The sequence below is a fragment of the Solanum stenotomum genome, chromosome 12 (genome assembly GCF_019186545.1).
Source record: "Solanum stenotomum isolate F172 chromosome 12, ASM1918654v1, whole genome shotgun sequence".
Lineage (NCBI taxonomy): Eukaryota > Viridiplantae > Streptophyta > Magnoliopsida > Solanales > Solanaceae > Solanum > Solanum stenotomum.
The window spans coordinates 16,611,228-16,669,599 of NC_064293.1; the positions used below are offsets into that span (position 1 = coordinate 16,611,228).

The window sequence follows — 58,372 nt, forward strand, 5'->3', positions numbered from 1 at the left end:
GCTCAATACTGGAAACCATTCTTTGCAAGGATACTTCCAAACAAATATGGGATTCCATGAAGAAGAAGTATCAAGGAACAGCGAAGGCAAAACGAGTGAAGCTTCAAGCACTCCGTGGTGAGTTCGAGACTCTACGTATGCAAGGTGATGAGTCGGTAACATATTATTTCTCTAGGACGTTGGCTATCACAAACAAAATGCGAATTCATAGTGAAAGACTGGAGGATGTTACCATTATTGAGAAAATACTTCGCTCAATGACAGCAAAGTTCAATTATATTGTTTGCTCCATTGAAGAATCCAAAGATATCGATACTCTTTCTCTTGATGAGCTGCAGGGTTCTTTATTGGTTCATGAACAGAAAATAAACCAATCGGACAAGGATGAAATAACATTGAAGGCAGCAATGTCTTCGAAAGGTACAAATTAGGAGACGGTCAAATGGAAGGGAAATAATTGGCACCAGAAGAAGGAGAAGAGCAGCACTGCAGATTCCCAAGTAAAAAAAAGGATATGACAAGTCTCAAATTGAATGTTATCGATGCCATCGATTTGGACACTATCAATCTGAGTGTCACACCAATTTAAATATAAAGAGTGGTGGCAGATCTAACTTTGCAGAAATGAAGGGAGATGTAGAAACAAAGGGAGAAGAAGAAGAGATTTCACTTTTGATGGCATACACTGACAAAGAGAAAGCTTCAAATGATGTATGGTATCTCGATACAGGCTGTAGTAATCACATGTGTGGGGAGAAAGAAGCATTCTCAGAGCTGGATGAAACTTTTTGAGATACTGTGAGATTTGGAGATAATTCAGTGGTCTCTGCCATGGGAAAATGAAAGGTATAAGTCATCTCTATTCTTACCATCAATGATGTATTTTATGTCCCTGCGTTGAAGACAAATCTACTAAGTGCTGGGCAACTTCAAGAAAAGGGATATGAACTTAATATTAAAGGTGGAGTTTGTAAGATAAGAGATTCTCATTTGGGGTTAATCGCACAGATTAACATGTCATCAAATCGCTTGTTCCCTTTATATCTTCACAACTCCACAAAATCTTGTCTTTCTGCAAAAGTTAAAAGGGATTCCTGGAAGTGGCATTTTCGCTATGGGCATTTAAATTTTGGAAGCTTGAAGTTTCTAAAACAAAAACAATTGGTGTTGGGTCTTCCAGAGCTTGAATCTCCCAATGAAGTATGTGAAAAGTATGCTGTTAGCAAGCAACACCGTGAACCATTTCCAAAATGCAATTCTTGGAGGGCAAAGAAGGTGCTGGAGTTGGTGTACTCATATATTTGTGGTCCGATAAGTCCTACATCTAATGGAGGTAAACGTTATTTCATTAGCTTCATTGATGATTATAGCAGAAATACTTGGGTTTTTTTCTTAAGAGAAAAATCTGAAGCATTTGAAACTTTTAAGAAGTTTAGAGTGCTTGTTGAAAATGAAGTAGGTTGTCAAATTAAGTGTTTGCGGACTGATCGAGGTGGTGAATATAACTCACTAGAATTTGTAGAATTTTGTGAGAAACATGGAATTAAAAGGCACCTTACCGCAACCTACACACCTCAATAGAATGGTCTGTGTGAAAGGAAAAATCGCATAATTCTTGATATGGTGCGTAGTCTTTTGAAGAGAAGTCACTTACTAAGAGACTTTTGGGCAGAAGCAGTTCGTTGGAGCGTTCATATATTGAATAGATGTCCTACCAGCTCTATTCAAAGTATGACACCTCATGAAGCTTGTAGTAGGCGTAAACCAAATGTTGAGTACTTTCAGATTTTGGGGTGTATAGCATATGCGCATATTCCAAATGCGGCAAGGAAGAAGTTGGATGATAAAGGTCAGAAGTGCATTTTTCTTGGTATTAGTGACAAATCAAAAGCTTATCGCTTGTTCAATCCTATTACCAAGAAAATAGTTGTTAGCCGAGATGTTATTTTTAATGAGGAAGCAATCTGGAATTAGGGCGATAATAATTCGTTTCAACATATTCCAGTTTCTGTTGAAGAAGAAGAAGAACCAGAACGACCTTTGGAGATCAGTTCACAAACAAGTCCAATTGTACAGGATGCTGAAAGTGTTGAACATGAATCAGGTGGTTCTCAGTTCAACAATGAACGTCCACAACGTAATAGAGGGGCACCAAGATGGTTGGAAAATTATGAGGTATACGGGACTAGAAAATCTGGAAATACAGTAAGTCATTTTCTTTATTTTCAGATTGTGATCCTATATCTTTTGCTGATGCTGTTAAAGACCTGAAGTGGCAGCAAGCCATGGATGAAGAGATTAGATCAATTGAAAAAAATGATACTTGGGAGTTGACAAATCTTCCAGAAAATCAGAAAACCATTTGTGTCAAATGGGTTTACAAAACAAAGTTGAAGGAAAATGGAGAGGTCGACAAGTTCAAAGCTCGCTTAATAGCAAAAGGCTACAAGCAAGAATATGGTGTTGACTATGTAGAAGTGTTTGCTCCCGTTGCTCGTTTAGATACCATTAGATTGGTGATTGCTTTGGTTGCTCAAAATGGTTGGAAAATCTATCAGTTGGACGTGAAATCTACCTTCCTACATGGTGAACTTCAAGAAAAGGTATTTATCGAACAACCTCTTGGCTATGTGTAATTTGGTGGTGAGAATAAAGTGCTTAGACTGAAAAAGGCTTTATATGGACTAAAACAAGCTCCAAGAGCTTGGTATAGTCACATAGATACTTATTTTTTAAAGGAAGGATTTTGAAAGTGTCCATATGAACATACTCTTTATATAAAAAGGAAAGGTGCAGGGGTCTTAATGGTGTGTTTATATGTGGATGACTTAATTTATACCGGAAGTGATATGTCTATGATTGAGAACTTTAAGAAGTTCATGATGGTTAAGTTTGACATGTCCGATTTGGATATGATGCATTATTTTCTTGGTTTAGAAGTGAATCAATCTGGTGATGGTATTTTTGTTTCTCAAAAGAAATATGTGTAAGATATTCTAGACAGATTCCAAATGAAAAATAGCAACACTGTGAGCACACAAATGGAGAAGGGTCTGAAGCTCGTCAAAGAACCTGAAGGGAGAAAAATGGACAACACTTTATACAAGCAAATCGTTGGAAGCTTGATGTACTTGACGGCAACAAGGCCTGATGTTATGCATTCTGTAAGTCTCATTAGCAGATTCATGGAGAGTCCAAAAGAAATGCATCTACAATCTGCCAAGAGGATCCTGCGGTACTTGAATGGCACCAGTAACCTTGGAATTCTTTATCAGATGAGAGCCACTGGGGATTTAGTTGGTTACACTGATAGTGACTATGCTGGAAATCTTGAAGACAGGAAAATCACATCAGGATATATTTTTATGTTGGGCTCTGGAGTTATTTCTTGGTCTTCAAAGAAGCAACCTATTATTACTTTATCCACTACCGATGCAGAGTATATAGCTGCAACATCGTGTGCCTGTCAAGTAGTATGGCTGAGGAATATTCTTGAAGAACTTCATTTTAAGCAGGAAAGGCCAACGCCAATCTATTGTCACAATACTTCGGCGATTAATCTTTCAAAGAATCCAGTTGAACATGGACGAAGTAAGCATAAAGATGTGAAGTATCACTTCTTGCGTGATCTGACTAAGGATGAAAAAATTAGTCTTATTTATTGTAGAAGTGAAGAGCAGGTTGCAGACATGTTCACAAAGCCCCTGAAACCAGTGTCCTTTCTAAAGCTACGCGATCAACTTGGTGTTTGCAAATTAAACTGAAAGATGTTTCAGTTTAAGGGAGGGAATATTAGCAACGTGATCAAACGTGGTTTAGTAGTTAGGTTGTTGCATTTGTTTAGGAGTCATTAAGTTGTTTCCTAGTCTTTGGGCTATATGAGTAGTGGAGTCAGTTTTTTATATTCAAAATTATTAGGAGAGTAAACGTGTTTTTGTTAATAACGTTTTCTATTTAAGGCCTCTTGTAACTAAGTATTTAGTAGAATCAATACAGAGAAAATTTCCACACTTGCGAGTCTTTTCTTTTCATCTTTGCTGTAGTTTATTTTCTATCATATTATACTTCGTTGATAATGAGTTACTATAATCGTTAAGTTTTAAAAAAACTTCCACACCGAACTTTATTATTGATAATTAACATATTTGAAGAGATAGAGGTGCTTCCTCCTGCTCAAATTTTAGGTGTACTTCTATACACTATTATAAAAATAGTGGGATGCATCTGATCTATTCTTTGTTGTTCATCTTGTATTCCTAAGATACTTAGAACAAAACTTTGAAGAACTTGGTAAGACACAATAAAGTTTAAGAACGTTTTCACAACTAGAAAATTAAAACTAGTAGAGAAACTATAATCAGAAACAGATTAGAAAAAATATACGAAATATTTTTTCTTAAAGAAGAATTGTTGTCAATCTGTGTTTAAAGAATCTTACTGATTCCAACAAACTTTGCAGAAACACGAAGTTACCAAAGTTTAATGAACTAGTGAAGAACAGAAGAACATAAATTAATTCACAAATCTAAAATCTGTAACACATACCAGAATCTGGAAAAACAGAAAGAAGATCAAGCCCACTGAATGCACAATGTCCCCTTAAGGAAATTATTCCCCTCTAGTATCCGAGGTTTGATTTGGAATATGTCCTCCCAAGATAGAATAATCTCAATCACCAGTGTATTGATACCCAAAACGTTGGTGTCAGTGAGCCACTCAACGACAGTAAAGTACACTTAGAATTCTAGATTTAGTAGTAGAAGAAGAAGTCCAGAAATTGGTTCTTTTAAAATGAGAGGAAATCCCTCAATTTATAGAAAACAGAAGGTAGTGTGAAAAGGTTCTTATTGTCACAATCTTTCGGAAAGGTCACCACCTTTCATAAAAGTCACAACTTTTCATAAAAGTAGCAACTTTTGATTAAAGTCACAACTCTTCATAATAGTCGCTACTTGTCATCAAAGTCATAACTCTTCATAAAAGTCGCAACTCTTCATTTTCCATTCACACCTTTTAAAACCCAACAATCCCCCGCATGAATGGGGAATGACTCCAAGACAAAGAAATTGACAAGTATGTGTACTTTACAAGCAAGAATTAATTGCATTTGGATAAGTAGGTTTTCCCTTGGAATTTTCGTAGTGAATATATGTGGGATATACTCGGTTAATCGGTAGATGTGATATCTTTGAACCGTCGAGCTTTGGTGTATAGCTAGACAACCATATGTCACATAATTAACCATTTACCGTTTATGGTTCTAACGATTGTGTTCGTTTCAGCCATGAACACCTCATGATTTCATGAGTGTATAAATAATAGGCTTTTGACAATAATTCTCTTTGAAGCGGCTTACACTTCACACCCACATAGGTGATTTCTAACCGTGTTATCGCGTAGATACACTATTTGGTCAAATCTGGCAAACTTAGCAAATCATTAAAAACATTAAGCTTTAGTAACTCATTAACAAGCCTTAATGTTGTATCCTTGTTCTTGAGCATTGTCTTCATCAGGAGAATGGATTGAGTTTTTTTGACAATGCCAAACCGTCAGTCACAACTTTGTTTTTCTCCTTGAATCTAGCTCTTGGGATCTCCAGTCTGCTAGATAGAGTTACCGCCATGATGACTTGTCCTAAGCCGTAAACTCATTTCCTTAGATGATCTTTAAACTTTCTCTCTAGTTAGGCCTTTTTTTTGTAAGTGGATCCGACACATTATCCTTTGACTTTACATAGTCAATTTTGATAATTCCACTAGAGAGTAGTTTTCTAACGGTATTTTGTCTATGTCCTATACGACGAGACTTTCCGTTATACATCNCCGAACGGTCAGTCACAACTTTGTTTTTCTCCTTGAATCTAGCTCTTGGGATCTTCAGTCTGCTAGATAGAGTTACCACCATGATGACTTGTCCTAAGTCGTAAACTCATTTCCTTAGATGATCTTTAAACTTTCTCTCTAGTTAGGCCTTTTTTTGGTAAGTGGATTCGACACATTATCCTTTGACTTTACATAGTCAATTTTGATAATTCCACTAGAGAGTGGTTTTCTAACGGTATTTTGTCTATGTCATATATGACGAGACTTTCCGTTATACATCATTCTCCATGCCCTACCTATTGCATCTTGACTATCAAAGTGTATGCATACTAATGCCAATGGTTTGGGCCAAAAAAGAATATCTATCAAGAAATTCCGGAGTCTTTCAACTTATTCACCGACCTTATCTAGAGCACCTAGCTCAAAGATCATTGTAGAGCTAGCGATACATGTTTTCTTTTCTAAGAGACTGCTCCTCTACCAAGAGTAAATACATATCCACTCATGGATTTCACTTCATTTGTCTGGTGATCCAATTCACATTACTATATCCTTTCAATACTGCTGGATATTGTTATAATGCAAGATATAGTTTTAATTATTTCTTAAATACTCCAAAACTCTTTTCATTGTCATATAATGAGTTCGATTGGGATCACTCGTGAACTGACTCGGTTCATTAATAGAAAATGTTATATCTGATCGTGCACACTTCGTGATAAATATCATAATTTCCAATACTCTAGCACAATCCAATTGTGAGTCGCTTTTTCCTTCACTCTTTTGAATGCAAAGCTCACATTTATTGGAGACTTGACAATATTGAAATCCAAATATTTAAACTAGTCAACTACCGTTTCAATGCAATGAGACCGCGAATATGCTAAACATTATAGAGTTCTAAGGATTCTTATACCTAAGATCGCATCAGCAACTCCAAGATTTTTCATTCCAAACTTGCTTTCTAGCATACACTGAGTAGCATTTATGTCATTAGTGTCTCTATTGATGATCAACATATCACCAATTATACAAACAAATAATGACCTAGTGATTTTAATGTTAACACATTTATCACTTCCATCATTCTTAAATCCATTTACCAACATAGTTTGGTCAAATATCTTATGTCATTGTTTGGGCGCTTGTTTTAGTCCATAAAGTGACTTAACAAGTTCGCACACTTTCTTTTCTTTACCAGGAACCACAAAACCCTCGGGTTGCTCTATATAAATTTCTTCCTCCAATTCTCCATTTAAGAGAGTTGTTTTCACATTCATTTGATGGATTTGGAGGTCATATACCACAACTAACACAATTAACATCCAAATAAATGTAATTCTAGTTACTGGCGAGTATGTGTCGAAAAGATCAAGACCTTATTTTTGTCTTGCGTTATATCTGTCAACAGTTCCATCAACTTTCATTTTACTTTTGAGGATTCATTTTGAACCCAAAAGTTTATTTTCTGGGGAAAGATCAATCAACTTCCAATATGATTGCTCAAGATTGAACCAATCTCACTATTAACACCATCTGTCCAAAAGGATGAGTCTACAGAAGACACAAGAAATGTTACAAAATCATATTCGAAGAAAGTAGATATCCTTTGACATTTACTACACCTCAAAATCTCTTTATTAAGTACATTATCCTTTTGTTCTTTCCAAGGTCGTTTAGACCTTTCACTAGACTACTCAAGCCTAATATTACAGTCCACTGTCTTAGGTCCTATTTTAATCCTTTTAGGAATAGGAACTTGGACTTTGGCTAGACACCTCCACACTTTGAAATATTTCAAGTTGAATTTCCTTCATTTCCATTTCTTATATGGAATAGATTGTGTCCTGGAAAAACAAAACTTTTTATTGCTTTCTTTATGAAAAGACAAAACTTTTTGTTGTTCCCTTTTGCAGTAAGGATAGTTCCTCCACACAAGTTTTGTGGTAAACCGGAACTTATAAGTAATGCATTGATTATTTCCTTCAAAGTTCAGTTTTTTTTTCCATTAGATTGAGGTGAATAGGGCAGCAGTTTGATGGATAATTCCATTTTTCAAACATATTTCTGCAAAATGAGATTTGTACTCTCCATCCCTATCACTTCTTATCTTTTTCCCAACTGATTTTCAACTTCAATATTATATTGTCTAGACGTTTCTATTGCTTCATCCTTACCATTCAGCAAATAGACATAGTCGTTTCTAATGCAATTGTCAATGAAAGTTACGAAATACTTTTTTCCACCACGAGATGGTATTGCCTTCATATCACAAATGTCAGTGTAAATCAATTCTAAGGGATTANGATGGTATTGCCTTCATATCACAAATGTTAGTGTAAATCAATTCTAAGGGATTAGAATTCCTTTCAATAGATTTATGAGAATGCTCAGCATACTTAGATTTCATACAAACTTGACAATTTTTATTTATTGCACTCAAAGTTAGACAAAACTTCTAAGTTGATCAGTTTTCCCTACAAGGTATTGTAATTGACATGTCCCAAGTGTTCATATCACAAACAGTTTGACTCAAGCAAGTAAGAACAAATAAAAATATTGAGTTTGAAAAGCTCTCCGCGAGGTAGCTTTTTCTCACAGATATTTGTTCCTATTTCTTACAATTTTGTATGACACAAACATTGTTTAGAGTCATCACCTTGTCAAATGTCCTTTTCAGCAGGACCTTTCCATAACTTTCAATTTGATTGTTATAGAACTACCCATGAACAAAGTTTCATCAAGTCCAATAAAGGCAATATAGTCCAAATGTTTCTTTTACAAAACATAACGAATAACTATTCACCAATATTCATGTCTATGCAAATACTTTTATTATAATAGACATATCTTTTCATGAAAAATCACAACATTTTAAGTGACACTTTTTCATAAAAGAACACAATTATTTTGAACAAGTATATATATAATTTGGTAGTTTCATACTAGTCACATCATATATTAGTAATAGAGAAACTCAACAGCCACATTACCGAATATACTCCAAGAATTTTGTGGGTCTAACATAATACAATAGTATCATTGAATTTCATATCTTTTGCTCCAAAATTAAATTAGACACCAAGTCTAATTTTATCTTTATCATAAGCAAAGAACCCGCACATTTTAAATGTAATCTCAAAAATATTTTTCAAGTATTTGAAAATAGTTTTTCCACATATTTTTCCAAACTATCAAAATGTCATTGGCAGTATGTAACCTCTTTTGGAAATATTATTCTACGAAAGAATTATATTGCTTCAATTCTCTTTGACAATCTTTACATAGTGTCAAAGTTCATTCCATAGAGGCACAAAATCACAAACACTAAGTTACTGGTATTTTTTCTTCTATCACAAATAGACATACCACTTCGTATTTAGAATACTAACAATAAAGACAAATTTTTTTGTACTATTTGTTTCTATATAACAGTGAAGTTTATAGAAAGTCAAAAGTACAAATTGACTTATTATGTGAAGTTTTCATATTTTTCAAACCAATTGCATAGTCTGATTTATCCAGAGTAGAAACTACAAAAGTTTTTAGTCTACAAAAATCAGACACAATCAAATTTCACATGGAGTACAAAACTACAAAAGTTTTTTTCATCTCCAAGCAGAATTAAACATATTCTTTATCACATAGAAATGTTTTTATTTTCAATAGCCTTCCAACTATAACATTTTGACATACTATTTTATCAAATAAAAATATGCATCTTTCATTTTGCAAACTAAAGAATTTTAAAGGCAGCACTATTTGCCAAGCAAAATTCATTCCACAATATATGGTTTGCATATCTTTTTCCAAAGATACACATGATAAAAAATCAAAGTTGTTAACTCTTAGAAACTATTTTCCTCCTTCGACAAAATAATAAGAAGATTACCTGGTGTAATCTTTAATCGGAATACCATCACTTTTTCTGTACATTCTCACTTCGACCTTGCTAAACAAAGCACCGAATTCTGGAGAAGTAATGCATTAATCTTCTACTTCCATGATCTGTTTCTCTCAATCGGTAGAATACAAGAAATACCAACAATATAAGAATTTCCTTAAGATTGTTGTTCATCTTGTATTCCTAAGATACTTAGAACAAAACTTTGAAGAACTTGGTAAGACACAATAAAGTTTAAGAACGTTTTCACAACTAGAAAATTAAAATTAGTAGAGAAACTAGAATCAGAAACAAATTAGAAAAAATATACTAAATATTTTTTCTTAAAGAAGAATTGTTATCAATCTGTGTTTAAAGAATCTTACTGATTCCAACAAACTTTGCAGAAACACGAAGTTACCAAAGTTTAATGAACTAGTGAAGAATAGAAGAACATAAATTAATTCACAAATCTAAAATCTGTAACACATACCAAAATCTGGAAAAACAGAAAGAAGATCAAGCACACTGAATGCACAATGTCCCCTTAAGGAAACTATTCCCCTCTAGTAGCCGAGGTTTGATTTGTAATATGTCCTCCCAGAATAGAATGATCTCAATCACCAGTGTATTGATACCCAAAACGCTGGTGTCAGCGAGCCACTTAACGGCAGTAAAGTACACTTAGAATATTAGCTTTAGTAGTAGAAGAAGAAGTCCAGAAATTGGTTCTTTTAAAATGAGAGGAAATCCCTCAATTTATAGAAAACAGAGGGTAGTGTGAAAAGGTTCTTATTGTGCCTTACCGGAAAGGTCACAAACCTTTGAAAAGTCACAATCTTTCGGAAAGGTCACCACCTTTCATAAAAGTCACAACTTTTCATAAAAGTCGCAACTTTTGATAAAAGTCACAACTCTTCATAATAGTCGCAACTTTTCATCAAAGTCACAACTCTTAATAAAAGTCGCAACTCTTCATTTTCCATTCACACCTTTTAAAACCCAACATTCTTATCATTCATGTTCATTTGATTCATCACATTTTAAAGTATAAAAATATCTAGAGAGTTTTTGCTAAAGTTCGATGGAAGTAAATAGAGGTAAACAAAATCCTATTGAAAACGCAAGCTGAGTCAAATTGAGAAAAAACACCCAATTAGTGATTTGCTTTGACTTGATTTAGTATTAAAAAAAAATCAAATATATTTGAGTTGATTTGGTTTTAACTTTAAAAAGTCAATTCGAGACCAAACGACATCATATATATAATTTTTAAAATTTATTTTATACATAAAAATATTTTATTTTATTTTATTTACAAATATTTCTTGTACATTTTCGTAGTTTTTATCTTTTAACATATAATTTCAAGCTTGACTTGAATTGTTGAATGATCCAATAAAGATTATATTCCATAAGTTTTAGTAACTCTAATAAAGCTCAAAACAATTAAATCAATATTAATGCTAACATAAACAAATCAATTTAATACTAAGAATGACAATGATGTCGAATATTTTTTCTTTCATATAGACAATTAAAATATACGTATAACCTAATTTTAGTTTTTTTTATTGTTTAGTCATGTAATTAATACTCATTAGACTTATTTTAGCATGATTCAATATTTTAATTTATGATCATATTTTCAGTATGACTTATTTATTTACAATATATGTTTTATACGAAATCATTATTACTTTTTGTTGAATATTTTAGTACCATCACTTTTTTTTTACCAAAGTACCCTCACTTATATCATCTTTTGTGTTATTTTTTTAAAAAAACATCTTAGATAATTATATCTTGGTAAGATTAAAAAAATCATTGAAGTACAAGTTAATTATATGTTTGTATGAATACTTCATCAAAAAACCCAAAATTGAAAAATTTAAATTTAAATTTAATTAATTTGATTTGATTTATTATTAAAAATCAGACATTAATGATTTGAATGTCAACAAATTCAATCTCTTATACACCCCTAAAAATATGTATGATATCACGTTCTACCTTTTTAACTTTTATATGACATTCTTTATAAAATATCAAAAATTAACTGACTTGTAACAATTGCTAAGAGAAATTGAGATACTGAGATGATTTCAAAAAGGTTAATTTTAATCATATAATTTTTTTTTATTTACATTTTTAAAATAAGTCATAGAAGCGTAGCAATGAAATGGAAATTTACAGCCAACATGATTTGTGGTGCATTGATGGGAGTGTTTCACCCTTAACCAGAGGTTTCGGGTTTGAGCTCTGGATATGGAGAAAATTCATGTTGAAAGCGCCACCCCCAAATGGGTCCTGCAGAGCGCGATTCGAATTTAATCGGAACTCTAATATGGACTCCGGACACCGAAGAAGCACTTTGATAAACAGATTTGATCTTGACCGATTCAATTAAAGTATTAGTGTTTGTTCTATTATACAACAAAGATCACATTTTTTGAACGAAGGAAAACCAAAAAAATAAAAATGGAAATCTACCACATCCCACAAAAATTACATTCCATTTTTTAAACATTTGTGCGTGTGGGGCTTTGGAAAATGTCTTAAGTGCCCTTTCGAAAAAACCCAAACCATTTTCGATTGAGGTGGAATTTTTCTTCCTTATCCCGGAATATGGCGGATTTACTCAGAAATGGAGATGCTGAGGATGTTGCTGTAAAGCTTGGAGCTTTTGAACAACAAGCTCTCATTCATGACTTCTCAACTTCCGCTTCTGCTCGATTCAACGCCACTCTCAATAGCCTGGTTGGTTGGTTCGTTAATTTTTCACCATTCATTTTTAACCTCTTGTACTGTTTCTTGATTTCTTTTGTTCTTACATGTTAATTAGTTTTTGAAAAGAAAAATGGAAGAGAGGAGGGAAAGATTTGACCTTTACCGTAGGAGGTGAATTCTTGCATTTTCACTATGTTCTTTGCCAACCCCCCCTGAATTTTCATTCTGTAATTGAAGTCCTACCTTGTGTTTGACCATAGATTTTGCAAGTTTATCTGCTTGGCCATGAAATTTTATCAGATTTTGAAAATCTAATTTTCATATTTTTTCCAACTAAATGGCATGAAATCGTGAAGCTTTTTAAATTAGCATCTGTCAGTACCCTAAGGTAGTGGCGGAGCTAGTATTTTTATAAGGGTTCAAAATCTGAAGAATTAAACACACGAACTAATCGATGAGGGTTTGACATCTAATATAGTATAAATAGTAATAATATTTTCCGCCGAAGGGGTTCAGATGTGTTGTAGACACGCCTGTCAGCTTCGTTGAACCTGTTCCTTTGACACGTTCCAATCATCAGATTTCTACAGGATGAACCCCCTAATAGAAGGCTGGCTCCACCCCTGCCCTAAGGAGCGGAGTAGACTGCAACTGGTTTACCAGTTTTGGTGTTGGGTTGGTTTTTGGTCCTAAAAGCTCACAGATTTTTTGTGCTACTGTTAAGATGGTAATGGGCCCTACACGGTGCGAATCTGGATTATTGGTCTCTAATCAGCGGCACACTCTTTGTTGAAAAACTATATTGTGCATATAGAAAATAATATTGTGTATATAGGTTAAAACAACTTTTTAGAGATATATACTAAAGTTTTGAACACCATTAGCAAAACTACCAGCTTCACCAGCTCCAATGCAGGTACCCTGGATGGGAAACCAAAAAATAAATAAATTCTGGAACTCTAGTGTTTAATGAAAGAATCCTTTCCATAATGATCTGATTTTTTCTGTAAGGATGTTGTGTAACTCATCCAGAGACTTTTACTTCTCAAAATAAAGAGTCCCTAATCCAGAGACTTCCAAATTCAACTCTATCATTTGAATCATCATGCTTTTAGCATTGCACTATAAATTAAGGATACATTTCCTCAGATAGATCAGATTGGTGCAGTGAACCTGTTTGCTTGACCTGATAATTTGAATTCTTTATGGTCATTACTTTATCTTAATTTTTCCGCAAGAACGTAACTGGTTATATCCATATCTCAGTCTGCTTAAAATTTTGGCGTTGGAAAAAATCATGTAAAGATATCTAAATTCTTAATTACCTCAAAATGCAGAGTAAGTGGCTGGTGGCTGCAGTTTTTGGTATAATCTTCCTTTGGAGGCATGACACAGAAGCACTTTGGGCAGCTTCTGGTTCTATTCTGAATGCTGGACTCTCAACTGTATTGAAGAGAATACTAAACCAGGAGCGACCTGTTTCTGCGATAAGATCAGACCCGGGAATGCCATCTACTCATGCACAGTCAATTTTCTATACAGTGATGTTCTGTGTTGTCTCAAGTAATATTCTCAGTCAATCAGATTAAGAAAACATGCTTGGTTTAGATAATTATCCATCCTTGTGCATTTGCTTAAGAGTAAATTTTCATTAACCAAACTGGCCTTATCCTTTTGATAGTGAAAGAGGCCTCCATGCATTGCAGATAAACTTACAAATCAGGTTCATGAGGATTTTTGTTGTTACCTTGTCCCTCTTTTTTGTTGTAATTTTTCCATTAGCTTGTTATATTTATGCTTTCTATCTTTAATCTCTTTCTTCTCTTACTATATGTTCCCTTTCTTCAATTGCTGCGAGTTTTTTCACTGGACTATTGCTTATTCTCTTCAAGATTTAGAACTTCCTACAAGGTTTAAAGCAATCAATTAGATGATCTGTACAACTTCTCTCCTCTGACTATGGATATACTAGGATGTGAATGGCTTCTAGAGAGGCACTCATGCACCGCTATAGATTGTCATACCAAGGTTTTAGGGCAATGTCTAGGTGTATCTGAGAGCTGTTCAACCATCATGGACCTCTAGAAAAAATCTCTTGTAAATTTGATATTTTTCTTGCAATACCTACCAGTACTCAAGTCCAAAGAGCCAAGCTACAACAAAGTGCTGTTCAAATTCTTCTGTATCTGTTATCAGTTATCAATCTATGTACATGCTTAAGGTTTTGTAGTAATAAGCTACTGTTGTAAAGAGTGTAGGAAATGCACTAGCCAAAGAAAGTCATTTCGGCAGCTGTCCTGAATGCTTGATATGGATAGAAAATATATGACAAAGAACAGTTTGGGTTAGTGATTATGTGAGTAAAGTAAAGTGCTAACATTTCTGGGTTGTCAGTACATTTTAACCCAGCAGATTCTAATCCATACTCAGGCCTAGAGAAGTGATACTGCATATGCACTCTCGCTTTGCCTTATGTGATAGCTGTATGTGATTGTATTGCACATACCTAAACTTTGTGATCTCTTAATGACATTGAAAGCGGCGCTTTAGCACGTCTATTGTGCCTTTACAAGTAGTTCTCAAATTAATGTTGTCATGATGTCCTATGGTAACTTGTGTGCTTGAATAACCTGTCTGCTACTAATACGTATCTGCACAAGTGCTCTGGTTGGTATTGGTTAAGATTCAATTGATTATGCCTCAAATTTACCTTATAGCCATGTGGTTTTTATTTGATGAATAAGATAACTAGAAAAGACAGGGAGTTTGCACGTTGTTTGACATTTCAATTTTCCTTTACTCGCTTCTTGAATTTTCATGTGCAGCTATGCCATTAAAGACACTTCATACCAACGTCTAATATCATCTTTTTCTTTTTGTTTTGACACAGTGGTAGAATATTTCGGGTTAAATGGAATCACTGCAGTCATTAGTGCACTTATCTTTGCAATTGGCTCCTACTTGGTAAGTAGACAGATTGCAGAATAGCAGTTTGGTTTATTTCCCACCCCCACCCTCTACCTCTAGGAGGATCAGTAGTGTTCCCACTTACTATCTAGTGTGACTCAAACCCTCAACCTACCGGTTGATGAGGGAGGCGCTCAACCCCTTGGGCAAGCTTCGCTTGTCAGCATTATGGTTTCTACCTTTATTTCAACTGGTTTTCTTCACAAGACCTTAGTTTAGTTGTGACTATTGTAACCATACATTGATCTGCTTTTTCGTTGTGTTTGTGCAGTCATGGCTACGGGTTTCACAACAACTCCACACGACCAGTCAAGTAGCCGTAGGTGCTGCACTGGGATTCTCTTTCTCCGTTTTCTGGTTTTGGTTGTGGGATGCAATAGTCCTTGATGCATTTATATCCCACTTGTGGATTCGGATTCTTGTTGTTCTTGGCACGGTAGCCATTTGCGTTAACTTTCTCCTTTATATGTTCCGATACTGGGTTCTTGAGAGAAACTGATTCTTTATATAGTGAGAAAGTACACACTCATGATTCTGGAAGTGTTTGATAACAATTCTAGAAGTGGTTATTGGCAGGAAATTACACCCTTGGAAATGATTGGTTTTGAACTTTTGACCTCGCTTGTCCATTGGTAAATAGCCAAAAGTTAAGCCCATGGACAAACACCGTCAAAAGTTCAATGTCACTTGTGTACATTGCTCTGCAAAGTTGGCATACCTATTTTCTTTTGATATTTTTGGGTTGCGGATTGACTCAAGAACGCCACGTATCATCGTCATAAAAGAATGCACTAGATTGAGCCGGACATATGTTAACACGGCCTAACATATTAAAAATAAGAAATAAAAGTAATCTTGAGTGGATCATATTATGAAATTGTAGAAAATATAGTTTCTATTTTCATTAATGACTATAGAGTAGATTAACTTGTACAATATCTACCCATATCGATTTACTAAAATGACAAGATTAAAGTTAATTTTTTTTATATAGGACGATAATCCAACTGGATTTCTACTTTAGACAAAAAGAATCTGAATTCAGCAATCAGTTTGATAGTTGCATAATTGATCATCTTTTATCAATAACAAGTGCCTATATTGCATCGTACCATTACCATCGTGTTACTATTATCAATAAAATTGTGGTGAGATAAATAAGATTCTCTCACTCTTACCTAAAGATTTCGAATTCATAATATAAAATTAAAATTAGTGGATACTAAGATATGAACAAAAATATAAATCCACCACATCTAACAAAAATGGTTTCCATATTTTTGAGGAACTAACGATTGCCACTTGTTATTAGTTATTATTGAGTTCAAACAACTATTTAGTAACCTTGAAAATTCTCAAAATCTTCTAGACTCTAGTCGTCGTCCTGTTACATTTCTGCCTGTGGGGCTTTTGTTTTCAATTAGAGAAAAATTCCAACAATGTCTATTGCAACTGCCCTTGTTATTTCCCCCTTTCTTCGTTTTCCAAAATTTTCCAATTCCAAATTGGATTTCCGTCGGAAGTTCGCTTCTTTTTCTCTGTATACAAGACACAAATCATCTCCATTAACTATTGCTAGAACTCGAACCACCGCAGAAGATGAGGCGATGGGTGTCAGTTTTGAAAAAGAAGAAGTTTTCGTTGATGGGTCCTCGAGTTCTGCTTCAGCTGGGCTTAACGCCACTCTCAATAGCTTGGTTCGTTCAACTTCTTTGTGCAGTTTCTTTATTTGCTTTGTGCTTACATGTTAATGCTCATCCTCGCTGCTTAATAAATAAGTGAACGACAAGACCCGAAGGTGGTCCAGTGGTTTGGATTTGGAACTTCCATGTTAGAGGTGTTAAGTTCGAAACCCTTGCTTAGTGCGGGTTATCTCACCTATGTGGTTTGCAATATATTGCATAGGAGCGTGGTTTACCCTATGTGCAGCCAAAGGGTAAAAATAATAAGTGAACGACAAGAGGGACATTTTTGGTTCTTAGCTTGGTTTTTAATTTTATGACTTTGGTATTCGTGTAACTTTGTCCACCAAGGCTAGGATAGTTGAGAAGAATCACTTAGTGTTTTTGTTTGAACCTGAAACCTCATGATTCCCAACCATTTCATTCACCACTAGGCTATACCCTTGATTGCGGTTCTTTGCTAGAAGGACTCCTAAATTTTCATTCCTTGTTTTGGTGTCAGACTTACATAAGCTCCCTTACCCCATCTTCATGAAGTTTTACAAATCCTTTGAAGCTCATAATTTTTGAATTAAATGTTTCTAATACAAGGCTAATTAATTTGCTAAAGGATGCTGTTGATTAGACTTATAAAAGAGTTGAAGTGTTACATAAGTAAATTGTCAACTTATTTGACCTCTTCTGCTTATCACCGAAGTTCAAGATGAAATTGCTAGTAGTAGGCTACGGCAATGCTAAGATTTGAGGCTATAATGAGCACATACCGCATATATACAGAAAGGTATTATGAAGCATACTTGCTATGTGTTTCACTTTTACTATCCTGGAGTTCTTCAATTCAAAAGACCTTTTAGTCTTAAGCATGTTAACTTGGTGTTGTCCTGTACCATCCTGGCGTCTATAATTTTAGAAGACCTTTCAAATTAACCTGATAGTCCTACATTTGCAGCCTACTGTTGTTCATTTTATTGCTAACCCTTGATTCTTAAGATGAGCTAGGTATTAAGTTCCAGTTTTCCAGAACAAGTGAAATTGACAATTTTGGAATGTATTGATTGTTGCAAATAACAGGATAGTAAGAATCTTTAATTTGCTTCTGTCTTCATCCTTGGAAGTAAACTGCAGCTGGTTTACCAGTTTTAGTGTTAGGTTGGCTTTTGGTCTTAGAAGCTCACCTTTCTTATGCTAATGTTAATCTGGTAATTTTCAGGTCACCTTCGGTGCCATCTATATTCTCTTACCCTTTATTTTTGTTAAATGAGGGAATACCTTCCATAAAGATCTCAGTTTTTCTTTCAATGATGTAATGCAACTTACCTGGAGACTCCCAAATTTACTGTCGTTTGAATATCATGCGTTTTGACATCACACTATAAATTAGGATACATTTCATCACCATGATCAGATTGTTGCTACTGACCTGCTTACTTGACTGGAAAATTTTGGATTGCGTTTTGGTGATTTTACTTGATCTAATTTCTTTGCAAGAATGGAACTGGTTGTATCCATCTCTCAAATTTCTGCTCAAAGTTTTGGCTTTGGAGAAAAATGTTGTAAAGATTTCTAATTTCTTAGTAACTAAAGTGCAGAGTAAGTGGCTGGTTGCTGCACTTTTTGGTATAATCTTCCTTTGGAGACATGATGCGGAAGCTCTTTGGGCTGCTTCTGGTTCTGTTCTGAATTCTGGGCTCTCAACTGTATTGAAGAGAATTCTAAACCAAGAGCGACCTGTTTCTACGATAAGATCGGATCCTGGAATGCCATCTTCTCATGCGCAGTCAATCTTTTATACAGTGACGTTCTGTATTGTCTCAAGTAATTTTCTTAGCTAATAATTGCGCAGATGGATAAAATATAATTGATTTAGATATTCTTCATCCTTTAAACTCTAAATCTGTCAATATGCATTTTACGTAAGAAGAGTTGAATACTTCAAGAAGTGAAATGGCCTTGTCCCTTTGATTATGATCTAAAGAGGCCATCCTGCAGTGATAAAACTATAAAATGGGTTCATTCGGATTTTTGATGTTACCTTGTCAATTCTTTTTAGATAAATTTGTTATCACCTTGTTCTGCATAATCTTTCCATCTTTGGTCTCCTAGGATGTGTTCCTTTTTCTTCCTTGGGTTTACTGGGCTCTTTTTCTGCTCTCTATCTGTATTCTCTATCAGAACTTCCTATGAGACTTTAAGCAATCAATTAAGTTATTAACCCTGCATATTCTAATTCCTAACTTGGTATAAAGAGGTGGTATGTGTTGCTGAATTTGCACTCTTTCTTCCGTTTGTGTGATAGTTGTAATGTGATTGTGTTGCATATACTTAAACTTTAGGAGACAATGTTGTGCTTGTATGAGCAGCTCTTCTAATTAAAGTTATCGTTATGTCATATGATAACTTGTGTCCTTGAATAATCTGTCTGCTACAATCGTCTGTCTTCACAAATGCTCTGACTGGCAAAGATTCATATTGAATTGATTTTGCCTCAGATACACCTTCGAACAATATTGTTTTTCATTTGATGAATAGGATTACTAGAAAGGACACAGGTGGCGCTCTTCAATTTTCCTTTTTCTTGTTTCTTGAGTTTCTGTGTGCAGCTATGCCATTTAAAACTCCCCATAGTCCATAGTACACTCCATACACAACCTCTGATACATCTTTTCTTTTTGTTTGACACAGTGGTAGAATATTTTGGGTTAAACGGAATCACTGCAGTAATTAGCGCACTCATCTTTTCAATTGGCTCCTACTTTGTAAGTCTACAACTGGACCTTCATTTAGTTGGTTTTTGTCTGTTACTTTCATATGCTTGCAGAGCAGCAGTTGGGCTTTTACCTTCTTTCAATCGATTATCTGCACAAAACCTTGGTTTGTTTCAACTGTTGTAGCCATAAATTGACCTGCTCTTTCCTTGTGTTTGTGCAGTCTTGGCTACGGGTTTCACAACAATTTCACACAACCAGCCAAGTATCCGTGGGTGCTGCACTGGGATTCTCTTTCTCCATTTTCTGGTTTTGGTTGTGGGATGCGATAGTCCTTGATGCATTTATTTCACACTTGTGGGTTCGGATTGTTGTTGTTCTTGGCACAGCAGCCATTTGTGCTAGCTTTCTCCTATATGTGATCCGATATTGGGTTCTTGAGGAGATCAACTTATACTACTGAGAAACTACACACTAACATTGAACTTTCATATAGAAACTAACAAAACAAAGCTTATAGTTTTATGAGAAAATTCTTCTCAACTTTGCTCATTACTTTTCATTAGCTAATGTGGAACTCAAAATGGTTATAAATCAACAAGAGTTACCCAGCTCTACAGTTCGATTTGAATAGGAATTTTGTTGTCTTTATAGTCTCTACTATAACTGCTGCTCCTATTGGTTATAACTGCTTATATTATTATATGTAGCTTTATAATCCATTTTAACTCTATCCATTTTCAATCTGCCCATTTCCCATCACTAAATACAACTTAACATGGAACTATAGCTTCATAAATGTAATTAAAACATCAAATTAATAGTAGTTTTCAAGAAACAAACATGAGTATTGTTTTATACTTTTAGTTATTATCCCACCAAAACTGTTTTTGAAGATGATCAATCATTTTCTTGTCAACTTGGAATGCTTTAGGAGGACAACATCATCAATTGGTGGATCTGACTTCTGAGCCAAATACTGTATTTGAAATTGTGAGAACTCCTGGATTTTGGCTGCTCAGACCAGCGAATGCAGTTGCATTAGTCTTTGGGCCAGGGTTAGAAAGGATGAAACAAAGATAGAGTCCTCCTTTAAGAACAACAAGAACCTTTGTTCCTTTTCTCTAGGATGTGTATGAGGTGGATTGAGACCACGTCAAGCAAAATCAATTATGGATCAAATTTCTAGAATGAATCCTCAAATTAAACCCCTTAAAATAAACAATGAATTAATTAATTACCAAGTCTTTCATCATTAGTTTATAATAAACCAAAATCCTGATCAACTTTTCTTCAACAACTATAGAGACTGATTAATCTCCCCGGGTCATTGAAAATGGTCAATATTAATTAGCTATAAGAAAAATGCCAAAGAAAAACGGAGTTAACAATAAGTCAAAATTGGAAAATTAGAAAAGGTAAAACTTTCAATAGTACTTTACATATATGCTTTGAGATGTGAGATGAATATGATCAAAGTATATTACATGGAAGGGTTATATTTTTTTTTTACCAATTTAAACTTCCCTTTATTTATCCAATTTCTTCTTCTATGCCCAGTGTTTGATATCCGTATTAGAACTTCGATTAAATCTGAATGATTTTCTTCTAGACCTGATATGACAGTCTCACCACTGTACCATAACCTACTGGATCAATTTCTTATTATTATACTATTATTGTATTGTGTGTTAATGGGCTCTTGATTGATAAACACATGTGCGACAAAAGAACAGCATTGCTACACAACTTCTCGTACCATCAATTTAACAAATTTTATTTTAAGAATTCAAATAATTTACACTGAATTTTAACTAATTAGTGGTGGCTCTCAAGTCCTTTGTACTGGGGAAACATACATAAATAATCTCACTAGTTTATAAGCTAATTATTTAGATATATTTTAGCCTACAATATTACGTATCATATCAAATTTTGATGCGTTCAGATACATGTATCTCGAGATACTTGGGGTCAAAATTAGGTGTAATTTGTTCTAGATACATTATATCCAAGTGGATTCACATGTATCTGAGATACATAACAAATCTCGCTCGCCTCCCTCACTTCTCTCTCATCTCGCTTGCCACTCTTCTATGTATCTGGTATCCCAGTCACATGCGAATCATGCCATATACATAGAGATACATATATCTAGTGTGATTCACATGTATCTGGGATACATAACAAATCTCTCTCGCATCCCTTCCCATTTCGCTCTCCTCTCTCCTATTTTAGTGATTCTGGTACAAAAGTACATGTATCTGAGTGTATCTTTCTCAATATATGGTATGAAACTCTTAATTGATAGTAAAATACGTAATATTTTAAAAGTATAGATAATAATAATATATACAACAGTGAAGTATGTATAATTATATAGTTCTCCTTTGTATTAACCAATAACCATTGCCATATCATGCCATGCATTAATTATCTGCTTATTATTTTGGGATAATGGTCTGAAAAATACCCCAACTTTGGTCGAATTTGCTGTTGCGATACTAAACTTTCATGAGAACCTATTTCCTCCCTAGACTATTTAATACCGTATTTTTTACCCCCTGAATTATTTAATAGTGTATTTTAAAAGTATATATGTGCCCACGTGGACACATTACTATTTATAATTTTGCATTATTTTTTATGTCCACGTGGACAAATATATATGTTTAAAATACGGTATTAAATAGGTCCTCATGAAAGTTTAGTATCGCAACAGCAAATTCAACCAAAGTTGGGTATTTTTCAGACCCTTATCCCTAATATTTTCATGGTTAAAGTTTCTATCATACTCAACTTCTTTTTTCTTCCGCATCCAATATTATAATCATGACCATTTCCAATAATAAGTCCTCCACAAATATGATTTAGTCTTTAATAATTATATGAAGTTGTTATAAACTGCTTCTTAAATCTTCTCATAAAATTATAAGATTAATTAGTCCTTATAGTTGTTGACCCAACTTCACAACTCATGAAATCTTCAAAATTTTACTACTACTACCATTTATTACTTGGTAATTGTGCAGAAGCTAATTCACACTTTGTTTAATTAGGGGAACTTTTAAGACTAATTCAAATAATGTTTTATCTATATATAGGGATACCTCTCTTATCAAATTATAAATCACATACAAACAGATAGAACAATAATAAATCAATTTTTTTTAGAGTTAATTTCTAATTAGTGATGGCTCTTAAGTCCTTTGTATTAATCATTGCCATATTGGCTGTGGTGACTTCAATAAGCCATGCATCTGATCCTAGTCCTTTACAAGATTTTTGTGTTGCTGTTAATGACTCTATGACTACTGGTAAATTATCAAGCTACTTCAACTTATTTCAATAATAATTGTAACACAACTAGTTTTGTAATGTTCTAATTATAATTCCTTATATATATGATGCAGTTTTTGTGAATGGAAAAGTATGCAAAGATCCAAAAGTTGTCACTGCAGATGACTTCTTCAAATCAGGTTTAAACGTAGCTGGAAATACTTCAAATAATGTTGGATCTGCTGTAACAGCTGTGAACGTCAACAACTTACCAGGGCTCAACACTATGGGAATTTCTTTAGCTCGTATTGACTATGCACCTTATGGTCTCAACCCACCACACACGCACCCTAGAGGAACCGAGGTGCTTACAGTCCTTGAGGGCACACTCTATGTTGGTTTTGTCCTTTCAAACCCTGGTCCAAATATGAAGAACAAGCTTTTTACCAAGATTCTACATCCTGGAGATGTGTTCGTTTTTCCAATAGGTTTGATTCATTTTCAGTTTAACGTGGGAAAAACTAAAGCCGTTGCATTTGCTGGACTTAGTAGTCAAAATCCAGGAGTCATCACTATCGCAAATGCAGTATTTGGCTCCGATCCACCCATCAATAATGATGTTCTCGCCAAAGCATTCCAAGTTGATAAGAAAGTTGTGAATTATCTCCAGTCACAATTCTGGTGGGATAACAACTAAATTAGTATAAGACAGATTATGGTGCTATAATTATTAATTTGTGTGTTCCTTATCTTGTAATCGTTAACAAACTTCAAGATTATCCAGTCATGTTGACTGGTTTTACTTGAACTTTGTATTATTGGATATACTAAGCGAGATATATATGTTATTGTTGTGTTATAAAAAAATGACATTTATTGTTTGTTGTTATAAAAAAAAAGACATTTTGGGGTTCAAAATCTTGGTGAGTAGTTTGTTTTTCATATTTAGGCCAATGTTAAAAAGGACAAAACCAACACACTATGATAAATAATAGATTTTGTGGCAATAATATAATTTTTTTTTTCAAGAATGTTATATTTGACTTTTTAATACGAGCTAAAGAAATGCCAAACATATTATATTGTTGATGTTCATGACTAGTAGTACTGATGATTCAAATTCATAACTTGACGTATTTCCTAGCTTGTTTATGCCTTATCTAAAGAAGTCATCAACATTTTCAAGTTTAGGATTCTTGCAAGATTTTCCATTAATGAAAATTGTTTCCGTTATGAGTACTCCCTCCGTTTCAAATTGTATCTGTTATGATTCTGTTTTACACACCTTAAGAAATACTAATTAGGAGGATTTTTTTTATGGAAAAATTATTTATGGTTTATTGATATTTGAATAATCATAACATCACCTTGTGATTGTGGTATTTGTAGTATTAAAAAATAAACACTACTATGGGTGAAATAGGGAGAAAATAGCTAATTTTATTCAATACGATAAATAATTTGAGATAATTATTTTTAGAAATCACGATAGATAATCTAAGACAAAGAAACAACAATTAAGCATTATTTACCAGTCACTTTAAGGTCGGATGCAGTGCTAGCTGGTTGAAGTCTTGAAGATGCCAAAGCCATTTTTATATGGTTGGACTTCCATATAAAACTAACAAATCAAAACTAATAATACGTATATATATAGTTCATTCATATATTCTCCCAATACATTTTCATAATAATAATAATAGTAAACACAAATTCATGGAGAACGTACTTAAAATAGCACGTATCTAAATACATATATTTATAGTAGAGCTAAGTACGACCCCATAATATAAGTTTTCGTTCGTCTGTCCCCAACCTAAGCGGCGGATGGGGCTGTATGACAGCCCCGGCCACCGCGAGGGGCTTTAGAAAGCATTGGCATGAACTTGTTATCAGTATTATTAATATTGTTGTTGTAATCAAGTGATTCATCATTATATATCTCCGTCCAATTTTTGACTAGCATCTTTATATCTTGTCTATCCATGTTCTCTTCGTCTCCTGTGTATCTCCAGGGTTTGGATCCTGCTGCACAGTAATGAACAACTTTCACCTTATCAATCTCTACAATATTCTCAGGATGACGCCACAACATAGCTAAAACTAAGTTGTACTTGTTTGGAATTGGCTTGTAAATGTCCTTGAAGAACATGTTCAATAAATCCTGTACACAATAATTTCATCATCATATATATATAAGTGTTATTTAGACTTACTACAAGAAAAAATAAATAAAAATTAATTATTACCTGTTCAGCAAAAGAGGTAGGAGGGGTTACTTGGAGGAAACTCAAAAGGTCATCGTAAGTAAGGAGACTTGGCTCAAATACAAACATGCCTGCATTGAAATAAAGATTTGGTTTTGGTCCTAAATCTTGTTCAGGCCACTGAACTTTTTCTGGAGACTGTTGGCAATAACCAATATTGTATTGTGGGGAATGGCTCCATGTTTTCTCACAGAAACAGTCCATCACGGCGTAGAAATAGCCATTTGGTAAGTCAAATAAATGGTCTATGTTCTTAAAAACTTGGATATCTCCATCCAAGTATATCATCTTCCTATACTCCACAAACTGCATTATTTAATCATCACAAAAACTAATTTAATCTCTTTTTTAATAACGTCACAAATAGCATACGTACGTGTAGTAATGAAATTTGTACACCATTTGACGTACAAATTTTGTATTTGGTCCAGAGGCGGATTCAAAATTTTCATTATTGGGTTGAAAAATAAAAATACAGTGCTCGAGATTTAGTGGGCGTTTGAGTGAAAAACGATATTTGAATTCAATTATCTTTGGCATTAAATATAAATTGGAGTTGTTTTTTTTTTACTTTTCGTGAGTAATTTGGAGTGAAAACACTTTTTGGTTGTTTTTCATATTCTTCAAAATAATTTGAATTCCAAAATTTTATGGTCAAACGTATTTTACGGAGTTCAACTCCAAAAAAAAGTTAATAAAAATCAAGGCTAAACGCCTAAACTTGAAACCTCAAGATAAATTTTGAACCCCTTCAATGACTGAGTGAATCTCTAATCTTATATTTAGGGAATTCAAAATATATCTATATACTAGCTTCGATGTATATAACTTGATTCAAAAGATTAAGACTGAACGTATACACATTTAGTGCACAAAATTAAAGTTTAAATTCAAACCTAAAAGCTAGTTTATACGTACCTCCCAAATGCGGAGTTTAGAGTAGTTGATGACATAGTAAGCCATAGCAAACTGAGTCTGATTTTCCGGAGGATAAACCGGTTCGATCTCCCGGACTATACAACCCTGATTGATCAATATGTGGCGGTGTTCCTCTGGGACGTCAGGCAACACCGCCACCACTAGAGGGTACGCAGATTTTACCTTTCTCAACCCTTTAGCTAAACCAACAACACCTTTTACGTAGTCACCGTTTCCTGCCAAAAATGTCACATAGGCATGGCTAAACAAACTTGCTGCCTTAGCCAAACCATTGTTTGCAACATCAAATACATTTGGATTCATTTTCAACTTGTTTTGGAAAAATATATTAAAGTTCTTTGTGAGTTTAGAAGAGAATTATTTTTTGTGTTTTGTATGTTGATGAGTTTTTTTTTTATGTGTATAGAGTATGGTGCCTTGAGTACCTTTATATAGGCATTAGGCAAGATGGTAAAAATACTCCCAGAGTCTACTTTTATTTGTCATGTTGCGTTTTTTGAAAGTCAATTTGACTAATTTTCAAAGTTAAATTAGATTATATTAATTCGATATTTCAAACAAAAAATTTAGATATTCAAAACTAAAAAAATTTAGTAATATTTTTTTTAAAAAAAAAAAATTGCATGGGAAATGAAATTCAGCTGTGGGCAAGAGCGTACGACGTCGTGTCAATGCGTTTGACTTCGTCGGTTATTTTTTATATCCAAGAGAGAAAATTATGGATAAAATTGGCGGTGCAGGTGAGGGCAAAGTATTATACTTATTATATAGAAGGTTTATTATCTAGTCGGTCTATTAAATTTGTTAGAATATTTTATTTATATATTTAAATTAAGTTGTGTATTAATTAAATATCTCAATTCTTAATAATGTTGATTTGAATTTTGATAAACTTTTAGATGTATTTGTATTTATTTAGTAGACAGTTAAGCCAATCACGTCAAAATATGTTATCTCTTTTAATCACGGGCACCAATCTAAAATAAAAAAAATTTGATGGAGTTTTATGATTTATATGAGCGAATACATATAATTAAAGAAGATGACATATTTTATATGATTAACTTAACTATATTATAACCAACAAATTAATGAAAATACACACAAAGAAAAGCTCAAAATTTAAATCGAAAGAGTCTAATTAGAGCACTCTATTAGTAAAAGTTAAGATGTTCAATTAAAATAAAATTTAGTTTAAATATGTAAATAAATTATCCAAACATAGTTTGAGGTATTATGCCTAAATTGAATAACTTATGTTAAATCTTTGATAATCTTTCTTAATTACTATAGTTAATCAAACTTGTATACACTTAGAGTAATCAATTTTTTGGCCCACCCAACATTATCTCATCCTTAAAGTGCACACATATAATTAACACCTGGGTCTCTTTTTTAATGTAAAAGATTAGCTACTTCTTTTGAATATAATTCCTTTAAAGAAAATGCATGTCAGGCTACTTATGAAGAAGTCATTATTAAGTGTTTAGAGTCCGATAGGTTAATTAAATGGATCAAAAATCACTTTCGTGAGAGCAACACAAGTGTAGTATAATTAGACAAAACAAGTCGTATGTTTTATTGTATCCCAAACAAACTTAAGTAATTGAAAATATTATTAACTTAGGTTCTGACACAAATAATATGATACCAGAAATTAAGATTATTATAATATCCTCTCATATGTAATGTAATGGAAATAAGTTACGCTATGTAATTAAATTGATCAAAATCACTTTTTGATTCCTTTATAATATTCACAAGTTTAACCTTGATTATCAATAGTTACGTTCAATCACTGTTATATTATATTTGATAATAATATAGTTCAACAAAAAAGTTCAAAATATATTATTTTCCTGTACAAAATGACCAATATAACACTCGTCTCAATTATTGAGTCTCTTAACACGTGCATTATACGTGATTGTCGAATCATATATAAGATGATCGCACATCACTTGATATTGGAGCGTACACTTATTTTAAGTAATATCCATATTATTTTTTAAAAAAACCTAACTTAAACATTATACACAAATGAAAAAAATAAGGAATTTTTGAATGATCAATGTTAACAATTAAAAATTCAATTTGTCGCGTACTCCTTAAACATAAGAAATATTAATGTAATTTAATTCGAATAATGGACCTTTAATTTTACATTGAAAGGGGACAATTTATATACATGTCATTTATTCTGTGATGTCACACAATTCATGTTTCCTTTTAAAAATATCTAAAATTGACTAAAAAGGTAAAATGAAGGATCGAAATTATGAAAATACCAAAAAACAAATAAATTATTTTAGCTTGCAATGATAATAAATAGAAAAAAACATTTACTCACGGATGTTAATACAAAAATTATTTTCTCATAAATGGAGGTATTTGATTAATGTAATCATTGTTGATCAAATACCACCGGGTAACGACTAATATTTACTATCGCCGACCAAACATCACCTGAGTGATAATTAACATAACTATCGCCGACCAAACGCCACCTGATGATAAATTAACATAACTATCACCGATCAAATATCACCTGATGATGACTAACATAACTATAGCCGACCAAACATCATTTGTAATGCAATATTTGAAATTTGACTAATGTTTTTAAACTATATAAAGTTTTTTAAAAAACACTTAATAGTAATATTTTTTGATCCCTTAATTTTAGAAAAGATATAGTTATAATTTTGTAATATTTAACTAAGTATATGACCTTTAATTAAATGAAAAATGTATTTTGATCTCTTTATTTGTGAATATTCACATATTTAGCATGATTATTAATGACTTGATCGCTTAATTACTCTTTAATTATGTTAAGCTTGTACTCATATTAGTCCATATCTGATAATAATATAGTTCAAAGTATATCATTTTGATACTAGAAAAAAAAAATATTCATTTCAATTAGTTAGTCCATCGACACATGCGTTGCACGAGATTGTGTAAAATGATGATAGATATATTGATATTGGGGTGTATACTTATTTTAAGTAATATGATATTATAATATTAAAATAATTATCTTAAAAATCATGCAAAAATAAAATAATAATCAATTTTCTGAATAATCAATAATGTTGACAATTTAAAATTTTGTCACGTGCTTAAATAAACATAAAAATATTAATGTAGTTTACTTTGAGTCAAGAATCTTTTTACATCGAAGGAAACAACTTATATACACTTATTTCCAAGTTTTCTTTTAGAAATATCTAAAATCAACTAAAGAGATAAAATGAAGGATCAAATTTAAAAATACAAATTCTACTTATTTTTAGCTTACTATAATAAATATACAAAAAATTATTTACTCACCATAAAAGTATTTGACTAACATAATTGTGAGTTTGTCACCCACCAAATATCACTTGGTGATGCAATATTTGGGATTTTGGGTATCGATTAATATAATCGTGTTTAACATAACATTACTTGGTGATGTAATATTTGAATGTTTGACTAAAACGTTGTTTAGTAATAACATATTTGAAGCAAAATTATTAAAGTTATTTATAAATAAAATCTTTTAATAATATAAAATTAAAAAAAAACAAAAGTAAATAGATTATCTATATATTATAATACTAGCACAGGTTCTAAACCTAAAATTTACTCTAATAATAATGGCATAATACATATATTGGACCCTAAACTTGGCATCAAATTTTAACTTTGACCTCCAACTTTCATAGTGCACAAATAGGCACTTTAACTTGTACAAAGTAGAACAAGTAAACACACGAGTCCTACATGGCACAATACACGTAGGACACCACGTAGGACAAAAAATGACATGTAGGATGCCATGTAGGACATGTGTGTCTATTTGTTCTATTTTATACAAGTTAAAGTGCCTATTTGTGCACTATGAAAGTTGGAGGTCAAAGTTAAAATTTGAAGCCAAGTTTAGGGTCCAATATATGTATTATGCCAATAATAATTCCTTGCACTAATTATATAACTTAGCCTCGTCAAATAACAATTGTTATTTTTTAATCTATTTCTCCAAACTTTTCGGTTAAGTTAGTTGGTCTTAACCGTTGAAAAAACCTCAAACCGACCAAAAACATTATCCTCTAAAGTGATGACTTATAGAATTAGATCCCTCGCCTTTTTCGCCTAGGATTCCCACAATCGAGGAGAATGATTTTTTTTTTGTTTATTTTTTTTCGCGAGTAAGTAATTTAAGTTTGATTGAAAATTTACGCATGAAATCTTTTTGAATAAAATTTATACGTAAAAATTATTACTAGTCTCAATAATTGACAATCCAAAATATTTAAAAGAAACATGAAGAATTTACGATAAAAAATAAATTGAATTGAATCTCGAAATTCGAAATGTGTCACATAAATTTAGACAAAAGAAATATATTTTATTTTTTTTACCTTAATTATTCGAACTCACGATTTCAGAATTGAAAATGTAAGATTATTGCAATTCCCTCTAGATCAAACATACTTATTATCTCCTACTATTTGTAAAAAAACCATTAATTATTACAAATTACAATAAAACAAAGAGTTTAAATCTCCAATCCGTCAAATATAAATTGAAATTTATTGGATAAGGTAGAAATTCAATTTATTATTTTTTAAACCAAAACATGGTAAGTCGGTATAGCTATGAACCGATAACCTTATCTACAGCAAAACCATTGACAATAGATAATTTTTTAACAATTTTAGGATAAACAGTTATGCTACTTTTATGATTAACAAACACATCTTTTTGCTATTTCACAAGGACTAAAAACTGAAAAATTGCAATTTAATTAACATTTATTTACTGTTGTCCTGTATTCAATTTCTCTTTAAAACAAATCCAAAAATTTGACTAAAGGGTTAAAGCGATGGATCTTTTTATTAAAAAAAAAAAAACACATTACGTTCTTCTTTTATTCTTTTTAGGTGCAACAAATACAAATTATTTATCTCCAAACAAATGGAGATATTGAGGGGTTTATCTGAATCTCCGTAAAAATTATAAGATATTTAAGATTTTTTTTTATGTGTATATATATCTATATGTATATATTATAATTAATTTAATGATTGAGAAATTCAAGATTCATCTTGAAATTCTAACTTGAAATCTCAAATACTATATTTTATTTCGAGCCTTCTTGAAAAATTCTGAATCCGCCACTTTACTAGCGTAACTATCGCCGATGAAAAACATTTGGTATTGTAACGTCTGCATCAAGTTATTAAGCATTTAGCCACGTGGATTGAATTTTTTACGTAAAAAGTTAATACCTGACCCCACATTTTGCCACCTTTCAATATAAAATTGCCACGTTAAGCTTCATTGAAAAATAATAAAGATCTAGAAGAGCATTACGTACTAAAAATTACAGTAATATTTTTATTCTTAAATCACAAATTCTAGCTTTTCTAACGCTATTAAAAATAGAAAGTGTTTTATCTTTCGATATAAATATCAAATTAATAGTCCTTACGATAAATATCAAAATTAGGGTAAGAAACAAAAAAAGAAGCATTTTAAAAAAGAGGAGCACATCACCAAAAGACACAAAAACTTCTAATAAGAGATTTCAAATTTAAATATAAGAGATAAAATATTTTTTAATGAACATTATCTTTATAGTATAAAAAACTAAAAAGAGTCAAATATAAGAAAATGCATTATGTCAAAAAGAACCTAGAAGAGCAAATATAGAAAGCTCTCTAGATCTTTTCCAAACTTTTCTTTCATGGGTAGTTAATTAATATAGTTGGTTTTACATAAATTTGAGGGTTTTGGTGGATAAAAAGATAAAATATTGTTTTCAAATATTGAAAAGTTCAAACCGTCCAAAAACATTATCCTATATTATGGGAATTATGATAGACTTAGGTGGGAACATTGGACTGATGAGCATGTGTCCAAAACCAACTTTAATATTCTTATGCTAATAAAAGAATGTCCTTTTTGGTCTAAATGTCATACCCTCAATTGAGCACCGTGATTTATTGCTCTTATGAAGCTGCCCTCTATATTCACCATGGCGAGTTCAAGATTTTAAGATCATGATTTATGAATTGATATTTATTTTTTAAATACAAATGTATAGCTATTTGAATGAGAAAATATAAATGTATAGCTATTTTTTAATCACTCATCTCTTCTCCTCTTTCTGCTCTCTCATCCCTTCTCTCTCTATGAATGAATATATTGATGATATTGATGTGGGATACATAAGTTGAAATTGATATCAGATAGTTTGTTTTGAATACATATATATATGAAATTGATATCAAATAGTTTGTTTTGAATATATATATATATATATATATATATATATATATATATATATATATGAAATTGATATCAGATAGTTTGTTTTGGATATATATTTACATGAAATTAATACTAGATATACAAAAACATAAAATTTGTGAAACTTAGATACATTCTAAATACCGATACATAGGGAGACAAGTGAGCGAGAGAGAAGAAAGACAAGTAAGATAGGAGATAGGCGAATGAGAGAGTCATTGTATCCGGATACATGTGAATCATGTTTGGATGATACAGTGTATATGAAACAAATTACACTTAATTTGCCTCTGCATGTATCCAAGATACATATCTAAGCTCAAACCTATTAAAGTTCTTAAAAGTACTTAAAATAAGTAAATCCACACAAACTCTAAATATATGCAATTTGTGTCGGGGTCGATGGATTCTCATCGCTCGAACACCCTACACCTACAACGTAGGTCCGCCCCTGCTCCCCAACCCACTGTTTGGGGATGTGAGTCATGGTTCTGAAAATTCTAAAGGGATGTTGCCAGGGATACCAGCCCCACTATAGACTTCGAAGAAAGTACAAGAAATTCTTCAAGGATGAATTTAATTTTACAATTGTCATAACGTTGTATAATAATGTTACTTGTACCTTAATTTCAAAAAAGTTAAAATTGATTATATCAATTCTCATGAACTGTTATAGCCACTCACAACTAGAGCTAACTGATTCTCCCCAAAATGCATTTGAAACATAACATATGCCATATCATCCAGAATAATGCACAAAATAGGATGAACTTAATTTGTTGCCGATCCAAGCAAATTCAACCAAGTAGAGTTTCTAGACTGAAAACTACATCTGCCTGGCTCTGGCTAGTATTAATTAATTAATGGAGTCAGGACGTATATATTTGACCTAACAAACACGTACATATCCACGTTTATGTACGAATTGCTGAAGTTTCTTGACAATTTATTCAAATACATACCCTTAACTAAAACAAGGAGAACCACCAACCAACAGGTGTGGTCCCTCCTTCCTCCGAATGGAGCCCTACGTGGTGCGAATTTGAAATAGTTAAGCTCCAATGCGGGTATCAGAACAAGGGGAAGAGAAAAGGAAATAAAGAGAAGCCAAGATAGGTCACCACTTCATTTTCTAGTATTAGTAGTATCCTAGAGGAGCAGTTTTTGGTACATGCATGTAATGTAACATTAATCAATTTGTTGCCCTGGAAAAAGTATTTAACAAAAGAAATGGGATTCAAAGAACTAGAAATGAAAACAGATTGTCTACTTGCCGTCAACTTTATCAAAGAAGAGGATATTGTAAGTCATCCCCTGGGAGATATTACTGGAAATTTCAAATATTTGTTGGAAGCACCAAGACTACAATTAAGCATATATATATATATATATATATGTATCTATAGGGAAGCAAACCAATGCGCCAGACTTCTTGGCAAACGAAGGACACAAGCATGAAAAGGAAGATGCAATCAAGAATATGAAATTTCTTCTCTTATGAGATCTAAGTCATGTCACTTTAGTTTTAATGTTTTCTAATTATTTCCCATCTTCCGAAAAACAAACTAGCAATTTAGCATAGTGCAAGAAATATAACCACATGGCACTAGGCAGAATACACACCAAAAAAGGCAAATCGAAGCAGAAACCAACCTTCACAATCTGCAGTATTCCGTATATTACTGTATGTGTAACAGGGTACATGGTACTGCCTGCTTAAACCTTTTGCTTATAAGAAAAAGGAACCAATATTTATTCATGAGGAAAAATGAGATTGACAAGAAAACTCTGCTGGCTTCAAATTGATTATTAGAAAAAAAAAAAAAAAAACCAATTATCTGCTCTACGGTACAATTGGTACTTGATCCACAATCAAAGCTTCTGACTGGAAACAGGATCAGCACAGGAAATGCAAGAACTCCAAACCTGGATTAAGTATTTGATGTCTCGGCCTGACCTTAATTATTGAGAATGAAACTTAAGTATTTTCTTGTTTGATCAGCCCAATGAAAAAAGAAATTGGCTAACACCACAAAACCCAAGGGATAATCAACTTGGATCCACACTTAAATGGCCTTTGGTGCCTGGATATTATCAGGCAGGACAAGCTCGGGAGGTGTTTCACGGACAACACCCAGCATAGAATCATACTCCTCGTCTTTGCGAGCAAATTTCTTCCGCAACACTTTCTCAAATTCAATCGCATCAAAGCTTTTTGCATTTTCACCAGCATGGACCTGTGCTAAATTAGAATAGTTGGCTGCTGACTCCGAGATAAAAGCAATTTCTTCTTGTGTGAGCTTCCTCAGAAATCTAGCTGGATTTCCTCCCCAGACCTGTTTATGAAAAAGAACACCAAAACAACATTTATTAGCAAGCTAAACGTAATCAATTGTCTTCCATAGTTTTCATCCCAAAAGATGGAAGTGCACTATGCTGGCAAGGTAGAAAGGTGGCAGAGAACATAAAATTAACCTCAAAAAGGATTTTACCCGGGAATTTCTTTATATCCACATTCTAAGTCAAGTTATCTAAGCCACAACTTCACATGTTTATGAATATAAAAATTAAGAGACCTTTTCTTAGTTGATAATTAAGAAGCCTATTGCATGACATAGCATCGAAATGTACAAGAAACAAATCCATCTTTAGGTTAATTACCATGCCAGAGTCAAAACTCAGATGTGTGTTCCGTGCGATACCTAAGATGATGGCAAAATGAATAGCTTAAAATGAGGTTACCACAAACCTCTCCACAAGGAATCCTCGTATTCTGTCTGACAAGGGCACCAGCCGCAACCATTGCATTTTTCTCCACAACAGCTCCATCTAGCAGAGTTGCACCCATACCAACAAATGCCTCATCTTCAACAGTACATCCATGTAAGACAGCACTATGACCTTCAAAGTTAGATTAAAAAGTTAACCACAAAGGTAATTGCAAATATTGACAGCGGTTGTATGCTATTGATTTGCCAATTAGTTCTCACCTACAGTAACATTGTTGCCAATAATTGTTGGCAAAACCTTTCCACTTAGATTTGATTTGGCTACATGAACAAGAGAATTGTCCTGGATATTGCTTCCGGCTCCAATACTAATACTGTTCACGTCACCTGCATGGAAGCATATTATTTACTAATTAGAATCAATCAAGTGAACTCGAAAATAAACTAAGGAAAACAACATGCAATCAAATTTTGACTGAAGCCCTATCCTGTTAAGAGATTAGCAATTACAGCCCAAAACAGAGTTCTATAGCCTTGCCCTTAAGGAGCTAGGAATTGACTAAATGACAATATGGTAGAAACAGGAAGTTCCTAAAAAATCAAGATTCAAGAAGGGATAAAAACTTATAAAATATTTCCAGGTATGGGAGGACATTCATCAATCAAAATTTGTGGCAACTTGTATTGAACATGAGACATCAACTTCTAACAGCACTACAAAAACATTGTATACTCGATTCAATGTGCTGGTATAAATTAAAGTATGTTTAAATTCTGGTCATCCCGCACAGTAGCGGATTGATATTTAGACAGTAAAGAGAGATTTGAGGAGGTGCTTGGGAGGTTAAACCAAACATTAATATAAGGAACCTAATTTTTTCAAATAATGGTATGAAACAGCTTTGAACTGGAGCGACATGGATAGTGAGGATTTATATAGCTGAACCCAACTAGATTGGAATTCAGGCATATAAGTAATAGTAGTTGTATATAAACCAAACAACCACTTGTTCAATACAAATGAGTTCAACCAAAAGTACAGCCTAATCAATTTAAACTGATCCAACCTCAAACAATCCCTTGGTACTTGGAATATGTGACAATTAGAAAGGGAAATCCAAAGATAAACTGGCATTATGGGTGTTGTAATAAAAAATTAGCTATGCAAGAGCAGAAGTAAACAACAACGACCACGCCTCAGCAATAACTATGCCCTCACTGATCATAATTCTCCATTAAACTCATCTCAAGCCAATACCATACAAAATAAAAATTGAAAAAAAAAGTTACAAGAGCAGAAGTTACGACATCCTGTCATGCTAACTGTTGTTCTGAAATGCTCATATGTCAACAGCGCTTGTCATCTTTTGGCGAACTGAGAATTGTCTAAAATATTGTTGCTTCTAATTGTATTGCCCAATACAAAAGGTGCACCCCTTGCTTCCATTAAGAAAAATACTCTACTAGAAAATTAAAATCAACATTTCTTTCAGGACAGTTTGACCTCTCTTCGACTTTGCTCGAAGTCAAAAGAATGAAAGAGCAAGAAAAAGACTAATCATCTACAAAGCAGTTATTGTACCTCCAGATTCCTATAGAAGGCCTGCTTAACTACTCATCTAGCAAAACACTTATTGTGCCTCTAGACCTAAGTTGCTCGGACTCGGGTGCGGGTATCCGAGACGGATGCGAATCCGAGAGTCGGATTCAGCAAAATCCAAATTTTAAGATTCGTGGGTGCGAATCCGAGTATGGATACGGGTGCGGGGATACGGCTAAAATTTTTCAATATTATAAAAATATAGTTATGAAGATATTCTAAATTTGAAAGATATGTTGTGATAAACTTACATGTATTTTGTAGAATTCAATCTTCCATTCTTAAAATTTAATAATAATAATAACTGAATGCTAAACAATTAAATAAGAAATATGAATTTAAATTTTTTTCGATATCTCCATTATTTTAAAATTTTAAAATTGATTGTCAAAAAATTAAATAAGAAATATATCTCTCTCTCTCTCTCTCTATATATATATATATATATATATATATAAAATATTTCCAACTGAAAAAACTTTGTAGTTGATGGCTGATGGCTGACGGCTGACGGCTGACGGCTGATGGGATGTTTCCTTTTCTGACACTACTTTACTTTAAGACTTTCTGATCTTTCTTTTTTCAAGGGTATATGTATTGTGTACATACATTTTCAAGAAAGATTAAAAAAAAAGACTCCTCTATTTCCTTTACTTTTTGAAGAAAAAACTCTTTCTTTCTTCTCTTTCTCTTTACTTTTTCAACTTTGTCTTCTTTAGGTCGCCGTCGCATCGCCGGAGCCGGAAATTGATTTTCTCTTCTTTCTTCTATTCTCTGTACTTTTTCAAGCTTTGTCCTTTTTACATCGCCGGAAACTGATTTTTTCTTCCCTAAATCTTTTCTCGGCTTCGGTCAAAGTGTCCGGATCGAATTGACCGAATCCGACACGCACCCCGCACCCGCACCCGCACCAGTGTCGCGTCGAGACGGGTTCGCCTACAAATATGAAGAGTCCGCGCAACATAGCTCTAGACTCCTATGGTAGGCCTGGCTAGCTTAACTATATAAACAGATGTTCACCTCAATCCCACTTTCACCTGTCTTAAAAATAAAAACGGAAAGACCCTCAACAGACATATATATTATGGCTAACCGGATATGATAGTATTTTTCCACATCTTCACTAGATTGAGAGGGAAGCTTTCCAAATTCACGGACCTGTGGACAAGGAGGATAATTATTTTTATAGTGCTTTCACAGATGACAGATGAAGCTGCAAAGGTCTCCGACCATTTGGGAACTATTAAAGAAAAAATACCTCCTCGACAGAACACTGAGATAGAGGTGGGTAAAGCATAAAATATAAAGGGAGTGTCTGTGTGGTTGAAGCTGTCAGGTAATGAACCAGCAATTTATTCAAATGTCCGAAAATGATAGGGATGGAGAATAAGAAAGGATTTGGAAGAAAACATCAAGCTATTTGTTGATGATACGGGGTCACTTGCAAAAGCAAAGCAGCCTTTGATCAAACAGAGTGAAGGGAACTTCCGACAAAGTGAAGGAATACAATGGCTGGGACAAGCAACATGTTGCCATAGGGACAAAAGCTATCCCAGCAAGCAGTTGATGACTAAAATTTCTACTTCATTCAATTTGAGATGGAGTCGGTGGCAATTTCAGAGAGATGTGTTGTTGCTAGAGGTACTCGGTTTTCAGATAAGAAAGAATGTAACATTGGGAGACACAACATAAGGATGGTTAAGACTTTAAATCCAAACCCGATAGAGTGACGACCCATGGAAGAGCATCAAAAAAAATTTCCCTAAGAGCAAGATTGTTCTTTCATGACAAATAAATAAATGCCAATTCAGTTTAACTCATGTCTTGAAAGATGCCCAATCCCAACAGTTTGAAGGCCACACCTACATGTCATTGAATAAAAGGATAGAACACTGCTGTGCTAGTCTGCCAATGCTTTGAGCATCGAAGCCAGCCTATTGAGTGATAGTGGCATTTCATGATGCCCAGCAAAATCAAAATAATTGTAAGGAGGGGTCAACAGGTAACTATTTACTAAACATGTCAGGTTTATATTGGCACCTGAAGCTTGTCCCAATCTCTCCTTCTTCTTCATTTATATTCTTTTAATGGAAAATAATACGCCACAATGATTTTTGTTACAGAAAAGGAAACATTCTTGATGAGGAAAATCAGAGAAGGCACCTCTGACACTGGGGCATTAACAGAGACAAGTAACATTCTAGTGAAAAGGAAATCTACTGATTTTGAAGAGGATACTCTGAAATATGGGGAGGACACTCTTCAATAAAGGAGTCTTAACAGTGAACAAGAGATGGACAGCCAACATGGTCAAGATAATGAAGCAGAAACAATGAGCATAATGGGTAAAAATATGGCGATGGAGAACAGATAGCTGATAATGAATTGCAAGTAATTGATGAAAATGTACAATCATAAGAACTAGAAGTGGAATAAGAAGTTAATGGGGTAACTTCAGTTTTGGAATAGCAGAAATTTAGGAAATTCAGAAATTTTTGGTCAAACCAGAAAAAGAACAAAAGAACTCAAGGTTGAAGGGGGTTAGCAATAAGATGTGAACCAAGTAATAAAGGAAATTTTCTGAATAGGAAACAGGGAAGCAACAAACAAGGGTGCAGACTTAGAGGTAATGATGTAGCTTCAACAACAGAATAAAGGCCAATGGAGAATTAAATTGAATTGAGATAACAGGCTTTGCTTACTGTTCTGTTTTGTTTGTCAGGTGGTGGATTGGATTATGATTGATGTAGTAAGGGGGGCTGGTTGAGGGTTAAAGTTAGTAGTCTGGTCTCACTGGATGTATACGGTTGCATTCACTGAATGCTTTTCTAATAACTCATTCGGTCATAAAAAACTGACATAAATATCAGAACTTTGGAAGAACTAAAAAACACAATCTTTTGTGAGTTAAGCCTAGTACAGTGATGAAATCATTGAAATGACACCTGCTAAAGTGAACTTGTACAAGACAAATGATTGCTTCAATAACAAAGCTTGAGAACCGCATAAAATTAATTCTGAATTATCAAAGAAGAAGCTATATTCCAAATGTCTACCCTCCGTCATATATTCAAGAAACATATAAGCTTTTCATCAGACAAGATGGGATTTTGGCTCACTGCATCACCCCTACTTCAATGTCTCTAGGATACATACAGTGTTGACAATCTTTATGCTTCAAAATCAATAGGTACGATTTAAACGCATCTCCGGGAGAAACAACATAAAGAAGGTTTCTGCCAAATGCAGCAACAGCTTTGTCCAGGCAATTAATTTTACTAGAATATTTTAGCACATATACAGATACATTATCATATTATGGGAAGCAGAACATACCTCGCAGAACACATCCATACCAAATAGAAGCATTACGTCCAACATGAACGTCACCAATTAGAGATGCACTTGGGGCCACAAAAGCATCTTTATCAACCATTGGTGCTTTGTTAAACAAGTTCATAAGAGTTCTATGCCTTGACACTGGAATAAGGAAGTACAGATGGAAAACGTCAAAAGATGCAGGAGTGTAGCTTATGCGCTTTGGAGGACATTACAAACAAATATTCAAACTTAAAATAAAAAACAAATTCTTTGACCCAAAGCGAAGAATATTGTAGTAAAAGAAATAATTCCTAGGTGTATTACATTTATAATGCAAAAACATACATACTAGAATGAAGAAATCAGATGGCAAACTTGTTGATTGTGAGCATATTATTTCAAATATGACCAATCCAGCAAAATATCATTTGTCACCAGACTCTTCAGACAAAAGAAGCAATGAATGTTCAAGATTACAACCAAGGATGCCAAGCCATTAGCTTCTTCCTATGTGACAAAAATATATGTATATACAAGAATAATTTCACACAGTTAGCCTGAGAGACTTATGCAATAAAGTAGCACGGAGTCTGAAAGTTTAATGGTGTTGAACTCTGGAAAATCCAAATTTTGCAGTTGGGCGAATCTACCAACAATAACAAGCCAGTAAACCATAGACATATGGGGAGATAGCTATCAGCATAATTTTAACACAAGTACTTGCATTTCATCAGCAGTCTTCAGAGTCATTACTCTAATAGCATAAATATATCTATCTAGTCTATATATATAACAGATAAGAAAATATTTCCAACTTCAATATAGGACACCTTTTCTTCTCCAGAACTAAAATAAATCCAGCATCACAGAATTATCATCTGCTTCTTTAACAGTAAAATTATCCCCTTGGGAAACTTTAGGCAAAAACTGGAAAGTAGAATTGCAAATTTTGGATAATTGATAGGAGGATGTGGAGGTAATATACTAGAATAGAAGGCTAGTAGGTAACTGAGCATTGTCTCACTTTACTGGGGGATAAGATTGGTCGTAGTTTAGTGCACCGCAGTTTCTCATTTAATACCAACTGTATTCATGTAGTTTCTTATCCCTCGATTTCTGTTACTACTGATTATTTCTTGTGCTTTGGTTATCACATTATTTTGTTATTGTTATTGTTCCTTTTTCATGAATGCTATGTAATGCTTCCTCTAGTATTTGTTATGTCTTCAATATGCATTATCTGAATCGGGAGTCTTTCGGAAACAGACTCTCTACCTCCAAGAGGTAGGGGTAAGTTATGTGTACACTCTACCCTCCCAAACCTCACATATGGGATATGTTGTTGGATTATTAAACTCAAGGTTTTCAACAAAATCCACCTACGACATTGATCTCACGACTGACTGAGTTAAGAAACCAATTTATTTATATTAAACTTACTAGATCAAATTTAGATTGCCCTGAAATACGAAGATCACAATGGTTCTAGGATTTGACTTTCTTTTTAGCTAATTTAAAATGCACGGGCGTTGTTAGGCGGTATCCTAGTATATGTAAATAATACAAGTACTCTTATCAGATTTAACATGAATAAAAAAGTGGCCCAGTGGTTTGAGCTTGGGACTTCCATGTTGGAGGTCTCAAGTTTGAAACCCCTTGCCAGCAAAAGCAAGGGGTTTGCTTTCTGGGTCAAGCTCGTCGCACCAGGCTTGCCTAGTGCGGGTTACCTCTCCTATGTGGTTTGCGAGCTATTGCATAGGAGCGGGGGTTTTACCCTGTGCGCACCAAAAGGGTAGCGGCTGTGAGTTCCCCTTGTCATCAAAAAAAAAAAAAAAGTGAAGACTAATTTACTCCTTGTCGTTTTACGAGCAAGGACTCTTCATCTTTCATGCAATTCTACTTTCCAGTTTTTGCCTAAAGTAGAATTTACTCAGAGAGGTAGTCACATTATATGTTAGTATGACAACATTTCTTCTGAAAGAAAGAATCTCCATTCTTCATCTGTTCCCAACATTACTCACCTACTCAGGAAATAAAGTTACACTAGTGAAATAAAAATCAGAGATCCCCCTTTCAGTTTTTCAAAGGCATTCATAACCTCAAGACAAATAAGTGGAACGGTAATCAAATTGAAGCTTTCTCCAGCTGAATAAAACCTCAAAATGTCACTAGCTCCATTGATTATTCGATATCATCTTCAATATTCAATCATATGTGAAACGACTAATAGATTCAGTATTTAAACAACACTCAATCACATATACAATCAATGTCAAAAAAAAAGAAAAAACATTTCATTTCACTCCACTAGTTAATTCTCACCCATTTTATTCCAAATATGAGGATAAAACAGCTGGGCCAGCTACATGATACTCTATAATAATTATTCCACTCTAATTTGTCCCAATTTTATAAATTTCCACGCAAATTAGGGATTGTGTAATTAATTAAAAAGCTTTGCCGGCAAACACTGATGTGAGAAAGAATCAATTACCAAATAACAGTATTCGTAAACCTAAAATTTCAAAGGAGATGAAGAGGATAGAGTAAAAGTACGTTGTTCATGGAAGTAGTAGTTGCCTTGGAGGCGGCAGCCCAAACGATCAATGGCTTGACCCGTTTCCCGGATCCAGAATCCGACTGTGTAGATTGCTTTCCCCAGCGTACCCATCTTCCTGAAAATGTGATTATGCAGAGAAAGGGATTGTTCAGTTAATTTAGCTCTAACACTATTTGAAGAAGAAAATGGAATGAGTTGAATCGGACGAACCTTTTCTATCTGTTTAAATCATTTATTATAGCTTTTATTTTGAGTTGTGTTTGATTATGTTAAGTATTGAATGTGTTTTTTTTAAGTAGATTGTATACTCCTCAATTTTTTTAAAAAAAACTAGCAAATTCATTCTCAACTTCGTTAATTTATTTGAATATTAAATATACAATCAACTATTATAAAATATTAATAACTTGAAACAAATAGTTATAAAATATCATATATTAAATTTCAAATATGAGTTACTATATATTATTACAAAAAGTAATATACTTTATTTAAAAATTTGAAGTAAAAATTGTGTTTGGTCATAATTTTTTGTAAATAATATTTGATTATTTGAATGTACTTTTTGAAGAAAAAAATAAGAAATGTGATTTAAATATAAAATATAATTTAAATAGGTTATATATATTGAAAACATGGTATTTGGTGTTTGCCAAATTCCGAATATAACTTGATGATTTTTCATGGCCAAATGTTGACTTTCAAATAAAGTGAAAAAATTTGAAAAAAGCTAAACAATTTTGCGGTGAAATGGATCCTTATTTGGATATTATGTTTATCCCAAATTAAATAATTTCACTTCAACATTTTATTGATTTAGTATTGTCTATTCGAATTAGACTAGAATGAGATGTAAAATAAGGCATGTTTGCTTTTAGATACTCTATACAAGACAGGGTATATAGTATTATCAATTAATTTTCAATCGTGAATACTAAAAATTAAAGTGAGAATACACGCTTAATTATGATTAAGTGATAATTATTTGTATGAATGATATACTTTAACATTGTATATCAGTAATACATTAAATAATTAGAGTAATGATTGAAGAATTTGTTTGATAAAAACAAGATTTACATCAAAGTTTAACTAACCATTGATAACTTAATAAATTTGAATTTTTTAAGGTTATAAAATTTGTATAAAAATAGAATGGAATGAAACAAATGAAGAAAAAAAATGATTACGAAGATCAAGATAGAAGAGTTAATACTTTTATTACATGACATATATACTTTGTTGTCCAATAACAAGAGAAATCTCATTGAGTGATGCTCCCTTTATATCAAGGTTGACCTTTTTCAAGAGGAATTTACCAATTTAGACATAATTTTTCCCTTCAAAATAGAGAATAAGGTTATTGAAAAAAAGTATTTGTAAGTGATAATTGATTTTTGTTCCTTTGAGTAAATAACTTTGCATTCAATTAAGTGAGTCATTCAACTCCTTTTTGGAGCACAGGGATCAACATGTTATATTAGATCAATTCTAAGAAATATACACTTAAAATATCGAGTTTTATAGAAAGATCATGAGTTCGCGTGCATCATAATTTATATTTAAATCCATCCATACTTACCACTTATCAGGCCTATCTAGACGTGTTCATTTGCCATATATGAATCTCATGATTACAACTTACTGCTAATTTAAGCTTTACAATAGAATAATTGAGTTACTTATTTATCAGTTCAACTTCACAGACATATTAGCCATAACCTGAGTTCTACATCTTCTAGTTACTTTAGCAATTCTTTTTGTAATGGTGGTGTTCAGATCCGCCTACACAGATTACTTCACCAAAACTTACTATCATTCTCCGGCTTAAATATCGAGCAACTTTATCCCCCAGTTTTATGCAGATGAGATGAAATCACCTAGCGCACTTCTGGCAGATGAGATAATTTGATTTGTGCAACTTTGTTTCTATGCTATCTCCTTCAGAAACAAAATGCGGGTTCAGATCCTGGTATTCTCACCTCTTCCATTAAACAAATTAAACTACAAACAGGCAAAACAGCATCAAATGCAAATGCAAATGCAATTCATTCAATTAAACAAATACAATATAGAGAAGATGTGGAACTCTTTGGATCAAGCTGACTTCAGTATCAGGTCGAATCAACCTCTCACATGTCACTAAAATCTCCTATAAAAATGAATCTGATTGTATGTTGGAGGATTATACAGTATTTTTTACAACATGAATCACTGCATATGTAAGGGGTAACACTGAAGCTAAGTTTCTGATACTGTTTCAAGAGAAGACGCAGGTGTTATCGTGGTTGACAACCAATCTAATAAAGCTTCATTCACTAGTTCTGGAACTTCGTCGTGGGGACAATGACCTGCTTTCAGGTTAACAATGGTTGTGTTTGGATAGAACTCCTTAATCTGATTGGCCTTGGCAGGACCAACCCAGGGGTCTAGGTCACCCCACAGCAACAACAATGGGCAAGAAAGTTGTCTCAACACATTGTTAAGTGTATACTTTCTCTGGTTTGAAATGAATCGTGTCATCAATCTGTAGATTGCAAAAGAAGAGGGCATTGGATAAGTTTCTTAAACTAGAAAACAGGAATTCAACAAAAAAATCAAAGGTATCTATTCAATAAAAAAGTAAAGCAAATAAACTTATTTCCAAGCAACCTGGTCCTGATGAGGTATACCAGTGATTGCGTTACATAATATCTGATGTTGGAAGTATGTCTTATGTTTCATATAATTATGAAGTTATATCCCGTTATTATAAGGCTGAAATGGCATGATAAGGAGGGTGAACTGTCTGGCTACAACCGTCGAATCAAGCTTTCTCCCTTCTCCTTGTATTTGAACATTGACCAATTATGCATTTTCTTATAAAGTCCTGGTTATTTCGGTTTTAAGTTCCGAAGGAAACACTATAAGGTGGTTGACTGGGATACGGAGTTTAAGAGAGAAAAGACTTTTGACTTGTGGTTTGAAACATGCCATGACATATCTGTAGCTATAAAAGTATGTCACTAAGAGTAAAATGAGAAGTTAAAAAATGGTTTCTACATATAGAAAGGCGTCAACATTTTTGGAACAGACTAAAATGCAGCGAAGAGTATCACAAAAAATGGAATTGAGGGAGTATGCTAGACCTATAAGAGAAAAGGACTTGATAAGAATGAAGGAAATCTTTCTTCGTAAGGTTACTTAAGAATAATCCAAATTATTTGGGTGAATTTCTAATAGGGAAAAGGGTCAAAAATACCCCTCAACTTTGGTTTATAGTTTGACTTTACCCTCACCGTTAAAATGAAGTTAAATTTACCCCTCCCGTTATTAATTTCACCAAAATTACCCCTCACTTGACAGAATCCCCAAAATTGACCCAAATTACCCCAATTTTAAAAAAAAAACCCTATTCCCTATTTTTAACCCAGTGCCCCGACCTGCCCCGACCCCTCTAGAGGATAACCCATTCCCCTTTTACCCATTCGCTCAAATTTTCCATATAACCCATTAACTTCTCCATTGTTCTTCATTTTCCAATGTATATCCGCAGGAAGATATGACGGGAGACTCTTGTTGTGGGCGGACATACCTGTCCGGAATATTGGTTAGGTGCTGTTTGGCGAGCTCTTGAACACTTGGAACTAACAGAGAATTTCCAAAGTTCAATTTTTCCGGCGTCGACTCTATTTGCTCTTGTTGAAAACTTGTAAAATCACTCTTAATTTGGGTTTGGGTTTAATCAATGTCTTCCAAAAGCATATAGTATATAGTAGTGGAAATTTTTAATTTATATATATATGACGATAAATACATTGTCATTGTATAATCGTCTGGTACCAGATTTACATAGCCGCCGGAGCTGTTCAGCGCTTCGGCGGATATACATTGGAAAATGAAGAACAATGAAGGAGATATGAAGAACAATGGAGGAGAAGTTAATGGATTATATGGAAAATTTGAGAGAATGGGTAAAAGGGGAATGGGTTATCCTCTAGAGGGGTCGGGGCATTGGGTTAAAAATAGGGAATAGGTTTTTTTTAAAAAAATTCGGGTAATTTGGGTCAATTTTGGGGATTCCGTCAAATGAAGGGTAATTTTGGTGAAATTAATAATGGGAGGGGTAAATTTAACTTCATTTTAACGGCGAGGGTAAAGTCAAACTATAAACCAAAGTTGAGGGGTATTTTTGACCCTTTTCCCTTTCTAATAATACTGTTTCTTTACCAAACCGTATAAACTAATATTATTTTAGCTATTAAATGGAAGCAAAAATGTAGACAGCTGCATTCATACCGGTAATAAACCTCCCCTGCATTTGGGTCAGCTGCAGGTTTGGTAATTGAATCGATGAGATAATCATCCACGTTTGAAGAATTTATGTAGACCTTCAAGTGAAAACACATAAAGCAAGTCAGTTGTTTGATAATAGTGGCTGAAGATAATGAATGGGTAAACAAATAAAATGCAATTAGATGCAGATAAGCAGATGCATCATGCCATTAACAAACAGATGATGTTCAAGACATCATTCTGCCACAGTTTGACCGCCATTAAGTAAAAATGAAAAGAAGACAATGTGGAGAATAGCCTCAGATAGAAGGAACCATCAACTTTACAAATTCCACAAGTGAGCTTTGACAGTGATTAGATTCATCTTTGAATGTGAAAAAAAAAAGGTTTAACCTTTGGAAAAAAGCATAAGGGTTTTAGAACGACAAAATAAAGAACACAATCTCCAACTTTTGCAATTCAACACCTTGAAACAAATCTACAGAAATTTTAGTAAAAGAATAAACATTAGACTCTTGAAAGGAGAAAAAAGATCAAGAAATTGGGTAAGAGCTATCAATCCATAAGAGTCGAGCGTGGACCTTGGAACCTCAAGAACGTCAGTGCTAAATATCAAGGATGAATGAACTACATTATTGAAAGAGATCTTTTGCCTGTTTATCCATTTCTAAACATTGTACCATATTAAGAAGATATCAAGAAAGTACTGTTTCTGATTGTCAGTTCAATTCTAAGATATGCATTACACGGATTTACACATGTCTGTAAAACTAAAAGATAGAACAGTTATGCATATATTGGTGATATAGAAATTGGAAGAAAAGAAACTTGATTTGCTATAAAAGGAACATACGCTCTTCAGAACAGATTCAATACGAGCTGGTTGCTTTGATTGCCAGAAAACGAATCCAAGGACTACACGTTGAAAGCTTTCCTTTAGTGGCTTTAGGATAAATTTCTGTAAGGCAGTTTCTTCAGTTCCTTCAGCTGCACTGCTGACATCCCCAAATTGTCCTGCGCTATTCAACAGTGTAACTCCCTTGACTTCATCAGTGAGTGACGCTGCTGCTATCAAAGCAGTAAATCCTCCAAGACTGTTATATAATACATAACATATTCACATTTAAATTCAATTTCATTACTACAAAGTATATGCTAAACTGTAGCAACAAGCTAGAAAAGAGGGAAATGAATCTTAACAATTTCAAAGTCCAAGAACTTATAACTGATGCACTGTTTATGCAAATAAAATGTTACTGCAATCATTTTTACTTATTTTACCAGATAAATCAAACTTTGGTATCTTCGCTAGTTCCAAATCAAAGTGATGCTAATCTATTATATCATCTGAATGTAATACGTCCATAAATAAATAATTAACTTATTTAGAATAATTGTGCGATGTGATTCTTTAGAAACCATAATTTTTAAGTAGCAGTAATTGGTAAAAAATGTAGAATTAATTAATTCAGATTCACTACATGCTGCAATTTTCCAGGAAGTCAATATATTGTTCTCTAGACATTCCTAGCAGCCTGTAAATGAAAATTCTGCATTTCTATCTTTTTTCCAAAGGAGCTCAAACAGACTGGCATAAATTCTCCAAAAGTGAATGAGTGAAAACAGCCAGGACAAAAGAAGTGACATCAGAGCAAGAAAGGGTTGATCCAGTTGTAGAGACCCTCCACATCCAACAATGCGGCAGGGGGTTCAAGTCACCAAGGAGGAAAAATGGTAGTAAAAACTACTGGTATCCTTGGGCAGGTAAGGTTGCAGGTGGGGCTTAGCAAATCACGAAAGGTAACTAGATTAAAGATTAAGGATATGATCTTATAGAAATTTACAAAGACAGCTGCTCTCTTAATCTACGAATCCACCAATGTGTAATGAGACATTTCTTGTATTACAAAATTAAGACTTAAGACATCTCTACATGATATTAGAGAATTTCCATCGCTACCAAACCTTTTGAAGCCACTCTATGTGAAATCTTAGGGACAATGGTTAATCCATCCTTATTCCTAGCTGCCAATTAATGGTGATCGCCTCAATTAACTTACAACCTTTATTTCCAGAAAGTAAATTAGACGATTTGAAACTGGTAGCTTAAGTAAATTGAACAATATGCATAAGAAATACAGTAGATGGTCAAAAGGAAAACAAGGATTTCCAACATCCAGTAAATTCATTGAAATGACAAGTTGTTAAATGCACGAGCTAACCTGTTTCCCACTAAAACTGCTGGTTCTTTCACAATTTCCTTCAAGAAGTCAACAACCTGATCTCTCCAAATGAAGGCATCATAGTCTATTAGTGCCTTCTCGCTCCAACCAAATCCTATCAAATCCAGAGCATAAACCTTGTATTTTTTAGCCAGCTCTGGTATGTTATACCTAAGAAAGCAAGAAAGACAGCTCAGAAGCTTAAAAGAAATAGTACTATGTGAAGAAAGATTCAAGTCCCAAAAGAATCACAACATTAGCATGTGTCTTCAAAGCACTAATCAATATAACTAAAGAAATATAAGCAACATATAAAGAATACAAGTACTTCCATAAGACCATAACTGAAATTAATATCTGTAATACTTGTAAAATCCCGTTCAAGCAGAAATGACAATAATTTTTCAACAATGTTTTGGGCTTGGGACTTTCATGTTGGAGGTCTCAAGTTCAAAAACCCTTGCCAGCGAAAGCAAGGGGTTTTCCTTCTGGGTGGAGCTCATCGCACCGGGCTTGCTTAGTGCGGGTTACCTCTCCTATGTGGTTTGCGAACTATTACATAGGAGCGGGGAATTTTACCCTGTGCGCACCCAAAGGATAGCGGCTGCGGGTTTCCCTTGTCAATAAAAAAAAAAGAATGCACCAGTAATTTGATCCTACAGCTATACAGTCCTCCAAAGTAAAGTTCTTAATTTTAGCAGCAGCATTACAATTTTATGCACAACTAATTTATAATTGATCTCAATCTATCACCACTAAATCTCATGGAAAAAGGTCATGCAGACACATGGGATAGTAATTACCTCCAGTGAAAGGCAGAAGCACCAAATCCATGAATTAGAACAACTGGAAATCCTTCTCCTTCCACTACATAATGAATTCTGTGGCCGCGCCACGTCCAATAATTGTACCCCTCTGGCTTAAATGGTAATCTTTCCAAACCTATATCATCAATCCTTTGTCAAGTAACTCACACTAGCACAGATAATAAAGAAAATTCCAAGTTACAAACAGGTAATGGACTTAACCTTTAGAGGGTTCAGCAACTACAGAAGTGGTCATAACTGAAGCTCCAGCAGCAACTATACCATTAAAAGTAAAACCCCTTCTACTCAAATCGCATTTCCCCCCTTCACCCAAAAGAAAAAAAAAACAACATTTCTTTTAAATTTTTCAAGAAAAGTTCGCATTTTTCAAATCAAGATTCAAAATTGATGGGTTAAATTGGAAACTTACTGAAATGATTATTTCTTCCAGGCAAAGCTAATCTGGTACCTACAGGATTCAACCATTCAGTTCCAACAGTGGCACAAGAAGTTGACATTGATTAAATTACAACCTATAAATCCTCGAAAAGCTATACTAGGTCACAAGGTAGAATTTAAAGGTTCAATCAAGGGGCAATACTGAATTTTTTGTGTGTGTTGGTATGTGGCTGCTATTCATTTTGAGCTGGTGGTAGTATAATGGCCAAGTACTTCAACAGAGAAACACTTCTTTAAGCTTTTGTATTCAGATTTTATTGTTTTTTTTCTCAAATTTATAAGCTTTTTTCCAAAGCAAAAATTGGATTCAGGTCCAGCTCAACGCTTGAGCTATATTTGCCCATCAGAGATAATATATTACTAAGTATGGATTTTTTCATCGTCATTCAATTTTGATTTTTAACCCAAAAGTTATTCAATTATGAATTTTTCTTTTGAAAGATAACTCAATTATCAAAATTTTATTTACAAAGTCATTTTTATCTATTTGCTTAATTTTTTCATTAAAATTTATTGATATGCAATTTTTATTTAAAATTAAAATTTTAAGAAATAAAAATATATGTAATTAAACCATTTTAAGAAATTAAATCCCTCATTCCGTTGAGTTTTCTATCATTTCAAAGTAATTCTAGTTATTGTAATATGTGTTTTTTTGTTAAGAATCTGTATCACGTCGGTCTTGGGACAATTAATACATATCTAAATTTAAAAACTACAAAGTGCTGCTGATTAATCACTACACAAATATAAGGCCAAATAATTTAAATAGATATTTTTTAGTGGGTTGGGTGATTAAAACAATTTAAATAGATACATTTTTACTTCTTAAAATTTGGTTTTGAATAAAAATTGCATATTAACGAATTTTAATGAAAAAATCAACTAAATAGATATATTGAATTTGTAAGTAAAATTTTCATAGTTGAGTGATTCTTGCATAAAATCAAAGTTGAGTGATTTTTTGAGAGAAAAATTCATAGTTGAATGACTTTTAAAGTAAAAACCAAAGTTGAATAACATTCTGAGAGAATAGTTCATAATTTAGTGATCATCTATGATAATATCTCTTGTCAATCAAATATGGGTTTTTTTTTTTTTTACGTTTCTTTTTTTGTTTGTTTTGTTATTTATTTAATCAAATATGGGTTATTCGGAGGAATGACCCTATTTTAGGTGATTTATATTTTTTGCAAAAGATAGAGTAAATGAGATGGAAGAAATAGGAGAGATTAGGAGTGGATTTATTCAGGTTGGTGGGGGTGCCACGCCACCCACAAATAGATCGAATAGTTCGAACCAAATTAAAGTTAATTTAGTCGATGAGTTTACTTGGCGCTCAGAGACTCTAGATCCTGGATCACCCTCTAGGAGAGATGCTAGACATACGTTATATTCAACGAATATAAGTTTCAAGATTTGTGACACGTTATATTAAGATGTTAAAATCTTGTTAAATTAAGTCTTGAATCTAACCCACATCCCAAAAGCTAATTCAAGAATAAGAGTATTGTCCAAGCAGAGTCCACTCATCTCATTAACCATCAATGTAAGACTTTTGTCATTTTTTAACACTCCACCCCAAGTCAAATGCATAGTATCGGGTGCATGGGTAATTTTTAATTTTGGGGGTCCAACATTGGGTAAGATAGGTCTTGCTTTGATACCATAATGAACTGCGTAATCATCTCATCTAAAAGTTTAAATTGTTAGAGAGGACACATTTTCAGAGTCCGGAGCCAAAAGGGTAACTTTTTTCCTTCAAAAAAATATAAACGGTATATAAAAAAAAATTAAATCAAAAGGGTAAAATTGCTCCTGAGGGAGCGATATCTTTAGTAGAAAATTGACTCCATTTACACCGTTAAAAGAAATTAAAATCGCTACCACAACAACAATTTTATCAAAAAAATATTTATTTTTTAAATTAAAAAAAAATAAAAAATTAAAATCGCTGCTTCTTAAGATTTAAAAAAAAAGTAAAATGAAATCGCTGCATGAGCAGCGATTTTCCTCAATTTTTTTTAATTTTTAATTATCTTTGCTTTGGCCTATTGTTCAGAAAAAATTCCTAAAAAAATTGCCTGTATCAACTGCCTATTGTTCAAGTACTACTGATAAAAAAAATTTAAATCATATTTTAAAAAATAAAAAAATTAAGAAAATCGCTATTGAAGCAGCGATTTTAATTTTAAAAAATAAATAATTTTTTGACGATATCGTTGTTGGGGCAGCGATTTTAATTATTTTTTAACGGCGTAAACGGAGTCAATTTTGTACTAAAGATATCGCTCCCTGAAGAGCAATTTTACCATTTTGGTTGAATTTTTTTGATATACTTTTTTTTTAAGGATTTTTTTTTTACCCTTTTGACTCCGCACTATCATCAACATTGTTAAAGAATTTAATATGTAATTGAAATAGCTTATAACATGTTTTAATTTTTTTCCCATTTGCTCTCTTTAACCTTTTCTTTCCACTAACTTATATAGCAAATTGTCAAGGCGTTTGGACATGCGATTTCATATCGCGATATGAAATTATGAGATGAAATTTAGCGTTTGAACATGTGATTACACGTTGATTTCATCGCACGATTTCATATCATGAGATGAAATTCCAAATTTTCCAAAAATCACAATTTTAGATCTTTGAAATACAACAATTAACCCACAAGTATATATTTTTATAGGGATAAGGGTCTGAAAAATAGCCCAATTTTGGTCGGATTTGCTGTTGCGATACTAAACTTTAATAAGGACCAATTACCTCCCTAGACTATTTAATACTGTATTTTTTACCACCTGAACTATTTAATAATGTATTTTAAAGGTATATATGTGTCCACGTGGACACATTACTATTTATAATTTTGCATTATTTTTAATGTCCACGTGGGCAAATATATATGTTTAATATATGGTATTAAATAGTCTAGGGAGGTAATAGGTCCTCATGAAAGTTTAGTATCACAACAACAAATCCGACCAAAGTTGGGATTTTTTTCAGATCCTACATTTTTATAAAAGCAACCCTACATTTATATCTACTAATATTTTATACGTAAATAAAATATTTGTAATTCATATCATTACTTTTTAAATCATTTATATCTCATATAATGATTGTTCTCACAATTATAAAATTTATTATTACTTCAAATCAATTTCTACTTTACCATTTATATTCACCAATTTTATTATTTTTTATCAAATATATTTACTAGTCAAATTGATCAACAAATGACTAAAATTGACAGTGTTGGTTCGTCTTCTCGGTCATATGGTCAAGAAATGCAAGTTCAACATGAGAAGGTTGTTTGTACTATGTGGAGGGTTATATTAAAGACTAGTACACTAAAACTAATGTTCAATTATATTTTTTATTGAATTAAAGTTTGATCAATAAATGTTGTATTTCTTAAGAATGACTTTATAATAGTGTATTGTGATTTTATAATTTTTTATTTATTTGGTATGATTGTATAAATAATTGGGGCAATTTTAATAGTTTTACAATTTATGGAGTTTTTATGTTTATGAGAAAACATACAATAGAAAAAGTCCAAATTGCATGTCCAAACAAAACTTCAACTTCATCTCATAATTTCATATCATGATTTCATCTCATCGCCAAACAAACCCTAATAAAGTCGTGGATATTATTGTTCATATTTCTTGTCCACAATAGCATAGCTTAAATATATAAAAAGAATGATGAATTAATAAATTGTAAATAAACATAACATATAATATTCTCATTGCTTATATTCAAATACGAGATACGAAAAAATTAAAGCTAACACAACCAACCACGATAGTAGAATTCATTATATTTTTCAAATATAAAGTCATACATTTGAATTTGTTTTTATTATTAATGAAACAAGTAACAACATTAAAAATAAATCTTACAAAAGGACAAATGCATAACAATGATAAGTAGCTCATTAGGCTATGGTGAGATAATATCTCAGATGATCGTTCAACTATTGATCGGATATTAACATCTCATTTTCTCATATATAGTTAAACGAAACACGTATAAATAGGGTAGGTACTCTCTACCACCATAGGAAGACATCTGCAACAAATCCAACAATCACGGCAAATCATTGTTAGTTTCATAAGGACGCTCACAAGTATTAAGTTGTGGGAGTAATCTTCTCTTGAGTAGAGAAAAATTACTATTAACATCTCGTGCTGCAAATACTTGTGTTTTTTTTATGAGAACCACGTTGTATCCACTACAAAAATACAACAAAAATTATCAAAATCAATATCAATCCTTGGACGATTAAATATGAAAAGACACACATTGATACCTCGTACAAAGAAAACACATTGATATACATTATGTTGAACTTTCTTAATGAAAATTTGAGTCTATATATCATTGTTGTTAATGAATACGAAATATATGCTTGAACACAAAAATATAATTCATGATTATAATGTCGAAATAGAGAGATCGATGGATACTAACTTGTGGTTGCCATGAGAAGAACAGTGAGAACAAAACTAAACTTAATCAATGACATATTAAGAAGAATATAGTACACAATGTGTTATGAATATTATTTGTTTGTGCATTTGATTTCTCTTCGATGTGCACAATTTATAGACTCTCTAGCATTGACTATAATATTTTTTTAATTCTTATTTCTTGACTTGTTTTTTTTATTTCAAGTCTTTCAAAATATTCAAATAATTATTTTCGATTTCTAGACTAGCTACTTTATGAGGTTTGAATAAATTTATATATATATATATATATATTAGGTGGAGTTCTTAATTAACAGATAAAATTTTGATTAAAATTATTTGATCCGAATCTTTATTTAAAATTTTAAGTCTCAATCCTTGTTTTTAAAGAATGACTACTTGCGAATAGTAATTTCTAGTAGATCGTGCTTGAATTCTCAGTCATATTGAAATAGGAATCGACTTACATTAGTATTATTTTTGGAAGGTACATGTGAGCATTGAGAAAGTACATCTTATAAACTAAACTATTAAGCCTAACATAATTTTCAATTAACTTAATAATGGATCTGGGTGTTCAATTTTATCACACCTTCACATTACATCAAAAATGGTATTTAGAAGTGACAATTACTATTGACAAATATATTTTAGCACTTTTTATAAATGCTTCTCAAATCTATAATTAACTAATATCAAACGGAGTTTCTTGATAGATTCTTTTCCCTAGAGTTGAGGGAACTAAAGATGCAAGAGTTCATAAAGCTTCGACAAGGGGATATGAGTGTTAAAGAGTATGCCCTTAAGTTCACCCAACTATCCAAATATGCTCCAACCATAGTGACGGATTCAAGGGCTAAGATGAATAAATTTGTGATGGGAGTGTCCGACTTGGTAGTCAATGAATGTCGTTCGTCAATGCTTATCCCAAGTATGAATATTTCACGTCTCATGGTGTGTTGCTCCCCAATATACACGCAAGTGTACGTGGTCGCGCAAGTAATATAGATACTTTAAGAAACGAGTTATCGTTCCCAAGGGACTTTTGATCAACTTATACTCACTTAATTATACAACTAAAAGTAAAAAGTAACCTTTTCAAGAGTTGATGATTTATTGTTTATCTACTAATAGTTATGCACCAAATGAAAGTAACTAATTGTGAACGATTTTGATATAATGTTTCAAGCAAGTTAAAAGCAATTCCAGGGCTGCAGCATATAATGAATATCATGTATCATATTATTGGCTTAGAACTAACTTCAGTTGTCAAGTTACTGGTTTATAGGGTTGATGATATGATCCGGGTTATACGCCTCTCGTCGCCTACCCCAGTTAGCTATCTAACTAAATCGTTGAGCGGGGATAAATAGACTAACTGGCGAGCATTTATATTTCATCCTATTTTCGTAACCAAGCAAGGTGTTCATCTGGGAATCACTCATGAACACTAATCACCTCAATTTAATGGGTGGACCGAGCTCTCTATATTCTCTGGTCTATCTAACCTCTCCTCTCTCGATTTTAAGATTAGACAATAGATTTATCTTATGGTGCGCAAACATAAAATACTAAAACAAGAATATAGAAGTAACTTGTATTGACAACCGAAAATTAATTCAACAACCTCAAATAATCAACAATCAATTCGTAGCTACAACCCCAGAACTAGGGCGTTTAGCCACTCATGCTATTAGAAAACAAGAAAATACAATAGTTCATGCAATTTCTGGAAAATAGAAGAGTTGAAGGATTAAAACCTATTACAAACTTGAATTCTTGCTCTTGCACATTAAATCAAAACGTCCACACACATTATGGAGCCCTAAGGATCTATTTATAATAGTAGGAAAAGTTGGGAACAAATCCTACTCAAATTAGGAATCCTATTTAATGTCGGCATCAGGGTGACGCGCCGCACCTAGCATCGTTTCAGAACTTAAAGAGTTGGCGCGTCGCGCCCCAAATATGCCCCAGTCCGGCATCCTCTGGCGCGGCGCGCTTCTCAGCGCGCCCAGCACTGCTAATTTTTGCCTTAGTCGTTTTCTTGCTCATTTTTTCTCCTTCTTTCTTTGCTCCAACTCCAATTTCATCGAGAGTTCCTGAAACATCTAATCATGTGTGTGAGTGCACAATCATCACAAGTTACACCAAAAATTAAGCTAATGACTAGAAATCATTCTTCAATCTAATTGATTTATGGGCAAATATTGACAACTTAGGCATATAAATATGCCTAAGATCACCACCCCACACTTAGAATTTTGTTTGTCCTCAAACAATCTCTAGACTATCAACCCTTTTTCACAACCCTTGGACTTATCAACCCACCTTAAAATTAACCAAACATTTTTAATCATGATCTTGTAGTTCACATTGGATGCAACAATTCACAACATTTACACCAAGTACAACACATGCTCAAAGAATGACTCTTTTGCTATTTTTCCGGGCTAATGCAAACTCATACCACACATCAATTAGATAATCCTACACATGCCATGAATGCCCTCACTTGTTTATGTTTAGTAAAGCCTTTCACTCAAGCAATTTCACAATCAACAAGGCCTATTTTTTAAACAAACAACTCACTCTCACAAAATAAATTCTTACTTTCCTCAATATACCATAAGCTTGCCCATAGTGTATTCTTACTTTCGCATTATATTTCTCAAGGAATCAAGAGGACTTTCATTTGGCTGTAATGTCGGCTTAAGGTAAGGGAGGAAATATTTGGGAATCATTTTAGTGACTACACCTCCCTAATGCACATGTTATTACTTAGCCAGCAATCTCCTTCATAACTTTTCTTTCCTCCTAGTACACACTTCATGACTATATACCCCCTTTGTTGCTCCATATTTGCCCTTTATTTTTTTTTCATCATATATATATATATATATTTTTTTTTTTTTTTTTTTTATTTTTTTTTTTTTGTCATGCCTTTGCACTAGCCATTCAAACTCCAGATTTTAACATCCGAGTAAGGTACACATTATCCTTGATAGGATCAGGGCCAATGTTTCGAGCATAGTTCTAAATTAGCCACCCTCAATTTCCGTTGAGGTGCACATTGTCACTAAGGACCAGGGCCAAAATAGAATTTTCTTTCCCACACAATGTAGCAATTCACCCTTAGCTATATCAACCATCATTTTCCAACCCTTCTACTTAACATAGTGCATTAAGGATTTTCATAGGATCAAAAGACTTGGTATCAACCAACGGGTTTTGGCTTATCATGTGGTTTATCAATAAACAAGGCTAAAGGCTCAATGGGGATCACTAATGATAAATTCAATGGTAGGCATACAATTAGAGTTAAGAATTGGTATT

The 58,372-nt window shown here is 33.2% G+C and overlaps 6 protein-coding genes across 7 annotated transcripts; 3 read left to right on the top strand and 3 right to left on the bottom strand.

Annotated features, from left to right (window-relative positions):
• Positions 1-12,257: 12,257 nt before the first annotated feature.
• Positions 12,258-16,307, top strand: LOC125846903 (lipid phosphate phosphatase epsilon 2, chloroplastic-like). 2 transcript variants are annotated; one of them, XM_049526595.1, is made up of 4 exons: positions 12,258-12,468; positions 13,776-14,001; positions 15,329-15,402; positions 15,677-16,307. In XM_049526595.1, exons 1-4 carry the CDS (start codon positions 12,337-12,339, stop codon positions 15,902-15,904), a joined length of 660 nt encoding a protein of 219 aa, XP_049382552.1. In that variant the 5' UTR covers positions 12,258-12,336; the 3' UTR covers positions 15,905-16,307. The 2 variants fall into 2 exon arrangements, with proteins under 2 accessions (XP_049382552.1, XP_049382553.1); XM_049526596.1 differs by having other exon boundaries at positions 12,275-12,472.
• Positions 16,308-16,757: 450 nt separating this feature from the next.
• LOC125846897 (lipid phosphate phosphatase epsilon 2, chloroplastic-like) lies at positions 16,758-20,347 on the top strand. The gene is made up of 4 exons (XM_049526585.1): positions 16,758-17,102; positions 18,677-18,902; positions 19,770-19,843; positions 20,016-20,347. The coding sequence occupies exons 1-4, from the start codon at positions 16,845-16,847 to the stop codon at positions 20,253-20,255; spliced, it is 798 nt and encodes a 265-aa protein (XP_049382542.1). The 5' UTR covers positions 16,758-16,844; the 3' UTR covers positions 20,256-20,347.
• Positions 20,348-22,978: 2,631 nt separating this feature from the next.
• LOC125846902 (putative germin-like protein 2-1) lies at positions 22,979-23,768 on the top strand. Its single transcript, XM_049526593.1, has 2 exons — positions 22,979-23,109; positions 23,206-23,768. The coding sequence occupies exons 1-2, from the start codon at positions 22,986-22,988 to the stop codon at positions 23,766-23,768; spliced, it is 687 nt and encodes a 228-aa protein (XP_049382550.1). The 5' UTR covers positions 22,979-22,985.
• Positions 23,769-24,694: 926 nt separating this feature from the next.
• LOC125846893 (galactinol synthase 2-like) lies at positions 24,695-26,655 on the bottom strand. The gene is made up of 3 exons (XM_049526580.1): positions 26,257-26,655; positions 25,321-25,644; positions 24,695-25,235 (listed from the first exon to the last, which is right to left on the bottom strand). The coding sequence occupies exons 1-3, from the start codon at positions 26,578-26,580 to the stop codon at positions 24,888-24,890; spliced, it is 996 nt and encodes a 331-aa protein (XP_049382537.1). The 5' UTR covers positions 26,581-26,655; the 3' UTR covers positions 24,695-24,887.
• A 7,555-nt stretch (positions 26,656-34,210) lies between these two features.
• On the bottom strand, positions 34,211-43,018 carry LOC125846896 (gamma carbonic anhydrase 1, mitochondrial-like). Its single transcript, XM_049526584.1, has 5 exons — positions 42,787-43,018; positions 40,246-40,389; positions 35,571-35,696; positions 35,330-35,481; positions 34,211-34,916 (listed from the first exon to the last, which is right to left on the bottom strand). The coding sequence occupies exons 1-5, from the start codon at positions 42,899-42,901 to the stop codon at positions 34,647-34,649; spliced, it is 807 nt and encodes a 268-aa protein (XP_049382541.1). The 5' UTR covers positions 42,902-43,018; the 3' UTR covers positions 34,211-34,646.
• A 1,819-nt stretch (positions 43,019-44,837) lies between these two features.
• Positions 44,838-50,773, bottom strand: LOC125846888 (pheophytinase, chloroplastic). Its single transcript, XM_049526577.1, has 7 exons — positions 50,524-50,773; positions 50,316-50,417; positions 50,091-50,229; positions 49,288-49,458; positions 47,919-48,159; positions 47,069-47,160; positions 44,838-45,317 (listed from the first exon to the last, which is right to left on the bottom strand). Exons 1-7 carry the CDS (start codon positions 50,609-50,611, stop codon positions 45,032-45,034), a joined length of 1,119 nt encoding a protein of 372 aa, XP_049382534.1. The 5' UTR covers positions 50,612-50,773; the 3' UTR covers positions 44,838-45,031.
• Between the last annotated feature and the right edge of the window lie 7,599 nt (positions 50,774-58,372).

Coding starts and splice junctions, on each gene's coding strand:
- LOC125846888 (XM_049526577.1), bottom strand. CDS start 50,611: ATGTCAACTTCTTGTGCCACTGTTGGAACTGAATGGTTGAATCCTGTA. Junction 49,459..50,090: donor GCTTCTGCCTTTCACTGGAG/GTAATTACTATC, acceptor TTGCTTTCTTAG/GTATAACATACCAGAGCTGG. Junction 48,160..49,287: donor GCAGTTTTAGTGGGAAACAG/GTTAGCTCGTGC, acceptor ATTATATAACAG/TCTTGGAGGATTTACTGCTT.
- LOC125846896 (XM_049526584.1), bottom strand. CDS start 42,901: ATGGGTACGCTGGGGAAAGCAATCTACACAGTCGGATTCTGGATCCGG. Junction 35,697..40,245: donor GTATGGATGTGTTCTGCGAG/GTATGTTCTGCT, acceptor GCTTCCATGCAG/GTGACGTGAACAGTATTAGT. Junction 34,917..35,329: donor CGAGGATTCCTTGTGGAGAG/GTTTGTGGTAAC, acceptor TTTCATAAACAG/GTCTGGGGAGGAAATCCAGC.
- LOC125846902 (XM_049526593.1), top strand. CDS start 22,986: ATGGCTCTTAAGTCCTTTGTATTAATCATTGCCATATTGGCTGTGGTG. Junction 23,110..23,205: donor TAATGACTCTATGACTACTG/GTAAATTATCAA, acceptor TATATGATGCAG/TTTTTGTGAATGGAAAAGTA.
- LOC125846893 (XM_049526580.1), bottom strand. CDS start 26,580: ATGAATCCAAATGTATTTGATGTTGCAAACAATGGTTTGGCTAAGGCA. Junction 25,645..26,256: donor CTAAACTCCGCATTTGGGAG/GTACGTATAAAC, acceptor TAAATAATGCAG/TTTGTGGAGTATAGGAAGAT. Junction 25,236..25,320: donor CTACCTCTTTTGCTGAACAG/GTAATAATTAAT, acceptor TATTGTGTACAG/GATTTATTGAACATGTTCTT.
- LOC125846903 (XM_049526595.1), top strand. CDS start 12,337: ATGGCGGATTTACTCAGAAATGGAGATGCTGAGGATGTTGCTGTAAAG. Junction 14,002..15,328: donor GATGTTCTGTGTTGTCTCAA/GTAATATTCTCA, acceptor GTTTTGACACAG/TGGTAGAATATTTCGGGTTA. Junction 15,403..15,676: donor TTGCAATTGGCTCCTACTTG/GTAAGTAGACAG, acceptor GTGTTTGTGCAG/TCATGGCTACGGGTTTCACA.
- LOC125846897 (XM_049526585.1), top strand. CDS start 16,845: ATGTCTATTGCAACTGCCCTTGTTATTTCCCCCTTTCTTCGTTTTCCA. Junction 17,103..18,676: donor ACGCCACTCTCAATAGCTTG/GTTCGTTCAACT, acceptor ACTAAAGTGCAG/AGTAAGTGGCTGGTTGCTGC. Junction 19,844..20,015: donor TTTCAATTGGCTCCTACTTT/GTAAGTCTACAA, acceptor GTGTTTGTGCAG/TCTTGGCTACGGGTTTCACA.